Source organism: Elaeis guineensis, chromosome 11, assembly GCF_000442705.2.
Source record: "Elaeis guineensis isolate ETL-2024a chromosome 11, EG11, whole genome shotgun sequence".
Lineage (NCBI taxonomy): Eukaryota > Viridiplantae > Streptophyta > Magnoliopsida > Arecales > Arecaceae > Elaeis > Elaeis guineensis.
Window position 1 is genome coordinate 113,150,557 of NC_026003.2, and position 72,089 is coordinate 113,222,645.

At 38.6% G+C, this 72,089-nt stretch overlaps 3 protein-coding genes across 5 annotated transcripts; 2 read left to right on the plus strand and 1 right to left on the minus strand.

Annotated features, from left to right (window-relative positions):
* The first annotated feature begins 1,297 nt into the window (after positions 1-1,297).
* On the plus strand, positions 1,298-43,669 carry LOC105054358 (uncharacterized). Of its 3 annotated transcripts, none has more exons than XR_012135362.1 (9): positions 1,298-1,859; positions 16,717-16,848; positions 18,117-18,240; positions 21,013-21,398; positions 22,041-22,117; positions 22,218-22,353; positions 33,924-34,127; positions 34,437-34,549; positions 42,781-43,669. XR_012135362.1 is itself a non-coding variant. In XM_073245655.1 (8 exons), the coding sequence occupies exons 1-8, from the start codon at positions 1,398-1,400 to the stop codon at positions 34,494-34,496; spliced, it is 1,581 nt and encodes a 526-aa protein (XP_073101756.1). In that variant the 5' UTR covers positions 1,298-1,397; the 3' UTR covers positions 34,497-34,552. The 3 variants fall into 3 exon arrangements, 1 of the variants encoding a protein (XP_073101756.1); XR_012135361.1 differs by lacking the exon at positions 42,781-43,669 and adding an exon at positions 34,678-35,388; XM_073245655.1 differs by lacking the exon at positions 42,781-43,669 and having other exon boundaries at positions 34,437-34,552.
* A 10,822-nt stretch (positions 43,670-54,491) lies between these two features.
* Positions 54,492-57,038, plus strand: LOC105054109 (dof zinc finger protein 1). Its single transcript, XM_010935539.4, has 2 exons — positions 54,492-54,694; positions 55,386-57,038. The coding sequence occupies exons 1-2, from the start codon at positions 54,671-54,673 to the stop codon at positions 56,340-56,342; spliced, it is 981 nt and encodes a 326-aa protein (XP_010933841.1). The 5' UTR covers positions 54,492-54,670; the 3' UTR covers positions 56,343-57,038.
* Positions 57,039-64,417: 7,379 nt separating this feature from the next.
* Positions 64,418-71,841, minus strand: LOC105054108 (uncharacterized). The gene is made up of 3 exons (XM_010935538.4): positions 71,412-71,841; positions 69,031-69,179; positions 64,418-64,931 (listed from the first exon to the last, which is right to left on the minus strand). The coding sequence occupies exons 1-3, from the start codon at positions 71,595-71,597 to the stop codon at positions 64,793-64,795; spliced, it is 474 nt and encodes a 157-aa protein (XP_010933840.1). The 5' UTR covers positions 71,598-71,841; the 3' UTR covers positions 64,418-64,792.
* Between the last annotated feature and the right edge of the window lie 248 nt (positions 71,842-72,089).

A 72,089-nucleotide genomic window follows, 5' to 3' on the forward strand; every position in this document is an offset into this window, starting at 1 on the left:
TTTATAAGTAAAAATGTATGGTTTTATATCTACTAAGGATATAGTAGGTATTTTATATAGTTTTTTCAAAAAAATAAGTACTCATCCCAACATAAACTACTTGATAATAAGTCACCTTTCCATGGTCAATCAAATATATCAAAATTCTACTCTTAGAAAGTACCAATTAGCATGGGGTGAGTGTTTTTTTACCCAAACACCCGTGCGGTGCCTCAGCATGCCACACACCAAGGCCAACCCTCTATCGTCTTTTCACTCCACTGCAGAGATCAAGAACGTATAGAGTAGTCTAGACAAATCTTTCAAGGATAAAACTTCAAGATATTCTCTTCCCGCATAATGTGGCCAGCTCGTCTAACCAACATTGTCCATACAATTGTGCCACAGCGGATCCATCTCCTACAAGTTTGAGAGTCCTCAAAAGATTATTTTTTGAAAAAGAAAGTTCTTCTCACAAACCAAATAAGTCCTATATTATGTACGGATTATTGAACAATTTTTCTTATAGACATCTCATATAGATAGGTCTGGCCATATATTCGATCGATGCAAGTTTGCGCTGCGCCCAGGTATCAAATAGCCTCAGCCCAACCCAGACTAATGGTTAAAATATAGGGCCCAGGCCAGGCCCATGTCTGATGTCTAATTTTATTCATTTATTTTTCTTGATGCTGCTGCTTCTGGACTCTCTGCTGCTTCATCTCTTCTCCTCCTCTGCATGGATTTGAACATCTTTACTGATCCACTCACAATAATCTAAATACATCAAGAAAAATTCAGGAAATTAAAATTCCAAGAAAACAAGATCTAGAGAAAATAAATGTCCATGCTTCCTGCCGAGATCAACTATAATCCACAAAAAACAGAAGAGAAATTTGAGAGGAATTAATAGAGCAGAGAGCTCCACTATAATTCTTCTTAATGGCCAATAGACAAATGGACTTCCTCACATAAATATTAGAAACAAATGTCATCCTGCTCAACCATGTCACACTGGACAACAGCCATCGGAGTTGGTCACCGGATTTTATCATTGCCTCAACCACCAAGGTTTCAATGCTCCAATAGAGAGATAGCTTTTTTTTCTAAATTATTCAGAATTTATGATATATATATATTTTTAAAAAATTCTTCAGGATATATTGATGGCTACTCCAAAGTTGGGCTCAACGATCATTTTCCTGAGAAAACGTCAATTAAAGACTGAACTTATATCGGCGGCCTATATGCCGATATTGGGTGCCAATTGCGTATAGCCCTTGTTTACCGTAACATTACGTCATAATAAACTGTTGCCGCTCGATACTTGATTTTCACCGACTCGGTTTCCAGGAGGAAGCCGGTCAAGCGCTGCAAAAGGGGTACAGCAAGCGATCCGATATTCCGATCCCACTGCCATGGAATCGAGCAAGACCAGGCCCCGGTCCTTCGAGATCCACATGGTGACGGCCGCCGACTCCCCGGCGTTCTCCCTCCTCCGCTGGGCTCTCCACCGCACCCCCGTCGTCGGCCTCGACGCGGAGTGGAAGCCCTCACGGAAGAACCACCACCAATACGGCGAGCGCGACGGCGGTGGCGGTGGAGCCACCTCCGCGCCCGGCCATATGCCGTCCTTTCCTAGCGTTTCCCTGCTTCAGATCGCCTGCCGGGTCCGCCGCGAGCCGTCGGATCCGGCGGTCGGCGAGTCGCCCGTGTTCTTGGTGGACCTGCTCTCCGTCCCGCTCCCCGCCCTTTACGAGTTGCTCAAGGAAATGTTCGTGGATCCGTCGGTGCTGAAGCTCGGGTTCAAGTTCAAGCAGGACCTCGTCTACCTCTCCTCCACCTTCTCCTCCCAAGGCTGCCATCCCGGCTTCGACAGAGTCCTCACTCTTTCTCTTTCTCTCTGTTTTAGCTATTTTTTTGAAGTTTTATATGAATTTTGAATGTGAATATTGGTAAAAATTTGCAACTTAAGGTTGCCCAATATGGGAATCACGAGGCAGTTCAGAAATTCCTGGCCAATCTAGAACAAAAATATTAACATTTTGGTGTAGCCAAAATAGGTACGTTTCACATTCTTTGGGGCATAAGTTTGTTGACTAAGTGGAATATTGGGACTCCTATCAATAGCATAAGTTTGGTGAGATCTTGCATTTCCATGTTGTCCACTATTCCTTTTGGTCAGACTTTAAATATATATATATATATATATATATATATATATATATATATATATATATATATATATATATATATATTGTTATTCGGCTACATCCACTTTGTTAAAATAATCTTATTAGATGTCAGTTTATTTGTGGTTCCTGTTGAATTTTTTTGGGGTATGGTTGATATAATTGATTAATTTCTTCGATAGTGTTGAAATGCAGTCCATTTCTGTTTTCTTGGATTTCTTGCCAGTTCTGTTCTGGGAGATACACTAAACATTTAGTACCAAGTAATATTACATTGCTCAATTCATCTCTTGACGGATTCTGATCTGCTTTCTATGGTTGAGAACATGCTAGTTCTGCTCTTCTTGATGTATCTCACTTGCTCTTTTTCTTGGTCTCACCTCGTTTTACAACTTAATGGCAACCCTTTATAGTTGTTATGGAATGCAAAGTTATCAAATGGCATTCACCCCTTCAAGAAAGAAAAATGCTGCCATCAAGGTTTTTGCCTGATGTTACATGGAATTTGTGTCATTTGTTTGAGAAAAATGCTTTAATTAGTTGCAGTAGGTCTGCAAGTAAATGCACATTATCTTTTTTCCTCACCATTTGTACAAGCAAAGTTCTGTGATGTTGCCACCGTAAGCTGATTTTTTAGGTGCATGCTAGGATTTCACTTACCAATGCCCATGGAATCAGGAGTTACTTTTATTAAAACAGGTGGCATGAGTGTTTTCAATTGTGGCATGATTCTTGGCCTTTTGTTTAGCCTGAGGGCAAAAATATAGCTGGTGGAAAGGTGCCATTTTTTCATTGTGGGGATATCAGCAATAAAGTAGGAATATGTCTTGCTAAGAAATCTGTACTTGTTGAGGCCAAATGAAGTGATAAGGAGGTTGAGTGAAAAGAATGGAACAACAGTTGATCAAGATGATGTGATGAGGGACAGATCCAGGATTTTCTGCTCGGGAAGGGGGGCAACAATGACTTCCATTAAAGATCGGGATAATAGCCATCAGTCAAATGGTATCTTTCATGTGTAATTATATAACGCTATGTGTGACATACTTTTTTAAGGACGAAGGTGCCTGTATCACTTGTTAATCACCAGTTAAGCATATGTAATTTTGCAATGAGTAATGAATGATTAAAATTTTTTATATTATTAATATATCTTAGATTATTTTATTTCTTATATTATCTAAAGTAAATAACTACTGCATATTATGTTATGATTGACAAAAAGCTAAGTAATATAAATTTTTTAAACAAATGTAAGAATAATGGTACTTAATTATGCTGTAATTATATTGAAAAAAATAAAAGGATACATAATTCATTTATTGGTTCCAAAAGCATATAAATTTTGTTAATGTGTTCTTCTAGAACTTAAATGCAGTTAAATCACTATTTATATATTGAAAAGCAAAAAAATTGTAATAATTGCATGATCCGCAAATGTAGCGGCAAATGCAAACATCCTGAGTTGGTGACGTTAAATAAAAACTGCAACATGTATAGAATAGTATAAACAAGGTGAAGGAATAGAATTACACAACTTCCAACTTTATCACACTATAAAATAAAAAAACATTTTAATGTAGCATTATGATGTTAATAGTGGTAAGAGAACAAAAAAAGGAGTTATAATGATTGAATTCTTGCAATGGGACAATAAGGGGACCTTAAAAACTCAAATTTTGCATTAGCCAATTCATACATCCGCTTTTTTTTGGGGGCTCCTTTTCCTCTTCTTGAGCTGGGGTGAATAGACTACAATTTTGTCTCCTTCTTCATTTTGGCCGTATGTGGAAGAGCCAGAGGATGCAGCAATGTATCCCAAGTTTTTCTTTCCTTCGTTAGAGAGAGAGAGAGAGAGAGAGAGAGAGAGGGTCGGTGTGATTGAGATATTTTAGGAGTGGTTAAGTATAATGAGAAGAGTGAGGACTTTAAATTATAAAGGGAACCTTTTCACGGAACCTTTCACTTACTCTTCTTTTCTTGTTAAAGGTTTAAATCAAATTGCGGAATTGGAAGCTAGAGGGGTGGGCTTGTTAGAACTTTTTTTTTTTTGGGTTGGGGGCAAGATCTATTAGTCCAGGAAGTTAGGGAGGGTGGAAACAATATATTATAAATGACTTTCGTGGGCCTTTTCTTGGTGTTTTTTTTTTTTGGGGGGGGGGGGTGGGGGGTGTGGGAAGGCAAGATGATCCACCTTTGGATGTAGCACTTTTTATTGAAACATTTTGAGATAGGGTGTTAACCATAGAAACTTGTTTGAGATCACCAACATATTTGACTGCTCCAAGATTTTGTGTTATGAACATCATTATAGCGAGGTGGCTGATGATATGAGCAAAACTGACCTAGTTTCTAATTAACTTATCCTAGCCTAAACAAATGCAAAAACTTGACCATGGACAAATTCCCAAGTGGGATTTGCCACTTGTTCTCATGTTTGTCTGTCCACTGTTACTTGGAAAGGAGGTCTGATGTGAGGTGGCATCACCAAAGTGGTGCATACATCAGAGCCATCAAAAATCGACAATATGATTTAAATTCGATTTGGATCGAAGAAGCCTCATTAGATTGATTTTACTTTAGTTATTTATTTTCAGTCAATAAATTTTTAATGCATTTAGCTTTGGATCTATAGGGCCATACTTGGATTTGTCCACGTCACTTTTGAGCCACCACTCTCCACATGCCAAGAGAAGAAATATGCATGCCAGCGTATGCCGTGCTCATGCTAAGTTGTGTCAAGCATCAAGCATTCACATGGAGTTCCATTTCTTCCCTAGAATTCCTTAAGAGTTCTTGGCTACTTATTTTGTTGAAGGCTGATTTCTTTTTCATGGTAGATTATTTTATCACATATAATACTTTACTTTTTGTGCAGGGCTGATTTCTTTCTTGTAAAAGATAAGAGATTCCTAAAGAAACAGGATCCTTAGAGTCCTATATAAATCTTTGTATCTTCCATGAAGAGGACGATGAATGATTTTACAAACTCCACAAATATTTGTGTCAATCGCTCCGAGAGAAAGAGGGTGTGAGATCCAAAATCGCCCCACAAGGGGAGGGTGTGAGGCCCACTTTCTATCCTACTCCTACTTAAGATCCAGTGTTCCTGCGACTCTGATTTGACTCCACCATCTACCCATGCAAGCCTATCCCGCTAAGAGAAGATCTGTCTCTTCCAGAATTTCCGTCTATCGTGCTGAGAGGAGTGATTTCTTATTCTACAGATCATATGCTGTCAAGGACCTTCATTCTTTTTCAGTTGATTTTTGATTTTTTTTTTTTTAATCCGATGTTGGTAAAGACCTAGTTCTTTATCGATGGATCTGTTTGGTTAAAAGATTAAGAGCCCTAATCAGAGTAGTTTCTTAACTACCACGATCCGAATTCTTATCATTTTCTTGGATTTTTCTCACGTGTTTAATATTTTATTTTCTCTCATTCCATTCATATTTCTTTTTTTGCATTTACTCGTGAACATGTTTAATTTCTGCTATCTGTTTATGAAATTTTCTATTGCTAGTAGTTTACTGATCTCTCGAATAACATTCGTCTGCATCATTTAGATTAATCTCGCTTTAGTCTCGTATCAATCAATCACGCCTCCTGAGCAGAGAATAGGCAATTCTATACTGTCTGTCCTGTGAATAATGAGCCCCTGGCTGGACGTGATTTGTTGTTGATGAGCAGAAGAGAGCTTAATCATTAGGATTGATTTTCTTTTTCTCTCTTCTTTAGGGTTGTCCCGCATCAATTTGGTATCAGAGCCGGTTGATTAGGACTTTAGTTTAAATTCAGCAATTTAAATTTCCGCAAGTTAAATTTTCGTACTCTAAATTTCGTATTTTACTTTCAAGCATTTTAATTTTTATTACACCTTATTTCTGCATCCTAGAGTTGCATGACCACTAAATCAGGTATCTGGTACCAACATCCTACTTCCCCACCCAACACCAATATGGATCCCAATATAGCAGCCATCATTAATGCTCTGACTGAAAAGTTTGATGACATGAAAAATTTTATGAAAGCCATGGATGAGAGAATAGTGGTATTAGAAGAAGCTAGGCAGAAACAACCTGAATTTGTCTCTCCGACTACCTATAGGACAAAGAGGTAGGAATCTAGAACTTGATCGACCTATAGGGGCACGCCCGCACCATAACCAGTTCGATCAAGATGAGCATATTCTTAGGAATGTGAAGGTCGAAGCCTCAAGTTTTGATGGTTGTCTAGATCCGAGAGAGTACTTAAGATTGGGAATCAGGTATGGACCATTATTTTGAATGGTACGAAATGTCTAAAGCAAGGAGAGTTAGGTTTGCTAGGATGCAATTGGTTAGGCAAGCCCGACTTTATTAGGAAAGTGTTGAGCGCCTTCTCAATCAGAGAAGACAAGATCCGATAGAAACCTGAGATGAGATGAAAGAAAAAATCAGAGAGAAGTACCTCCCCACCTCTTACCAACAAAGACTTTTAGATCAATGGCAGAGGCTTACTCAAGGGAATAGATCAGACACCGAGTATATCACGAGATTTGATGAATACCTCATGAGATGTGGAGTAGCCGAAGATAAGGTTGTTACCTTATCTAGATTTAGAGTTGGATTACGAGAGAATATTCAGCGTGAGCTCTTTCTGCGAGAGGTAACTACGTTGGAACAAGCTTATCAACTTGTCTTAGACTTTGAGAGATTTTTTAGATATTCGACTCTCCGTCGTCTTGAACCCAATCGAGTAACCCCTTCTGGATCGATACCTAATATTAATCAAACTCCTAGTAACGGACCTCCACTTACAAATCCTATTGGGAGAAAAGAAGATAAAGGAAAAGGAGCTATAGGAGAGTTATCAAAAGGAAGTAGTTCTCGATTCCATTGCTTCAAGTGCCATGGTTACGGTCACTTTGCTGCACAATGCCCCAACCGATCATTATTCGTAGAAGAATTAGAAAGAGAAATTCTAGAAAATATTGAGGAGGAAGTTTATGAAGCTGATCCAGATTTAACCGAGCAATTTGAGAGTACTGAGGACATCTTAGGTTATGCCGCACCCGAGTCAGACCTTAGGCTTGGAGTCGTTAGGTATGTCCTAGCACAAACTAAGGAAAGTGAAGACTGGCGTAGGACCTCTATTTTTCATATCTTCATAAAATTTGGCGATAAAATTTATAAGATGATCATTGATAGCGGTAGCTGTATCAACGCCATCTTCATCGACACGATTAAGCGATTAGGATTAACTCCTGTGGATTATCCCAGTTCATATCGTGTGTCTTGGATTGATTCCTCCTCTATTCCCATCAAATTTAGATGCCGTGTGCCCATCCAGCTTCATTCCTACCAAGATCATGTGTGGTGCGATGTCTTACCCATGAAAGTCGGAAGTATCATATTAGGTCGGCCTTGGCTATTCGACAATGATGTTACGATTTATGGCCGAACCAACTCCTGTAGCTTTACTCATCAGGGTAATAAGATCACGATTAATCCTTCCCCACCTAAGGCTACTAATAGAAAGATAGGCGATGGACCAAAAGAAAACCTCAAGAAAAGCCTCCATCTGATAGGTGCTAAAGAATTAGAGACGACCATGAGTGAAGGATCACCAGTTTGGATGCTTGCTGCTAGAGAAGTTCGTGAGGATTCTAAGGTGAATTATCCTAAGGAAGTAGCTAGCCTTCTTAGTGAGTTTCATGATGTCTTTCTTGAGGATCTTCCAGATTACTTACCGCCTATGAGAAACATTCAACATGTCATTGATTTAGTTCCTGGATCTACTCTACTCAACTTGCCCCACTATAGGTTGAACGCTAATGAGCATGCCGAGCTACAAAGACAAGTTGGAGAGCTGATAAAAAAAGGATTTGTGAGGGAGAGTTTGAGTCCTTGCGCGGTTCCTGCACTACTGACTCCAAAGAAGGATGGTACATGGAGGATGTGCATAGATAGCCGTGCCATTAACAAGATCACTATTAAGTACCGCTTCCCCATCCCTAGGTTAGATGACATGTTAGATATGATGGTCGGATCCACTATCTTTTCTAAGATTGATCTTAAGAGTGGTTACCATCAAGTAAGGATTAGACCGGAAGATGAGTGGAAAGCTGCTTTCAAGACAAAAAATGGTTTATATGAGTGGATGGTGATGCCATTTGGATTATCTAATGCCCCTAGTATCTTCATGAGGTTGATGACCCAAGTACTACGACTATTTATAGAAGTATTTGTAGTCGTATATTTTGATGATATTTTGATCTATAGTCGAACTAGGAAAGATCATCTAGATCATCTCCAAAAAGTGTGTCGAGTTCTTAAAACAGAAAGCTTGTATGCTAATCCTAAGAAGTGCACTTTTATGACAGACCATATCATCTTTTTAGATTTTGTTGTTACCCCCAATGGTGTATCTGCTGATCCTGAAAAGATTAGAGCAATAGTTGAGTGGCCGGTGCCTAAGAGTGTGCATGACATGTGGAGTTTTCATGGATTAGCAACCTTTTATCGTAGGTTCATAAAAGGGTTTAGCACCATAGTCGCTCCCATCACTGATTGCATAAGAAAGGAAAAAATTTAAATGGACTAGGACAGCCAATAGAGCTTTTCTAGACATTAAGGACAAGATGACCCATGCCCCAATCTTACGTCTCCTTGATTTTTCTAAGGTTTTTGAAGTAGCGTGCGATGCGTCAGGAGTTGGGATTGGTGGTGTCCTTAGTCAAGAAGGTCATCCGGTAGCATACTTTAGCGAGAAATTTAACGATTCTAAACTCAAATATTCTACCTACGATAAAGAGTTTTATGCGGTAATCCAAGCTTTAAGATATTGGAGGCATTACCTACTACCGTAAGAATTTATTTTGTACTCTGACCATGAGGCCCTTAGATTCTTGAATTCCCAAAAAAAATTGAATCATAGACACGGTAGGTGGGTTGAGTTTTTGCAAGCCTATACTTTTGTTTTGAAACACCGTACAGGTATAGAGAATCGTGCTGCTGATGTCTTGAGTCGTCATCATACTTTGCTGTCCACTGTTAGTATAGAAGTTGTTGGTTTTGATAAGGTTAAAGAAAATTATGAGGAGTGTCCAGATTTTGGTGACATACCGCTTTACGTAAGGGGCCATCTAGAGAATGTAGTGAATATACCCTTCAGGATGGTTACCTATTTAGAGAAACTAGGCTGTGTATACCCTGTACATCTTTAAGAGATTTTTTAGTTTGGGAATTACATGCTGGAGGATTAGCTGGACACTTTGGTAGGAATAAAACTATAGAGTTGGTAGAAGCCCAGTTCTTTTAGCCAAGCTTGAAAAGAGATGTCGCCCGAATTGTTGTCCAATGTAGAACATGTGCCGTGGCCAAACAGAGAAAACAAAACACTGGCCTATATACACCCTTACCTATACCAGACTGTCCTTGGCAAGATGTTAGTATGGATTTTGTTTTAGAATTACTTAGGACAGCTAGGAAGCATGATTTTATTTTAGTGGTTGTAGATAGATTTTCAAAAATAGCCCATTTTTTGCCCTGTTGCCAAATGTCTGATGCGTCGAAAGTTGCGAGGATATACTTTGATGAGATTGTTAGACTACATGGATTGCCTAAAACCATTGTTTCTGATAGGAATGTTAGATTTATGAGCTACTCTTGGAAAATCCTATGGCACATTTTAGGCACAAAACTAAAGTTTTCTTCTGCCTATCATCCGCAAACCGACGGTCAGACCGAAGTGGTTAATAGGAGTCTTGAAAATCTTTTGCGTTGCTTGATTGGAGAACATATGGGTAACTGGGATCTTTTGCTGCCCTGAGTCGAATTTGCATATAATAGCTCTGTTAATAGGTCCATTGGCATGAGTCCTTTTGAAGTAGTTCATGGATATCAACCTAGAAAACCAATAGACCTCATCCCACTACCCATGCATGCTAGGATTTCCGAATCTGCAGAGTCATTTGCACAGCATGTCAAGAGTCTGCATAAAGAGATCAGTAAAAAAATTAGTATGAGCAATAAAGTTTATAAACAGAATGCAGATTCTCATCGACGTGTTCAAGAGTTTGCAGAGGGAGACTATGTGATGGTTCGATTGAAGCCTGAACGGTTTCCATCCGGAACTGTGAAGAAGTTACATGCCCGAGGAGCAGGTCCGTTTAAGATCATAAAGAAAATCGGATCAAATGCGTATGTTGTGGACCTATCTTCTGATTTTGGGATTAGCTCTACTTTTAACATTACATATCTTGTCGCCTATAAAGAATCAACTCGGATACCTAGTGAGCCATTTGAGCCTGAACCAACTTTTGAAAGCGAATCTGTCCCTGAGTGTCCACCAGCCAAAATGTCAGCAAAACACGATCAGATTAAGAGAATTTTGGATGAGCAGATTCTCTCCATCCGGAGTCAAGGCTATCAGCGGTATCTGGTCAGATGGCGAGGTCGACCGGAGTCTGAAGATTCCTGAATCACTCGAAAAGAGCTGCAATGCATTGATCCCGATCTACTTTAGCGTCACCAGAGCGGAATCGACCCACACTTGATAGGGTCGAGTTTGCCCCACCTCGAGAGAATTGGTGCAGACACCAGAGCCATCAAAAATTGGCAACATGATTTAAATTCAATTTGGATCGAAGAAGCCTCATTAGATTGATTCTACTTCAGTAATTTATTTTCAGTCAATAAATTTTTAATGCATTTAGCTTTGGGTCCATAGGGCCATACTTGGATTTGTCCACGTCATCTTTGGAGCCACCACTCTCCACTTGCCAAGAGGAGAAATATGCATGCCAGCGTGTGCCGTGCTCATGCCAAGTTGTGTCAAGCATCAAGCATCCACATGGAGTTCCATTTCTTCCCTAGAATTTCTTAAGAGTTCTTGGCTACTTATTTTGTTGAAGGCTGATTTCTTTTCCATGGTAGATTATTTTATCACATATAATGCTTTATTTTTTTGTGGAGGGCTGATTTCTTCTTTGTAAAAGATAAGAGATTCCTAAAGAAACAGGACCCTTAGAGTCCTATATAAATCTTTTTATCTTCCATGAAGAGGACGATGAATGATTTTACAAACTTCACAAATACTTATGTCAATCGCTCCGAGAGGAAGAGGGTGTGAGACCCAAAATCGTCCCACAAGGGGAGGGTGTGAGGCTCACTTTCTATCCTACTCCTTCTATTTAAGATCCAGTGTTCCTGCGACTCTGATTCGACTCCATCATCTATCCACGCAAGCCTATCCCACCAAGAGAAGATTTGTCTCCTCCAGAATTTTCATCTATCGTGTTGAGAGGAGTGATTTCTTATTCTACAGATCATATGTTGTCAAGGACCTTCGTTCCTTATCAATTGATCTTTGATTTTTTTTTAATCCGATATTGATAAAGATCTAGTTCTTTATCGATGGATCTGTTTGATTAAAAGATTAAGAATCCTAATCAGAGTAGTTTCTTAACTACCACGATCCGGATTCTTATCATCTTCTTGGATTTTTCTCACGGATTTAATGTTTTATTTTCTCTCGTTCCATTCATATTTTTTTTTTTGCATTTACTCGTGAGTATGTTTAATTTTTGCTATCTGTTTATGAAATTTTCTATTGCTAGTTGTTTACTGATCTCTCGAATGGCATTCGTCTGTATCATTTAGATTGATGTCGCTTTAGTCTCGTATCAATCAATCATGCCTCCTGAGCAGAGTATAGACAACTATACTGTCTGTCCTGGAAATAATGAGTCCCTGGCTGGACGTGATTTGTTGTTGATGAACAGAAGAGAGCTTGATCATTAGGATTGATTTTCTTTTTCTCTCTTCTTTAGGGTTGTCCCGCATCACAAAGCCTTCAAGATTCTTTTGAAAAGTCTGGATTTATCATTTGTGGAGAAAATTCTTCAACTTTATGCGCTAGTAAAATCATTTTTGAAGTCTTAGACAATAAATTCAAAGTGCTAAGAAGAAGTTTATCTGATTAATGCATGCAGGAGATGCAGAGTGTTGGATTCAACATCAGGCCTCAAATAATTGGAGGTTGGAAAACTGGCCATTACATTAAAATCTAGAGGCCTTCATTTTCTGATGCTGAGTCCTTCATTTGTCAATTTTAGCTTTATTTTAGTTGAGGAGAATGCTTGGAGTCTGGCCATATAGGGCCTGAATCCAAGCAAGTGAAGCCTTTGCATGGTTGCGTATTTATGCATTATATTGCTCACAAAGCTTGCAGGCATTAGCATTGAGTGAGAGACGGAGATAATGTGGCCAGCAAAAAAAAAAAAAAGAAAATGCTTTCGTGGTCTAAATTGATTTGAACTTTGAGGTCTAACTCCCAACAATTACTCGGCTTCTCATGTGCATCTTTTCACGTGCATCTCACATACCAAAGACTCGTTTTTGTTAAAGGTTATCTATATAATATATTGTTGAAAAGATTTTAGGGCCTTTAGATGAATCAGAGTACAGGTGATATGGCCTCATTTAAGTTAAATGCCACATCAACCTCTAACTTAGTGTTGGTGCCCAGATGGGACCAGCCACCATAGAAAGGAAAAGAGAAGGGAAAGATGTGCCCACCAATATTGCAATCCTTAGCACCAAGAAGGGAGAATTCTTGTGGAACATAATTTGAGGATTGCTTACATGATGCTATAGGACTCGAATATGGAAGCATGGTATAAGTTTTTATTTATCTGTTGAATGTGGCAATTTTCAGAATGAAGAGGTGTTCAATGTATATATGTTTTAAAGATATGCAGCAAGGTTTGCCAAATTGGTATTGAAGGTCGTCCTAACCGGTGACCGGTTCAACACAATACAGATCTGCACCATGCCATTTTGGGATGTTTTGGAAATAGAGAGCGCAAAAGAGAGAGAGAGGGAGAAGGAAAGAGAAGAAGAGAGAGAGAGAGAGAGAGAGAGAGAGTCAAATAGGGAATCTATATAAAATATTGTTGAAAAGATATTAGGGCCTCGATGAATTAGGTTACAGGCGATATGGCCTCATTTAAGTTAAATGTTACATCAGCTCTAACTTAGTGTTGGTGCCCACATGGGACCAACCATTAGAGAAGAGAGAGGAAAGGAGAAGGGAAAGACATGCCCACTAATGTTGCAATCCTTAGCACTGAGAAGGTGGAAGCTTGTGGAACATAATTTTAGGATTACTTACATGGTGCTGTAGGACTTGAATATGGAAGTATGGTATAATCTTTTATATATTTGTTATATGTGGCAATTTTTAGAATAGAGAGCATTTGATGTATATATTTTTTAAAGATGTCTAGCAAGGTTCATTGAATAGGTACCAGAGGTTGTTTCGGCTGGTGACCACTTGGGCATGGTATGGTTCTGTAGCATACCATTCTGGGATGTATAGAAATAGGGAGAGCCAAAGAGGAAGGGGAGAGGGAGAAGGAGAGAGAGTCAGAGGGTGGGAGAAAGAGATGAAGGGAGGGAGAGGAAGTGTGGGGGAAAGAGAGGCTGAGAGAGAGGGCTTGAAAGCCCTCCTCGTCGTCATCATTGGGAAGAAGGTGCTTTGAGTTTTCACCAAATGCGCGTGCATGTGTTTGGGTTTGGGGAGGGGGGGGGAGAGAAGAGTGGGGTTTAATCAAATCGGTGAGAGGGTTTAATCAAATGATTGAGCCGGTTTGACCTATTTATCAAGCGAGCAAGTTCCCTCTTGATTCAGTTCGACACGGCCAATCATAATGTCTAGGATCCATAAGTAATTGCCATTTTATTGTATTAGTAGGTCTTAATTTTAACTGGCAATGTCGTAGAGAGCTCTCTTTTGAGAAAGAGAAGCAGAGAAGGGGAAAAAGGGAGGAAATTGGAGGAAACATCATCCATTATTCTATCTTCTATATTAGAACATCAAGTGACAAAAGCAATATATTGTATTTGATTTTATTTCTTAGTTTGATACAATAATGTTAAGGGCATGCCTAAGGTGCACCTGAGGCATAAGGCACTCACCTAACACGCACCACACCAGGGCATTGAGATGTAAAAAAAGAAGCATCTTCTTGATTGTTTTTCTTGGCATGCACATATCATCGTGGTTGTTTGGTTCTCTGTTATTTATTGTGATGATTGTGTTTGTGTTTTTTTCTTTTTCAAGTGAGTTTGTTGTGTGTGAGTGTGTGCATGCTGCTGCTGCTGTAATGTGTGCATATGTGTTTGTGGGTCTTCCTGGAATCATCTAGGTTCTTGTCAAATAAATATTTAATATTATGAATTCATTATATATACATGTATATATATATATATGTATATGTATGAAGATATGTAGAAATGCTTATATGGATATGCAAGTACATATATGTATATGTGTTTGTAAGGGGTGTAATTGAGGAGAGATAAGTCAAATAGCTAGAGGCTTGAGCTTGACTCGACTCAAAATATCTGGACTTGAAACTTGACTCCACATCGATCGAGCCTTAATATCCAAGCTCAAACTTGACTCGACTTGCATTATAATTGAGCCATATTCGAGCTTGAATTCAAACCTTCGTATAATTAACACAAATATATATAGTTAAAAGTTAGGAGTTAGGTCAGATTAAAGAAATATAAATATTATATTTTAAAATATTAAATTAATAATATATTACAAATAGAATATAATATTATTAAAAATATATATACTCGATTAGGCTTGCAAGCCTTCAAGTCGAGCATTTTACTACTCAAGCTTGACTTGAAAAACTATTCAAGCTAAATTGAAAAAATTATTCAAGCTACTTGAGCTCGAAAATAGGTGAGTTAAGCTCGAGCAACTCACGAGTTGCTCGGCTCATTTGTACCCCTATACACATAAGCATGCATATATATGTATGTACACAGATATGTATGCATATATATGTACATTATTGGTACAAACACGCATCACCTTACTTTAAGGTGCGCACCTTGCTTTGTACCTTGTGCTTAGGCTTTAAGAGACCTTGTTGCCTTGGTGCACCTTGAGACTTTAACAACTTTATTTTGATATGTTTATTACCATTCGTTGTCTACCTAACCTGAACCCCCAATTTTCTCATCCGGGCCACTGGCATTAACAGTTTTATAAGTGACTTGTCATGTAACATGTCTATACTTCTAAAAGGACTATGATCATGTCATTTTTAGACTCTAGATGTGTTCTTTTGTGGAGCTAATTGTTGAGTTGTGGATCTTGAATCTTGATATGAGAAATTACTAAGTTGGGAGTGGTAATGTTGCTTTTTTGCTTCCTTCTCTTCTTTTCTAAGAACCGAATGGTTTGATGGCTTAGGATTTGCTTATCAAATATTGGATTTGAGCGTAAATTCAAGCTCTTTTCTCCAAGATGATTCTCTCTAGTATCGATAATTTTATATTAAAAGGTCTGTGCTGGAAGGTAGTGGAACAAATTTTCTGTTAATTCATGGGTGCTTCCATACAAGGTAGTATGCCTTTTTCAAATGGAGACTACTTGTGTGGTATTTTAGGAAAAGAGCAACAATTTAGGGGAGTATATTGAGTGTATTGTTGGAAGATGGTTTAACCCTTGCCATGGAGCTCTGAGGGAGACCCAGGTTTGAGATTGAAATTTTGGAACTTTGATTGAAAGATTACTTGGAGCTTCATCTGTAGACAATTGAATAGACAAATTATTTTGGATACAACTTTTTTTTTTTTTTTTTAATTTTCTTCATTTGAAGGATATTTTCCTTCCAGGAAACAATTTGAAGGATAGTTGTTGTTTGGTCAAATATTTCCATGACAGCATAAAATACTGATAGAAAATTAGCAAGACTGGAGGGTCTTCAACTTGGCTTGCCATTGCAATCTTTGCCATGCAGAGCAACACAGCCTTAACATTGTGTTACATCACATGCTTGAGCATGGTTATTACATATTTCTGTTGAATTTTTTTGGGGAGATTAACGCTTGGTTTTTTGTTTTGTCTGTAATTTTATGAACAGTTTACATTTTACAATTAGTCACCGTATACAGACGTGTTTTGCACACAGTTAGGCTTGTTTCTTTTCATGGTTATCCTTTTCTGTTTGCACTTACAAACAGAGGGATTAAACATAAAAAATGACTGCCAAAATCAGGGACCAAGTATAAAGTTTTCACTCTGCAGAGGTTAAATGTAATTCTGTTTCCCTTTTTTTGGCTTATGAGTTTTGTTGGATCCTGCCTATAGAATTTTACTCCTTTGTTCCCTCCTTGATGTGAAAAAGGAATTCCTTGTAATATTACTACTTATGGTCCTATACTAAAATGTTTTTATTGATGAAAGGTAGAAGTTTGCATAGTCCAAGCTTGTCTCTTTCTCTCTTTGTTTTTATAATTGTCGGATGAAAGATTTATCTTTTCCAATGATAAGACATTGATGCCCTCAGTATACTTTTCCGACAATGCTGTACATCTTTACTGTAAGGTTTATATGACCATGTGCTTCTGGACATTTTTAGGAAAAACACTGTTGGTGAAGTTGTAACCAACCTATAAATCCATAAGCTTTTCTTCTTATATTTGCTTATAAAATGACTTTTAGAAATTATGACTATATTTCTGCATGACAGGTGGAGCCATTTCTTGATATTACCAGCATACACCATCATCTCAAGAATCAAAATGTTGGGAAAAAGGTTCCAAAGGAGACTAAAAGCTTGGCAGCTATTTGTCAAGAAGTGCTTAACATCTCACTATCAAAGGTCCAGCATCCTGCCATTGACTTGTCTTTCCTTTTGCTGCATTCCTTATAAAGTTAGATTGAATTTCTCCTCCTAGTATTCATAGCCTTGATATTTTACGGTTACTGAAATTTTCTCAAGTATTCCCATGGCTAATCTTATGATCTGAGAAAAAACACTTCAGTTCTTCATGCATGCAAAATCAAAAGCATCTTTATTATTGGAATAATATGGAAGCTGACGCATAAATCAAGTTCTGATATGAGCCATGTGTATTCTTTTTCTTAAAGATAAAAAAGACTGCATACTATTTAACAATATTAGTGTTTCCTTACTTTGAAAATTGGGAAAAAAATATTTTTTGGGAAGCTTGTAGGTAGTTTCATCACCTACCAAAATGAGCCACTGCAAAGATTGGTATTTTCAAGGGAGAAGAAGCAAGGTCTTAAATAACCTTCCATATTAGTACTTGGTGTGCCACTTGATATGGTTTGTACCAATGCAGCGTAATTGCTGTTACCTTTCTTGTGCTGGCACCGACTATATGCCATGTAGGGGTGGCGAGCAACAGGTTGGGTTGGGTTTGAGTGGCATTGACCTCTCAAAATCTGTAGAGCCTCACCTGAACCAGACCTGACCCACCGGTGGTCATGAGTGCTGGACCTGAACAGACCTGACCTGCTAGTAGGTCAGGAATGTTGGACCCAAACCTCACCTGCAACCACCTGTGACCAACCTGTCAACCTGTGTAAGGCCCCAGCACTCTTATAATATATATATATATATATATATATATATATTACTTCCTACATGGCTATTTAATTGTTTATGGATATTTTTTCTTCCTCCCAAAAAAATGGCAATTTTCATTTTGTTTGGCTTTGGTTTGCAAACATTGGTTGTAATGATATCATCTTTCACACCATCAATAATGAAAGGACAAAATTTGACAGCCCATTTCAAAGAGAAGCTCCAAAGAAACACGTACAAATATTTATTAATGTTGAGTCTCACTAAAATATAAACCGCATTCTTTTATTCTCTCCAATCTCAGTGTTAGGTTTCTTTATTTTTTTCACTGACACTTCATCTGTCACATTTCATATTATGTAGCTATGTTTTTTTGAATGATTATAACTTAAAATGTTTAATAACATTAGGATTGCCTTTTATTTTTTGGAAGGATCTAATTTGTCTTTGGTGTTTTTTGTTATAAATTTCTGTCCTCCTTCTTATGCTGTTTGAAAATTTTCTTTATGATTTGTCTCATATTTCATATCTTCATTCAGGAACTTCAATGTAGTGACTGGTCATGTCGCCCTTTAAGTGAAGATCAGATATTATATGCTGCTTCAGATGCATATTACTTGCTCGAAATATTTGCCATCTTCCAACAAAAATTCATCACTGAAGGTTTATCTTCTGGAAGCTTAAAAACCTCGTTAGATGCTTATGTCTTTAATAATATTGCCGCGGCACACTTTATTTTTTGCATAGTTTGTATACTTCTGGATCTAGTTATTCTTGTAGTTATTGTGATAATGGACTGTATATTTCTGCATTCACATCACCACCAAATTAACCTAGCAACAGATTAGCAAAATGTAAAATGAGGATTTCTTACTTGAATTCCACATAACAACCCTAACATAAATCAAGAATAAGCTCGAACTTTAATTGCATTTATCACACAATTGTAGATTAATAATAACTTTAACAGTGCGACCAAGTGCTATTCAATAGTATCCAAAAGCTGCTTCTCTGAAGTTATGGTGGTATAAAGGTAATAAAAGAAAACAGATATAGATGAACTTATAAAAAAAAACAAATATTTCAAAAAAGTCAACATATTTCATGTAAGAAAAAAAATGAGAGAATAATAGATAAGAAAAATATAGCTGTGCAAGTGTTAGTCTATGATATGATCACAGTTCAAAAATGTTATTAGAAAAGGAGTGTCCCAGTACACAAGGCTCTTGCCACTCTGAGGATGATCAGATAGGCATAGCCTTACCTTTGTTTGTGGAGAGTCTTTGTTTCGAACCCATGACATTTAGGTCATAATGGAGCAACCTTACCATCATGCTAAGGCCTGCCCTCTAGTTTAAAAATATCATCGGGATGGAAAAAATTATTGTGACCAAACAAGAGAAGTGGCTACAGGGAGGAAGGACAGAGCACTACGGTGAGTTGTATGGCGGAGTGGATATAGGAGAAGATATCAGGGGGGCTGAGATGGGATGGAACAACTGTTGTGCATGGCGCAGTGGGTGGTGATAGACTAACTAAAGGCAAAACCCCCGATGGAGGAGATGAGGAGTGTTAGGAGGAAAAGCACGTCCTGAACATGAGCCAGGACTCTATGGCTCCTGTTTTTAGGGGGAGGTTGGATTATCTTATAAACTAGGCGATCCATCAAAACAAAGGATGGTCAAGATATGCTACTATGATATATAATAATAATAATGATTTGATATAAATGTTTATAACATATTTATTGAGGATCAGTCTGAGCCATAAGAGGTTGCCCAAACCCACCGTCTAAAGGAAGAAAAGATTAACACCAGGCCAGACCCATTGTGCTTGAGGCCAAGGCGTATTTCCAGCCATATGGATGGATTTTGGGATATAAATGGCCAGACCTCCATTATTAGTAATCAACAAATGAGGATTCAGACAGCCTCGTGCAATCCATGTGGTTCCACTCTTTTCCCAGTTAGTGTTGCTTGATCTCATATCACAACCATCTAAAAGTATCAATATATGTCCTTGATTTGCAACATGTGAGTATGTCGGACTCTTACTAATTGCAAATGCAATAATGTAAGTTTAAAATCAAAAATATGAATAATGAGGAAAGCGAATTTCTAATAACTATTAAGAGATCTGGGATTAATTGGCATCAATTTCTATTCATAATGTTAACATGACTTTACCTTTATGATTACTGATCAGTATGGTTATGAGCTCCTTGAATTCCAATGTTTGTTGTTGCCAAGCTAAACTTAACATGTATATTTCTGCTTCCATGCAACATTGCAGCCCATCTCTTTCCCTTATTATTTTATCCTTCTCTTCCACTTTTTTTTTTGTTTTCTCCATTTTTGTACCCTATTTTTATCTTGGGATAGAAAATCTCATTAGATTGTCCTGGACATAGTATATCATAACATACACTTAATATATGTTGGATGCATTTGCGCTTGCTTTATGATAATCAGTGTCTCTCATGCGCACATTGTATAATAATCATTTCGTTTGATCAAACGTTGTTTTCATAAAGGCTCATGACTGCTTGAAAAATTTGCTACCTAACAATGAAATTTTAAGTGCTTGGGTGTCATTTGATGAAAATTGTTATACTTTTCCTTCTTAATGACATAATTTCCATGATAGTCAAATTAGCACATTCCATACATATTTAGGGCTCATTCTTTGGTGGATAAATGTCATAGAAAAGTTTGTCAACTTTTCTATTGACCAACTTATCCATGTTCTTGCGCTTTTCAAGATGGGTAAGTTACTTTTTCATAGATAGCATTTATCCATAAAATGGAGGAAAAATCTTACTCACCTAGGGTGGCTAAATTATTTTTTCATTAGCTAGTAAAGTAGATATTTAATTTTATTCCTAAGATGTTCCATCCTCGTTTCCAATGCCTTTATCATTCAATATTCAATAACTCAGTCGTTCACTTTCTCCAAATTTAAAAAGCATAAAGGGTATTCTGAGAAATATGGATAAATTTTAGTAATTTATCCAGGAAAATAGTAATGCAAAAGAACATGGGTAACCAATTTTGAAGCCATTTTTTCATACGTAAAAGAACATGAGTAAATTATTTTCCTATCTAAATATTGTCCGGAAAATATTTACTTAGAAAAATATAGATTTTCAGGTAAAGTTTTTACCCACTAAAGAACGGACCTTTAAGGGTTTCAAATAGGCAATAGAAAAGATTCAGGGCTCAGTCATGGTTGATTAAGGTTATCCAGAGGGGAAGGGATTTGACAAATAAGTCTATATGACCTTCTATCTTGTGGAAATTTTTTGGTGCATGACCATGTAGGCAATCCTACCTGGAAGTGACATTTCTTTTTGGTTCTTAATTTCTTTTTAGCTGTTAAAATGGTGGTTTCCTGTTTCTGGTTTTGTATTATTCTTGATGAACATGACTCTTGCAGACAAACCATTATCTAGTCCGACTGAGCTGAATGTCTCCAGTGCAACTGTTGGACTGAAGGAAATACTCACAGAGTCAAATATCTGTGATAATGTTTTGAGGATTAAATTTTGTAAAGCATCTGATATGGTCAAATCAAGTGCTTTGAGTGGACATATTCCTCTGAACGTCTTCATCTCAACCATTGTCAGGAAGTTTGGTGAGAAGATTCTGTTGAAGGAGTCAGACAAAGTCCCTAGGTCTTCTGGACGAAAAGCAAAACGACAATCATCATTAAATGCAAACCACAAAGGGCAGTTTGATTCTGTTGGTGATTGGCAGGGCCCCCCACCATGGGATCTATCATTAGGTGGTGATGGATGCCCAAAGTTTCTATGTGACGTAATGGTATGAAAGGTTTCTTCACATGTTCCTCTTCATACTGAATTCATGCAAGATTTTTATTTTCTCCATGTTAATGTTCTTATTCATGAAGTTATAACAACGTCTACTTCTAAGTGGCTGCAATGCTTCCTATGTGACTAGAAGCAGTAGACATGCATGTCTTGAGTCCATGAGTTGATTAGCTTGTATTACCATTGGATAATGTATATAGTAAGCATATCCTGAATCAAATCTTGAGTCCTGGATATGAAGTTTGGGTCGATAGCTTCATGCTTCATTGGCAGCATATCCATTATCGATAATCTAAAGTTGCCATTTGAGGGCAAATGCAAGCATAGTTGTGCTGTGAAGATTCTTGCAATTGATTCTTGCCAATATTATTTTCTTGTTTTGGAAATTTCATGTTTGATGTAAATATTGAACAACCAGAAACTCTTTATTTTTCTACCATGAATTACGACAATATTGATTTAAACCCTAGTTGCAAGGTCCATTTGCCTGATGGTCATTTCAGTTCTTGTTCAAGGACATGTCTCTTTTTATTGTTTGATATTATGGAATCTATTCAAATGAATTTTTGACATTGTTCAAATTTTAATAATTTAAAATTTAGAGCATATAACTTAAGATCAAATGCTTCCACAGGTAGAAGGGTTGGCAAAATATCTGCGCTGTGTTGGAATTGATGCTGCTATTCCATCTTCAAAAAAACCCGAACCAAGGTACACTCTGCACAAATTTGGTTTTTATGTGAATCTCAGAATTTTTCTAGAGATATGGTTCTCGTATGTTTTTCTTGCATATTTGCTATGCTGTCTTTAGGCGGTTATTAGATCAAGCATATAAAGAAAAAAGGGTGCTTTTAACACGAGATGTGAAGCTCTTGAAACACCAGTACTTGATAAGGAATCAAGTATACAGGGTGAAGAATCTTCTCAAGAATGACCAACTACGAGAGGTACATTCATGGATAATTTTCTAGATATTGATGACTTTTCTTGCTTTAAGGTTTGTGTCTTTTTTCTTTGAGTTCTCATTATGCTAACTAGACTTTGATGATGTTGGATACTCTAAATTAGAATTATCCTTCCTTTTGATTGTTCGGAGAGCCACAATCCCACTAAAAGGCTAAATCTGAATGTTGATGCCAAACTCTTGATGTTTTAAGAAATCTAAAATTGTAATTTATGCAATTATGTTCAAATCTCTTGCAGTGTTCTATTTTCTTTCTAAGTAACCTCCATCATTAACGTGCATTTGGTGCTGTACACAGGGTTCTTAACTTTTATATTATCATAATTTATTGGAAAAATTATAGGGGCACCCCTCTAAGTTTGGGTCATTTACACTTAGACCCCAAAAGTTTAAAAAGTATCAATTAGCCACCAAAATTTTAAATTCATTGCCATGTGGCATAGCTGCCTATTATCGTTATAAAAAAATTATCACATGAGGATCATATGATATCTAATTTTTTGTAAAATCTTAAAATTGTCATTCCCACTAACTTAGCAAGGGACTTGTTTTGGTAGGAATTGGAGAGAGAGTAGCACTTTGAGATCTATGCTAACAAATGAATGATAAAGGATGGAATGCAGATTTGTGCAAATGGATGGATAACTAAGGATGGAATGCTTTTTAAAATCCATGCAAATGGATGAATGATAGAGGATGGAGTACTTTGAGCTCTATGCAGAAAGATGAATAATAAAGGATGAAATGCTTTTAAGTACGTAGGTAGATGAATGACAATAGATGGAGTGCTCTAAAATCTGTGCATGCAAATGTATGATAGAGAATGGAGTGCTTTGAGATCTGTATAGGTGAATGGATGATAGAGGATATAGTGCTCCAAGATTTGCATAGGTAGACAGATGTTGGACCACTTTGAGATTTGTGCTAGTAGATAGACGGCAAAGGATGGGGCACTCTGAAATTTGTGTAGAGTGATGAATGATGGAGAATGGAGTGCTTTGAGATCTATATAGGCGGATGGATGTCAGATGATGAAGTGTTTTGAGATTAGTACAAGCGGATGGATGATAGAGGATGAAGTGCTTTAAGATCTATGCAAGCAGATAAATGATAAGTGATCGGGTGCTTTAATATTTGTGCTAGCGAATGGATGATAGAGGATGAAGTGCTTTGTTGTTTATGTGGGCAAATGGGTGATAGAGAACCAGGTGCTTTAAGATCTGTGGTGTATAGATTACAGACGATGTGCTTTTGAGATCGATGGAGTTCTTTGAGATTTGTACAAATAAATGAATGACAAAGGACAACCTCTCTGAATCAAGGGTATTCTTGTCTTTTTCTCATTCCGTTAACGGTGTTAGGATCCACATAAATGGTTAGGTTACATTGCAAAAAGTTTTGTTCGCAAAAAGTTTTGTTAGCTGATCGATACTTTTTTCTAAAATCAGAGCTCCAAGTATAAATGACCCAAACTTGAAAGGGCATCTCTATAATTTTTCCTAATATATTTTGGTTTATTTGCTACCTTAAGTTATGAACCAGCAGGACAAATTTCTTTGAAATGTACTTTCTGTCCATATTATTGTCATTAGATTTAAGTTCTACTGTTGCCTTTATGACGAAGCAGAACTAATGTTCTACATTGGCTACAGGCTTATCCAGAAAGAATATATCAACAGCAATAGTTCATCACTAATAATAATATCGACAAAACTAACATCTTGTTATCAGTCGGGATGCACATAACCCATCCAATTATCAATTCGAGGATATTGAAATCGGTGATCTTATGGAGATGCTTAAGAAGTGTAGCAAGACTTCTAAACGGAAGAAGAGTAACAACTCATGCCAAGTATAACATTTTCTTCTCCCCTGAGTAACAAGTGATGGGAACAGGAATTTGTGCCAAACTTTCTAGACAACCCTGAGGTGTTTCTTTACATTTGAATTGAAAATATCTATAGCCTTCGATGATCAAGCTGAAAATGATTTATCACCATTTAGATGTTGTAGAGTGTGTAAATGACAAATTTGGATGCTATACTTTTATAGAAATATGGTTTGTTTGTGGAAACATATCAAGCCAAGGATCGCTGAACTAGAACCGGACTCCATATCGGCCGGTCGGAGGTATAGTTCGATATGCCCCAAATCAAACCATAGCGGGGATTGGATTGACACCATAGGGTGGAGGGAGAAGGAAAAGAGAGGGGGGGAGGGAAAGGAGAGGGAGAGAGAGAGCCTTTGGTGGCTGTTGGAGGCTTATAGCGCTCACTGGAGGGTTGGTGAGGGGGGAGGAGTGAGAAGGGAAGAGAGGAAAAGAGAGAGGGGAGGAGGAAAGGAGAGGGAAGAGGGACAACGTCCAGAGGCCCGAAGGTGTCGGATCGAAATAGGGGCATCAACCCTTGTTTTGGCCCTTTTTTTGAGCAATATTGGGCGAAGTTGGCAACTGGATTGCCCACTTCAACCGAAGACATTAAAAAAAAAAGAAAAGAAAAATCGATGATTGCTGACTTCACGTGATTAATCGAAAAAAAAAAAGAGAAGAAAACAAAAGCCAAAGCTTCTATTTTGATCGAGAGGAGGGTGGAGCCTCTCTAGCCTTTATCGGCCTCGACGATTGTGAGGTGGCCTTGCCAGCCCTTCGGAGGCCTCCAGTAGCCACCGTCGGCCTCTGGCTTCCTCCTCTCACTCTCTCTTTTCTTCCCTCCTTCCGCCCTCCTTCGGTTTCCACTATGTACAGCAATCCCGATTGCCCTTCGGAGGCCCTCTGTCTTCCTCTTCTTCCCTCTCCCCCGCTCTTTCCTTTTCCCTCTTCTCCTTGCTAGGTATCCCATTTTTACTGTCAGAATCAAGGTTTTGAAAATCGATACTGGCGGTCGCTTCGATCAGTCGGTGGCATGGTCCGGTACGGTTTCATACCGGATTGAACCGGCGCGAACCGACAGGAGGAGGATCAGAGGACAAAAAGAGAAAGAGAAAGAGGAAGGGGGTTTGTCGGAGAGGCCGTCAGAGGGTCTCCGACTGGCTGTCGTGGCCGTCGGGTGGTGTAAACGCCACCTGCGGCTCCGCGGTGTGAAACAAGGGCGATCGTCCCTGTTTCATGGGCTTTTTAAGAAAGTCCGATAATAGTGAAGCCGGCAATGGGTTTGCTGGCTTCATTGTTTCAAGATTTTTTTTAAAAAAAATTGAAATAGTGAAGCCAGCAAATCGAGTGCCAACTTCACTATTTTTAAACTTTTTTAAAAAATTTTAAAACAGTGAAGCCAGCAAACCAAGTGTTGGCTTCACTCTTCGTCTTCCCTTTTAAAAACGGCCGACGCCCATCGCTTCTGTCGCCCGACGGCCACGACGGCCACCCAGAGATCTCCAACGGCCTCTCTGTTGTCCCGTCCTCCCATCTCCGATGGTCTCTTCCCTCTTTCTCTTTCTCGCTCGTTGCGGCAGCTCCATTGGACGAACTGAGCCGTAGTGGCTTCCTCCACCCTCCGACGGCCGCAGAGGGCCGCCGTCGGCTTCCGCAGAGGGCCATCGGCCTCTCCCTCTCCATCTCTCTCTCTCCCTCTATTTTTCTCTCTTTCTTCTCCAGCACCGGCGTGTGCCATTTTCTCCGCTGGAACCGTCTCGGTTCTCCATTGGTCTGGTTTGGCATGCACCGAACCGTCTGGTTCGGGACGGTTCTGAGAACCATGGTCAGAATTATGCTGGCGGGCCACCAGCATGGTTCGACACATCTTGAACCATCTGGTTTGGAACAATTTGGCGAATCTTTTGTCAAGCTATCTATACCCACATGATTAATTTAGGTTATTGGTGCTTATGGTGGCTGTTTAGATACTGATATAAACTATCTAGCAATTTTCTTATATATGGCTATTGCTGAGAATAAGTTAAATAGTGAGAAGGAAGAAGCCATGGATGCGAATATTATCGGAAGGAGACAATACCGATCGCACCAATCACTACTGATGGTCTTTTTATTTTCTGAGGTTTCCATTTTTGGTACTTATAATTGGTACCAGTACCATACTAACGTTATACCATTCCCATTAAAAAATGATACGGGTTCAATACTGATATTTAAAACCAAGGAGTGCCGAACCATTCCTATCCGGCCAGTTTGGGGCATATCAAATTGCACCAATCGGTTACCGGCATGGTTGACCTCTTTGAAATAGTATAAATAGAGCTCTCATTTGAAAACCCGTTGAGATGTCGCTCAGCTGAAACCCTCATCCTCCATGTCAGGTTGGATCAAGTTGTATATATAAATATAAAAATACACACACACACACACACACGCACACACACACATCTATGTTGGATCGGGCCGAGTCAACTTGAATTGGTTTTTTGAAAACTCAATTTGAGACTGAACCGTATTTGAAAAAAAAAAAAAACTGATATAAACCAGACTGAAGAGGCTGGTTCAGGTTGTGTTTGAAGAGTGGCCGGTTTTTTGCACCACCCCGATATGCAGTATGCATGATAGATAGTGTTACTTAGAGTGAGACATAATTTATCTGTGCCATCAATTAGTTTGCCTATTTAAGAGAGTGACTTTTGCAGCTTCGCTGATAAGACGAAACTATTTTTAGCTTTTGTTACCTGAAATGTTGTTGATATAAGGACAACTACGCCCTTCAAAAGTGATTATCATGAGGTTTTGTCTTACTCTGCCTCCCTTAACCCAGAGCGGCATTGGATTTATCAACATATTTTTACATATTCGAACTTTCTGAGGGCTTCTCTTGGTTTTTTCCAGTTTAGTGCTTCATGAAGCTCATTTCATTCAATTCCCAAGATGGAGATGTATTTTGGACCAATGTCTGTTCAACTTTGACCTGACACTTCATCAAGTATTGACGATCCATTGTGCTCATTTGTGAGATGTTTGGAGCTTCTCTAATAATCTTTCAACATTTAAGGAAAACATTAATTACCTTGGCGATTTGGTGGTAAGCATGGATTTGACCAGATTGTTTCTTAATGAAACTTTCCCCTGGTAGAAGATAATATGCGGTTAGAGTTCAAACAGATGTTGTGTAGAGTTTCATGTTTTTTGGATTGGTCACTGCCTGTTATTCAGTGTAGCTTTTCACATGCTGAAACCAGCTTTCATCTTCTCCAAACTGTTGCTCTTTTTGCTTTTGTATAGAGATATTAAAGCTAAGGCATTGCAAGCAAATCAAAGATTAGAAGCATGCAAAGAAATAATTGCATCAGACTTTAATGATGCTATTACTGTTTTATCTTATATAGATGTCCTGTGCAAAGTTGTTTTCCTCTGGATAATGGAATACATAATTAGATATCAGAAAAAGATTCAACTCAAATTGAGTAGTTTCTTGTTAATACGAAAATTGAAGATGGTGGCATCATTACGGCATGACTATATAGATTGATAGTGATGCAATGACCATGAGCAGAAATATATCATGGCCTTGAATCTTGGTGATACTTCAATTATAACAAAGAATATAAGTGTTAATTAATATTGGTGTTGCAGTATGTATTCTAGGAAAAGGGCCAAATCAAGGAATGCCGTACTGGATCGAACCATCCGATACGGGACGTACCGAATTGGACCGGCGGCCAGCCGATCTGGTTCGGCCATTTTCTTTGAAAAATAGCTCCGAACATCACCAAACCGGGCGGTTCGGTACGATTCGGCGCCATACCGTCCAAATTCAGACGGTATGGACCGGTACAGTTCGATTCGGTGTTGAACCGAACCGTACCGACATCCTTCACGTGAGGGGAGTGGGAGGGGGTGGGGTGGGGCCTGGGCTGTCACTAAAGGCTGTCTTTTAGTGACAGCCCAGGTGGGTTGTCTGAGAGACTCGAGAGCTCTCTCAGAGAACTCCCGAGAGAGCATTCCTTGCTTGAGACTCTCACGAGACGTCGAAAAAATTAGAAAAAGAGAAAAAAATTTCGTCAAATTGCAGCACTAGTTCGAGAAGACGTTGATTTTTGATCGGAAGTAAGATAATATATTATTTTTTTAGTAAATATTTTATTTTTTATGTTTTTATTGTTAAAAAAAAGATAAGAACGAAAAAATATGAAAATAAGGGAAAATCATACAAAAGTATGATTTTAGTATGATAAATTTTGGCATGATTTCATCATATGTGATAGATCTTTGGAATATCTATATGATGACACTAAAATCATTGATTTTTATTAATTATATATTTTTAAAATATTTATATATATTTATTCATAAAAAAATTATTAAAAAAATAAATTAAAAAAAATCAGAGTTTCAGAATCATGTTTAGAATGATTCAAGCTACTTAAATCTAACTTCGAATTTTTTTTAATTTTTTTTTTAAATTTAAAAATATTTTTATAATTATTTAAGTAAAAAAATATTATCAAATAAAAAATATGTAAAAATAGTGTTATATTACAGTTAATTCAAAAATATTATTTGAAGCATATAATATTTTTTTTTAATTTATGAGTTTTAAAATTATTATTGAATTTTTTTTAATTTATATATAATATTTTTTTAATAATTATTAAACTGTCGTGTTTTGTTGTATTTACAAAAATGAGTAAGAAGAAAGATTCAGAGCGTGATATTGGTTGGAATCATGACGAGATGCTCTTGGCTCGACATCATTGAAGATGCAAATAGTGTAACATAGAGTTCAAAGTAGGAAGGATGTATAGGTTAAAGCAGCACCTGATTGATGGTTATCCTGATGTGTCTATATGTTGGAAATGTCCATAGGAGGTCCGACAGTTGATGAAAAAGTACTTCACTGATTCGAAAGCAGCGAAGGAAATGACAAAACAGAAAAGGATGGAAGTGGACCATCGAGCTGCAGAGCCATCTTATCACTTTAGAGAGTCAAAAGAGGCTTCCGCTCCAAATGACGAGGCACAGATTGAGGCTGTCATTCAGACGAGCTTGACTGATCAGTACCGACAAGAGGAGATGGTCAGGTATAGAGAATGATTTGGACCATCATGCTATGAATCGGAGTCTGGATCAGCGATCGATGAGGAAAAATTCGAGTTCAAGAGAACTACCTCAGTCAGAGAGCCTGATGGTAGAGGGAGCAGACACAGCATGTCATCTTTGTTGGAAGCTTTTGACAGTAGGAGGAGGTCTTCCAAAGATATTTCAGCAGGAGCCATCATCCATGATTTGGATCCATATGCTTTTTCCAGAAAGAATTCAAAGCAGCAGAGGATTGACACTATGGTGAAAAAAGATAAAGAAGAAGGATGTGGCGAGCTATTGGATTATAATTTCATTTCAACCATATTCTAACAAATGCAGCAGACAATCCTTACTATCGATCTGTCATTTCAGTCATAGAGGCTGCCGGCCCGGGTGTAGATCCATCAGGACCTAAGGATATCTATGGTCATCTTCTTGACAGTAACAGGGAGGATCTGCAGAGATGGATTGCTTCTTACAAGAATAAATGGCCTACATACGGACTGCCAGTGATGTGTGATGGTTGGATCGGTCCTACTAGACGGAGCATTATTAATTTTTTTGACATACTGTGATGAAAAAATATTTTTTTACAAATCAATTGATGCTTTAGATAAGATGCATGATGCCACATATATACTTGGTCTGATGGAGGAGATGATTTAGTGGGTGAGTAGTATGCCGTGCAGGTCATCACAGATAATGGACCACAATATAAGGTTGTCGGAGAGTTGCTGATAGAGCAGCGATCGTAAATATACTGGACCTCATGTGTTGCATATTGCATTGATCTTATATTAATGGATATTGAGAAGATTCGTAGGGTGCAGCAGGTAGTGGAAATTGCTCAGACTATTACTAGATTCATCTACAATCACACATGAGTTTTTTTATTGATATGGATGTATACTGAAGGGGAGATCTTAAGATCGGGTATCACACGATTTGCTACCAACTACATAGCACTTGATAGTCTTCTTCGGAAGAAAGCAGCCTTACGTCAGATGTTTGTTAGTGTCGAATAGTAGGAGAGCAGATATGCGAGAACCGGCACTGATGGAAGTTATGTGGAGAACTTGATGACGAGTCAGTCATTCTGGCAGCGGGCTGAGAAGGTAATGAAGGCTATTAATCTATTATATGAGGTGCTTCACATCGTGGATAGTGAAAGATATCTCCAGATGGGCTTTTTATATTATATGATGGAGAAGACAAAGAAACAGACCAGTGAGAATGATTCGAAGCATGTTCCAGAATTCATTAACATCATTGAGCGCCGTTGGGACTATCAAATGGGTAGAGATTTGCATCTAGTCGGTAAGCACGGATTCAAGAATATTTTAAAATATTTTTTGCTTAACTTGTAAAAGTATACTTAATTAATTATAAAATTTATCTGCAGCTTATTATTTGAATCCGAGATTTCAGTATATCATTTCTGGGATAGATATGGATAACGAGCTTCTTGCTGCTCTTCGTAATGTGATATATAAGATGGTGTTCGATCCAGAAATCACATCGTTGTGTCTGCAAGAGGTATGCTAGTTTAAAACAGATGTGATTATTCAACTGAATTCGATCTGTACTTAACGATATATTTATAAATTTAATAAATATATTTTTTTACAGATAAAACAGTTTAGAGAGGAATCAGACAGCTTTGGAGTCCCATCAGCTGTTGTAAGCAAAAACGGATGAATCCAAATAAATTACATATCAATAATGAGCAGCATATATTGATATGTAATTTTGCTTAATAATATCATAAAATTTGATATGAATTTTGCTTTTGCAGCTGAATGGTAGATTCATTTTGAAATATCCGTAGAATATTTGAGAGGTGTGGCTGTCCGTATTCTTTTTCAGATGGTCTCTGCTAGTGGCTGTGAGCACAATTGGTCAACTTTCGTTCTTATTCACAACAAATAGAGAAATCGTCTGACAAAAAAATGCCTCAATGATCTTGTATATATTTGCTATAATCTGAGGTTGAAGCTAAAATGTATTCAGGAGGAAGTATAACTGAAATATACTGATTCGATACTAGATAATTATGCTGACGAGAATAACGATCCGATCATCGGATGGTTTGCAGGTCAGCAGCAGGAGTCAGAACTTGATGAGTCGGGGTCCCCTCCACGATCAGCCAGTTGGGTAGCTCGGGGAGATCAGGGTGGATTCAGGGCAATGGGCAGAAAAAATATTCCACATAAGGTTCCAGCTGATCAGCCACAGTCTGAGAGGACACAGGGGACTCATTCATCATATGACTTGATGTCCGATACATTCTCGTAGAAGTTTGAGCGACAGATGTTTAGACGAGGTCGGCAGTCAGCAACAAGACATCCATCTTTTCAATCACAGAAAACTCAGTTACAGAGGGGCACAAAAGAAAAAAAAAATAGTTGCACGTGCACCACTCTCAAGAGTACAGGAGCTATCTGGCTTAGATTCGGAGATCAAATAGAGTGATGATGATACTGGTAGTAGTAGTCATGGATCTGATGATCAGGGAGGAACTAGAGGACAGGAGATCACTGTTTATGAGACAATCGCAGGGTGATATTCAATTCACCGGTGAGTCTCAGTTTACACATGCCACACAAGATAGGGATCATGGTGAACGAGTCGGTAGAGACTGTGGGGAGTCAATTTCATATAGACGATGGGCTCTTAGAAGTCGTCTAGCACACAATACAGCTGCAGACGATCTTGCACGTGGAGTAAGATCTATGGATGTATCTGGATCATTCTCGCATTATGGATCTTATTATCCGCAGCCACTTTATGATCCATATGGATATGGTGCATCCGAGGCATCGTCTTCTAGTGATTACTACCCTATGCAGCCTAGAGCATCTTACGGATAAGATTTTGCTACCAACATATTCGGATGGGCTCCTCCACAGCCATACCATCATTCCGATGATACTTCTCAAAGCTAGAGTTTGAGTGAGAGATCTAAGATATTTTATAATCTAGAGAGGATGCCTTATGGGATGAATATTCAGGAGTATAGTGCATCTTTGTTAGAGGGTTGAACTGATATTCCTTCAGATTATGCTAATGATTCAGATATCTACGAGCGTCATAGACACTCGACGAGATATTAAATGCAGAGCAGATCTTAAGGTTAGCATATCATTTTTTGTGCTTTGTATTTTAAAAGTTTAGATATATTTTAATTCACATTTATATATATATTTTTTAATTTTAGGATGATATAGTTGTAATATAATGTAAATGAATATATATTTAAAATTTTGGATGAAGAGTCCTTATATCACTACCGAACTCAAAAATTAAACCTATAATAATATGCAATATAATGTAATTTTGGAGTTGTATTTATGAATTAATAACTTGGAGACCTCCAAAAAAAAATAAAACAAAAAAAAAAATTGAACCGGTATGCCGGAGCATACCGTGTGTTGGTACGGTATGGTACCGATACCGCATCATACCGGCCGGACACCGGTACAGGCCCCGGTACCGGTACAGCGGACCTTGGGCCAAATAGTTTAATTTGAAACTGACACAGCAAACAGGTAGTTGAATATTGTTATTGAATCATATGATCTATCACCCTCTTAAGGAGCAAGCCAAGTCTAAGCCAATAAGGGTTTTAAACTAAAGGAAGACCTGATTCTGCTTTGATTGGTGGAAGTTCGAAATGTCAAGTTGATTTTAGCGAATGCTAAGTTTGATGTGATTTAGAATGAGCAGACCAATTCAACATGTAAAGTCTGGTTGCTGCTTTGTTGGGTTTGAACTTTTCTCCTTCAAACCTCTGTTACTCAGGTTTCGCTCAAAAGTTTCCGTCCAACAACAAACCATTTCATTGATTTTCAAACTTATGGTCCAAATATAATATTTTAAAGGAAGAAGATGCGTATGAGATCATCATGATTATTACCGCTGAAGAGGGTCATACCCATGGGCCTTTCATTGGGTTATCTGTTGAAATCTTTGGCTTTGATTTATTAAACTCTTTCAGCAAAACCAGATGTTATCCCTTACATCCAGCATGCAGCTTTGAGCATCAGGTCTAGCAGTCTAGGTGTTGGCAAGGGTCTCTTGGCCTAATAAAAGTTGCTTGTCAGTCATAAATTATTATTTTGAATATTAAAGGGATGGTTGCTGCTTGTCTAGTCCATTTGTTTGGGCAGATATCACTGCTTTGATGACATTGCAGCGCCAAATTGGGTTGGAACCTCTCTCGGTTTCTCTGTCCCACAATGAACAGGTTTTATTACCATAGTCCCAATTGTTGAAATAAGGCTTGTTGATAGTAGTCATAATTGAAAATCAAGTTGTAGGTCATTAGTTACTGAACATATCAATAAGAACTTTTAAAATTTTACCAGCTAATATTATGCAAAGATTTCCTGGAAGCTATTATTGTTTTTTTGCTATATGGAATTTATCTGGTTCCAAGCTTATGCTCACTTACTTTTATCCTTGAGCCAAAAATAAGATAAAAAAACTTTAGAGCTTTATAAAAGCTAATTTGTTTTTGTATTTGCACATAATCAAGAATAAGAAAATTGGAAGTTCTGCTAGTGCTTCAGTTTGATGTGCTTTATTTATTACAGGTGATCGAGACCTTCCAATTGAAGATTACTGAGGAACAACTTATGTCAAGATGTACAAAATGCAATGGGAGCTTCATTCAGAAACCACTGACCACTGAAGAAGCTATTGCAGCTTCAAGAGGGTTCCAAGTCATTCCCGACTGCCTTTTTGACCGGAACTTGGAGTTTTGGCAGTGTATGGATTGCCACCAACTTTATTGGGAGGTAATCTTACCTTACTTGCCCGCTTCTTTATCCCTTCTTTAGTTTTCATTTATTTTTATAATGTTAGTTTTTTTTTTTTTTTCCACGTTCAGGGTTAGCTTCTTGAATGTTTGATAATTGAATATAACAAAGAAAGTAGCTTTTTGTCGCCACAGATCTTATGATCAATTTGCCACCCATTAATTTAAAATTATTATTGTGTTCCTGTGTTATTTTCCGTGGTCCCATGCTGCTGCCACATGGTAAGCCGCTTTTTTCTTTCGGTTTATTTTTTGCTCTTCGATGACAGAAGACTGCTACCTTTCACAGGGAACGCAGTACCAAAATGCAGTTCAGAAATTCATTCCAGTTTGCAATTTGAATGACTGAGTCAGTTTGTTCTCCAAATTTCTCGTTTCAAGGCAACTGACCCACTTTCAAAGGTACGTTATCAGCTCTTACGTGAGAACTCAGTTTTGCGGCATCCGGTCCATAATGCTGACTTTTTGTATAGCATAATAATTCACGACTCTTCCTTGAACCTAATCCAATGTTGGTTGGTGGATGACAGAGATGGGACCCAAGCGCATTAGCAGAGAGTATATCATCTTTTTTTCTTTGTTTCCTTTGTTAATGACCTTCCAATTGCAAAGATGGCAGAGAGAGCTGGGTTTGACCACTGTCCATTCCTTCAGATTTTCAGAAAGCCTCTCTGGGGTTTCTTAGTGATATACAGATATAAATGATTTTATAAGTGAACGGGAAGGACCGAAGTAGTACCATGGGTTGAGCTTTTAGTGTGTGTGTAATATTTTTTTACTTTATAGTGGCCGATTAGATTGAGGGGAAGAAAGTTTTGGGTCCACCATGTTAGTTGTTGTATATTAAATTCGAATTGATTAAAAAGGTGATATCTTGATGAAGGATGAAGTTAGGAGTGATTGGGAGAGGGATACCGAGAGACCTCTCCACTCGCGGTTGATGAGGCTTGGTGGTCCAATCAGTGGGACAGAGTAGGGTGAAGAAGGTTCCTGGAAATGGACAGCACCGGCCCGATCCGTTGAAACAGGCCTTTCTTTCATGTTTGTCGACTTTTTAAATGCAGAGTTTGAAAAAGAAAAATCACAATTTGATATTCTTAAGATTTTGGAAACATTTCTTTCATGGTGTGCTTCTGGGTGACGTGGAGACCACGGCTCAAAATGAAAGATGTTTCGTGTCTTTACTAGCTAGTCACAGGAGTACAGGACCAAGAGGTGTATAATATATTCTTACTCGAGTGCGACGCCTCGTGTTGTTCTGCTTTCTGTAAAAAAAGAGGAAAAGAAATTGCATGGAAAGATTTTTATAAGACTTTCTTTTAATGTATAACATGTTTAGAAACTTGAGTTGGAAGCTAAGAAAACTATACATACAGAGAGAGAGAGAGAGAGAATTGAAGTTCTTTTTTGGCTTATTTCTTCCCTATTTCAGCTATAAAAAATATAAAAATAAAAGCAAGAGAAAATCAAGAGATCAGAAAAGTTTTCTTAAATCTCCTTCGAGGGTACTTGTAGGTGTAGGAGGGTGCAATGGAGAGATGTAGATGAGGATCGCAGACAATTCCAGTGATCCGGCTTGTTACGAGTAATATGGGGACACGTTCTTTTAAGTTGTTATAGATTTGTATCACAAATTGTTAGAATTGTATAGAAGAAAACGCAAATTAAATTAGGAGCAAAAGATAATTTCCATATATACTGAAAATTTTTCTAGGTATACGAGAATACGAGTCAATTTTTGTGGTATCCTGTCATAAGAGCCTTGACAGAACCCTTTAACTGCCTTGACGGTAAAAATGTTAAAAAACTTAAGGAGCAGCTAACAAAGGGTCGAGAAGAATGTATGGACCATGGAAGGTTTGACTTTGGCGCAGCAGCACATCTCGGGGCAGCGTCAGAAGTGGACGCAGAATCTCCGAGTGGCAGGGCCACCATGTGGCGGCCGAAAAACGATGCCAATAAATCTCTATGAAGTATATTATTTATGATAGTGTTTGAATATTTAAATTTTATTTTTAAAATAAAAATATAAATTCTCAAAAAATAGTTATTTATTTTTATTATTTTAAATTTTTATTTAGAAATTTGATATTTCATTTTTATTTCAATGTAATTAATACAGTATTATTTTGACTGATGTTCAATATGATCTAGACGGTGTTCAATATGATTTAGAATTATCAATTGATGGTCCTTTATGGAATTGGTATTATAAAATTAGGAAGATTGATCAGAATTGCTAAAACAGGATGGTTCATCATCTGTTTGGGGAATAAGGTAGAATAAGCTCTTATTCCATCCAGAATTATCCAATCAAACACTATCTATGAGACTGCGGGAAGGATTTAGAGAGGTGTGCTTGGATGTCGAGGGTTTTGGTAGACACATGATTTAGGCTTGCAAGAACTGCATTTTTTTTTATTATTATTATTACATGGGGACCATGGAATCTGGCTACAGAAGTCCCCACAGAATAATTTGTGGGCATGCAGCTACTTTTGTGAGTGATGGTCACAGGCCACATCAAGCAGGAATAGATGGTTGGTGCTCTCTTCTATTTGGATGAAATCAAGGTGCGACCTTGCATACGGGGAAGGATTTTGGCCCTTCATATCCACCTTCAGTGCCTTAATTACCTAAATAAATAAATAAATAAATAAGAATTATGTTGAGCTGTCGGTTGATCAATTTGACTGAATTATCACATCCAACCATTTCGAAGAAAGTTCGAACGATGAAGCACAGGAAAGTCTTTTAGAAAAATATAGAGCTGATTGAAGAGACTATAAGCAATTATTTTTTAGTACATTGACTTTCAATACTTGAGAAGGTTCTTTTGTGGATTGGTGAGCTGTTGTATGCCTTGCTAAATATGATTCGAAGGAAGCTTTTTGTGAACATCTCTAATTTTCTTGTGTCAGACTCTGTTCTCTTTATCTTACCAAAAAGTTTCACCCATTAAACTTCTAGACCTTTGATCCAGGTTTTCATCCTTTCAGATTTTATGATTTTAGATAGTGACTGAGAGGAAAAGAAAATGATTTATCTTGATTAGGTCTAAAGAATATTCAAAATTATAGAGGTGTTTGGAAATCTCTATCAACATACCATGATTGAGATATTGAAATATTAGTTGATGGTTTCTAGAACAAAATATAGGTTCATATGGTAAAGAATATATGTATCATTCTTTTATACATCATTTTCATATTGTGTGATTAAAAACCCATACCTTGATTGTAGAATCAGGATTGAGACTTTTATTACCCAATATATTGATATTGTCGTGGCTGATATCTCAAGGGACACCAATTTATTGGGAGAATTGATTTCTTGTATCATATTTTGCCTAGCACAAGTTAACAACTCGACTGAGATAAACTTTATCTCTGCTTCCAACATTACCAAGCAAACTCTCTAAGACACTTGGCTTCAAGCACTATTGTAAATATACTTTTAAATTCATTAAGGCATCTACTGTTGTTAATTTTCTTTTCTTTTACGAATAAAAAAAGGTATAGCACTGATGTATCAATCCCAATGAACACACTTTTCTAATTTTGCTTCAACCAAAAGAATCAAAATGCACATAATACTAATTAATGTGAATCTCTATCTTATCCATCTCGAACCCTTGGCCATCTATTCATGGCTTCTGTTGGGATATACTGACTGACCCCTGTACACCGACTTACTCTCAGATCGATCCGATCGACGTCTGACTCTACCGATCGAACCGACGGACGACTCCGACAATGACTTCGACAATGACTGTCGATAATGACTGCCGACAATATCCGACCGAAGGTATGCATGCCGAACAGACCCATACTGTTCCTGACCGATCGAGCGGTCGAATCCATATCACCGACTCACTGTCGAGGGTGGCAGCCGACGTCCGACTTCCACAAGGCACCAGATCAGCCGACGGTGTCTCTGAGTCACCACCCGACGATCCGACAGTCGAATATCGACATACAGTCGACCAGCCCGTCCAAATGCCGTACAACCGTTATGGACTGTTCTCCTGCCAAGGACATGCCGTACGACCGTCGTGGGGCGTTGTCCTGCTAAGGACATGGGTTAATGACCTGACAACCCACGTTGATTTGATAGCTCCCGACGATTTGATAACTCTTCAGTTGTCTGCACCATTAATGGCGGGATCATACCGCATTCTACTATAAAACGGGGTAAGGCAACAGGCATTAAAAATCTATCTCAAGCTTTCTCAAGCGGGGGTAAGCGCCTCTAAGCTATTGAGCTCTCTAGCTCTCTCCCTCTCGCTGAGTTTCACTGTTGCCTAGTCTCCTCTCTGACTTGACCATCGGAGGGTCCCTGCCGGAGGCATCTCCGGTCAGCGAGGACTTTCTTTGCAGGTGCGCGATCTCGGCGATCGGACGATGGGGGGATTAGCCGCAACAGATTTGGCGCATCAGGTAGGGGTATTCGACGGAGGTAAGCCAGCGAGCTCCACAGAGCTTGAAAAAACCTCTCGAGATGACGAAAATCAGGGCTCAGCGATCGAGAGCTATCGGGTCAGCGAAGCACTCTTCCCGTCGGGAAGAGGCCCCTCCTTCACCTTCCATGGCAGAGTCCAGCTCTCCGCATCCGGTGGTAACTACGGAAGCGCAAATCGCGGCGATCATGCGGCAAATGACTGTTCTAATGGACGCGGTCAAAATCCTCCAACAGCAACCGACTCAGTTGCCGCAACCGCCGACGGAACAACCGACGGTGAGCCCTATGCCGTCCAGAAGCAGCCGTCGATGTTCGCATCAACTTCCATCTCCTCCTCAAGAGCCGCCGTCTCAGCACTCCCATCGAGAAAGGGAGAGGCGGCCACGGTGCGACACCCACTGATCTTGGCATCCCTCTCCTTCCCAGCTGAAGCGAGCGAGGAAGGAGAAGCGACCGCGGACACCATCCGCCTCACTTTAAAATTCGTCGGGAGGTTCGACTCCTGGGGTTTCTCAACATCGATGGTTGGACGACTACGAACGTAAGTTTGAAGAAATCGATCGTCGACTTGCCCAGCTCCAAGCGGATGGTCAGAAGTCTTCAAACGACGTCGACTTCCAGACCACCCAACCTCTTTTCCGATTTATCCTCGACGAACCGATTCCTAGTCGGTTCAAGATGCCTCACGTGGAGCCTTACGATGGCTCCATCGATCCAGTTGACCACCTGGAGAGCTACAAGGCTCTCATGACAATTCAAGGGGCAACCGATGCCCTCCTCTGCATCGACTTCTCTGCCACGTTTCGTAAAGTTGTCAGGGCCTAGTACTCCGACCTCTGCTCAGGATGTATCCACTCCTTCGGGTAGCTCGAGCATTCTTTCGTGGCTCGCTTCAGCACCAGCCGGAAGCCATCACGAACTTCGGACAGTCTTTTCTCCCTCAAGCAGGGAGAAAATGAGACACTCCGATACTTTGTGGCTCAATTCAACGCGGTCACACTTGAGGTTCGGGACCTCAACGAAGACATGGCTATCTCGGCCATGAAGAGGGGGCTAAGGGGGTCCCGATTCACATATTCCTTGGACAAGACCCTCCTCCGGACGTATGCCGAATTACTGGAGCACGCGTATAAATACATGCGTGCAGACGAAGGAGCTTCCGACCGACGCCTGACCGAGAGCACGGGCCAGAAGGAGAAGCGGAAGAAAAATCGAGCTCCTACTGAACCCAGCAGGCCCCACCGATAGATGGGTCTTGTTCCGACGACGGAGTCTGAGACCGACACATCGCAGGTATGACTCCTACACCCCTCTCTCCGCTCCTCGTGCGTAGATCCTGATGGAGATCGAAGGAGTGAAATATCTACGATGGCCTCGGCCTCTGAAGGCAAAAGGCCTCGACCAACATGGCTCGATCGTCGATCGTAGAATCTATGGCTCGATCACCGATCGTCGAGTCTATGACTCGATCGTCGATCGTTGAACTTACGGCTCGATCGTCGATCGTCGAATCGACGGCTCGATCGTCGATCATCGAATCTACGGCTCGATCGTCGATCGCCGAACCGACGGCCTCGACTTCTGAAGGCAAAAGGCCTCGACCAACACGGTTCGATCGTCGATCGTCGAATCTACGGCTCGATCATCGATCGTAGAGTCTACGGCTCGATCATCGATCGTCGAATCTACAGCTCGATCGTCGATCGCCGAACCGATGGCCTCGGCCTCTGAAAGCAAAAGGCCTCGACCAACGCGGCTCGACCGTCGAATCTACGGCTCGATCGTCGATCACCGAATCGACGGCCTCGACCTCTGAAGGCAAAAGGCCTCGACAAACATGGCTCGATTGTCGATCGTCGAATCGATGGCTCGACCGTCGAATCTACGGCTCGATCGCCGATCGCCGAACTGACGGCTCGATCATTGATCGTCGAACCGACGGCTCGATCGTCGATCGTCGAGTCTACAGCTCGATCATCGATCGTCGAATCTATGGCTCGATCATCGATCGCCAAACCGACGGCTCGATCGTCGATCGTTGAATCTATGGCTCGATCGTCGAACCGACGGCCTCGGCCTGTGAAGGCAAAAGGCCTCGACCAATGCGGCTCGGCCGCCGAATCTATGGCTCGATCGTCAATCGTCGAACCGACGGCTCGACCATCGAATCTACGGTTCGATCGCCGATCGTCGAACCGATGGCTCGATCGTCGAATCTACGTCTCAATCGTCGAATCTACGTCTCCTTCGTCGAATCTACAGCTCGATCGTCGATCGCTGAACCGACAGCTCAACCGTCGAATCTACGGCTCAATCGCCGATCGTCGAACTGATGGCTCGATCGTTGAATCTATGTCTCAATCGTCGAATCTACACCGAATCTACGGCTCCATCGTCGAATCTACGATGGCCTCGGTCTCTGAAGGCAAAGGGCCTCGACCAATGCGGCTGGCTAACTTGCCGACTTAGCTTCGACTAAGAAGGGCAAAACGTCAGGACGATCGTAGTCGCGCTCGCGACATACCGACTTGGTTACGATCGGTCGAAAGATATTCGGCTTGCCACCGTTTATCATGCACCGCGATGTACCCGCCCGACCAAGGTCCGGACAATGGGTATTCGACTTGCGACATACCGACTTGGTCACGATCGGTCGAAGGATATTCGGCTTGCCACCGTTTATCATACGTCCCGACGTGCACGCCCGATCAAGGGTCGGACAACGGATATTCGACTTGTCATCGTTATCCTATCCGATTACGTCGGACACTACTCGACTATCGGACTCTACGAAATGATCGTGTCAACATGCTACGTTCGGAGGTTGGCCGACATCCGACCCGATGTGCACGCTCGACCTACAATCGGGACGACTCTCGACCATTGGATCCTATGCAACCTGTACAACAGTCAGGACGCCGACCTACAATCAGGGCATGACGTGATGGAAAATCACTCCTTTCGTCCGAAGCCATCGCCCACGTGTTCACGCGGGTCAACACGACATCGAACTCAGGAGTGGGGGGTAACTGTTGGAATATACCGACGGACCCCTGTACGCCGACTTACCCTCGGACCGATCCGACCGACGCCCGACTCTACCGATCGGACCGATGGATGACTCCGAGAATGACTCCGACAATGACTGTCGACAATGACTGCCGACAATATCCGACCGAACGTCTGCATGCCGAACAGACCCATACTATTTCCGACCGATCGAGCGACCGAACCCATATCACCGACTCACTGTCGGGGGTGGCAGCCGACGTCCGACTTCTATAAGGTACCAGATCAGCTGACGGTGTCTCCGAGTCACCACCCGACAGCCGAATATCGACATATAGTCGGCCAGCCCGTCCAAATGCCATACAACCGCTATGGACTGTTCTCCTGCCAAGGACATACCGTACGACCGTCGTGGGGCGTTGTCCTGCTAAGGACATGGGTTAATGATCTGACAACCCACGTCGATTTGACAGCCCCCGATGATTTGACAACTCTCCAGTTGTCTGCACCATTAATGACGGGACCATACCGCATTCTACTATAAAACGGGGTAAGGCAACAGGCATTAAAAATCTATCTCAAGCTTTCTCAAGCGGAGGTAAGCGCCTTTAAGCTCTTGAGCTCTCTAGCTCTCTCCCTCTCGCTGAGTTCCACTGTTGCCTAGTCTCCTCTCTGACTTGACCGTCGGAGGGTCTCCGCTGGAGGTATCTCCGGTCAGCAAGGACTTTCTTTGCAGGTGCACGACTCCGACGATCGGATGACGAGGGAGATTGGCCGCAACAGCCTCCAATATAAAAATATTTTTACAGTAAACATATCTCTCTCGGTGCTTCTTCGCTCCATTCACCGATCAACGAACGACAATGAAAACTTCAAGTCCACCATAAAAAAAAATAGTAATTCCATTAATCTTCATTTATATGATATTTTTTAATTAGTCACGTACCATGTTAGGTCCTAGTGCTTTTAACTTAAAATTTCAACTTTAATAAGAGACAAAATAGGGAATAGACTGCCCCCCTTATTTAATAGCATGTGACGTATATATAGATCCCAATACAAAAATACACCATCCCTCGTCTGCTTGCTCTTAATTTGCGTTACAAACCAGCAGAAGCCAACATTCTAAATCCCTTCTCATGGTTCATTTTTTATGTGGGCAGGTGACCCCGTGACGGTAGCAGTTGGAGCGCCCGACGGGAGAAGACCGGAGAGGAAGGAAGGAAACTAGAGGATGGATTCGGTGACGTGTGCACCCACCATGAAGGGAGCGTGCTGTCCACGTCGAATTGCCACGGATGTGACGTCACCCCACCACGCGGGCCCACAGAATTCCCAGAGAGAGGGTCCGAGATATTCTTTGCTTCCAGGCGGAGGTAAACACACGGCCCACCCATGGGCCCCAAACCACACCACACACCTCCCCACCCCACACCGCAACCCCACCCCCGCTCTCTCTTGTCTCCATCGATATCCATTTTTTCTTTTTTTTTTTTCTTGCGAGCCTCAAAATTCCAACCGCAGCGCAAATGGAGGACACGTTTCGACCGCACAGGAAATCGACAGGCTGGTCGGACGGTGCCAGTTCGCCGCCGACCCGCCAACCGGTCCCACGCCGGAGCCGAGATTGTTTCCCGTGTCGGCAGAGAGGTGGCTCGGCAGCGGCTTGAAGCGGCTCGCTTGGAAAATGGGTAGGGTGTCACGTTTTTGGGTGCAATTTCTCTGTGCCCGCACAGTGCGGCTGGCGGTAATGGGTGGAGCCCGTGACTACGTGCAGCATGTGATCGAGGGTTCGGATTGTATCTTGCATGCTAAAGAATGGTTCAGCTTCCTTCGCAATATCTGGATCATATGACAGCCGTTTTGAGATCTATGCAGACGAGGAAGAAAGATACGATCCAATAGTTAATGTCATGAAAAAAAAAACATATAATCCAAACCCGTAACCGTATCATCCAAGAGATGGAGAGAAGGCCGAAGAAATCATGGTGTACATTATGTAAATTGAAATTTATTATGATTTATTTAAATTATTTATACATGTGGGACGTATGATTTGTCCAAAAAATAGCTTCTCTTATGTGATAATACTATCGCTAACTAACAAAATATATTTCTAAAACTAAAATTTTGTTAGTAATTTCTAATTATTTAGACAATACGCTTGATGCTAAATTTTTCGTAAAAGATAATGATTCAAAATCAATAATAGATTAAAAAAAAAAAAAAAAAAAAAAAAGAGATTTCTACTGTGCTTAAAAGTGATAGAAATCAATTTTTTTTTATGCTTTTAATCTCTATCATATATGTCAAGTAGATAAAAAAAAAATTAGTATCAAAATTTATTGATTTTCAATCTATATATATTTTACATGTGTAGATTATGATTGACAAAAGAAACTCCTAACTTATACTATATATCATATATTTTAGTAAATTAATATAATGCATATCATCCATTTTCGCATCTAAGTGATATATAGTTTAGGTATCTTCAAAAGCATTTTTTTTAAAATTTTAAATATTCTACATATTTAGATCATAACAAATGGGGTGAATCTTTGATTTGAATGCTTATATGTTGATTTTAAAATTGTTGAATTTTTACTAAATATTTGATATTAAATTGTTATCCATCTTGTTATTTAATTTACATAAATTTAGATTTTTTTTACTATCTAATCTTTTGCTTCAAATGTTATGTAAAAAGAAAGAGAATCAAGAAAACTTAATTTCATTGAAAATAAGAACTTAATAGTTCCATTACTATATATTTTGTATTAAAAAAATATTATTTTTAGTGGAGAGTCCACTAACCATGGAAAGAACATAGATGTTTTTAAGTTACACCTGACGTAGATACAGGGCATGAGAATCTCTTGCTTAGACTGCTGCACTCATTTTAGAATCCCTCTTGAAGCCTGCTCCTGCCTCTCTTATTTAATAAAAGAATTTTTAAGAAGATCAGATCCCTATATTCATATCTGGTTTTCTCTCATATACCCGCTTTGGGTAGCTAATGGTGGTAACGTAGTAATCTTTCTTGATATAAGTAACACTGATGTTATTTATACTAAGACTTATTTTTTACTTGCAGTGCACGCAGTTGATTCAACTAGAGAAGCCATTCCGTATCCAAAAAAAAAAACTAGAGAAGTCATTCGACATGCAGGAATGATCTTATCAAACATAAGATTTTTTTTTTCTTTTTTTTAATTTGCAAGTTGGGCTAGTGACTAAGGAATCGAATCCCCACTTGAATATGCTTTAAATTCATGCACTTCAAAGATTTTGATATTTAAATAGCAAATTACTAGAGTTTGAAATGATACTCTAACCAAATGTATCTTGATGGTTACACTATATTAAAAAAGTGATTTTCCTTCTGTTTTTTTATATCAACCTGAGATCAAGTTGGATACGTATGAACCTCATGTGTAATTGACCTCACATCCTTCTGAGAAATTAATCGACCTCACATTATGTTTGCACGTTGTGCACGAGGACAAGAAAAATCACCTTCCAATGCACGGCCAACTAAGTTTTTTCTTTTTTTTTGGTAAATCACGGCCATGTAAGTTGAGCACGCCCACTCTATACATGTAGTTGTAACAAGTCTAGCATTGAGTTAAGGCCCCACCTACTACGTCCGTACATACTTCAAGAAGCATAGTAGATATCATTCATATCTATTTTACATACTTTATATTCTATTACATAATTTGTATAAATTGATAACACTAGATTTGCAATAAATGAATACTTCAAGTGACCGACGCTCCCCTTATGGGCTGGAAAGGAAAAAGTTCCACCATATGAAGTTAGATCTGTCATTCTGTCCTTTTATGCATGTCCAGCCTGAGGTTCTCAAAAGACACCTCCAATTGTGGGTCTTAGTTTGATGTAGCATGTAGGCCCCTTCTTTAATTTCATTATTGGCGCATTTACTGTCAACTTTTCCTATATTGACAGATCGTACTAAAGACTTCGCAATTTCAGTGGTCCACATGAAACATACAATCATTTCGGTGAAGCATATATCATCAAGCCTGTTGTATGCCAATGAATAAAAAAAATAAAAATTATATCCTCTACTGTATGCATTTTGCGGTCATGCATGCAACCAATCACCGTTGCTCTTTTCTATACAAATATACTGTGATAAATATTTGATGAATCAAACCTACAAAAATAGGCAATTACGATTGGCTGTATATAAAATCACATGGTATATATAGTGTAGGATATAATCTCTCCAAAAGCATGCCAACTAGAGAAGGTATCTGCTTGTCAGTCTGAAGCTTAGGAGCTATCCAAGATGTAAGATAATTTATACGTGATCCAATGTAATATTTATAACTTATCATATATGAGTTTATTTTCTAAAATATTTGTTTTTCGAAAAAAAAATTGAGAGAGTTTTTGACATCTTAAAAGAAATAATGCACAAGAGGTGCAATGCTTGGCCAAACCAAGATGTGACCTAAGCCGGCTCATGTTTACACCTTGGACTTAGATTCAATCCATTCAGTGATTATAAAGGAATCAGTCCCTTTTTGATCGGGTTTAGGTTAGGGTTAATTAAGTTTATCAGCCAAGTCCAAACTTCTGAATAATTCTTTTCTCGGTTCATATCAGATCTTGTCTTGTTAGACCATACATGACAAGGTCAAAACCTGGGTCATAGTTTTTAAAACTATGACCAACCTCCCCCAGTTCAGTCCAGAGGTATACAAAATGCGTCCAATGGGGACTATATTTTGATTAGGTCAACTCTGAGAAGGGACTACATGCCCCGGTGGCCATTCCTTCCGAACTATAAAAAATATAAATCCTCCAACCTTAATCTCACCAGACAGGTTCAAGTTTGTCATATACCACTCAATCTTTAATCTGCGAAGCTCTAGATATCCATATAAGACATTGAGTTCGACTTGTCTACAACCACAAAAGGAAATTTCGTGGTGTTTTTTTTTTTTTGCTTTTTTGGAAGCGTAGATTATTGACCTATATCTTCCTTGGTTTGTTCAATTATTGTTCAAATCCTATAGATTATAAGACACTTTTGTGTCTCACAATGTTTCATTTTCTTCTAGTGGCCCAGATTTGGTTATTAATTAGGAAGATGGTTTCATGTGTACCGAGGGAAGACAAAACCAAATTGCGTATGGATGTTGAGAGTCCTGGAGCTCTTTTCTTTGTTTGATGGTGAGGAATGGATTTTTTCTCGTGGACTCCACCAAGATGTCAGATAAATCCAGGTTAGGTAGTCCAGCCTAGTTTTGTCTCAAACCTTCACTGGGAACCCAGTATCTGTTTGTCAAGCTAGAGTGTCATCATCATCAGACATTACATGCTACCTGGGGCCCATGGTGCAAATATTTTTTTTTTTCTAATGAAAAATTGGTGGGGCCTTCAATATCTGCAAAAAAAAAAAAAAAAAAAAAAAAAAAACATCATGGTTATGCAATGGCTGTAGACTTTCCATTCCAAAACTTTTAAGAGTTCAAAAATGAATTAAATAGGAAAATATTTATATCATGTTGAGACATATGTGAAGCCTACACGCGGGTGGGGGAGAGAGAGAGGAGCGAGATCTTAGCAATAAAATCCAAGTTCAATTACCGCAAATGAGAGATTTAAGCTGTTTATTTTCAATCAACTCAATTCAATATAATTCACGACAACTAACATTCATTATGGCATAACGGGAGTTTTTTTTAAAAAAAAAAAAATTAGGATGAAAATAGATAATTTTAACTAGGGGTGAAAGCATATCGGATCTGCTTTCGTATCCGAATCTATACTGATATGAATAAAAATTTGAACATATGACTAATATCTATATTTATATCTATATCTATTATGAAAAAATAAATATAGATGTAGATAGACAATCATTCGATCTATATCTAAATATTTAATTTTACTTATAATCATTTTGAAGTTATATATAGCACTCATAAATTCTTAAAGAAAATATGTAACCGTATTTATATGTTATTAATTTGATTTAGCATCTATTTAGTAATCTCTTTGATTATATGGTCATAAATTTTAATTATCTGATTTATATTTATATCCATAATTTCAATATTTATTATATCCATATCCATTTTTAAAAAAATGTGAATCAAAATTTTAATATCTGACTAATATTCATATCTATATTTGTATTCGTTGAACAAAACAAATATGGATATGGATATATTGATATCCGATCTAATTTCATCCTTATTTTTAATGGTATGACAAAATTATATATATATATATATATAAAGTTTAATATAGAAATATAAATAATATATTTGCTGTTTCCACATATCTTAACTCAAGCTAATCAAGATTAATGGTGTAAATAAAAAAGATTAAATTATAAAAATCCTCTTGAGATTAGGTTAAATTATACTTACACCCAATAGTTTGAAAAACATATGCTCACCTCTCTGAGGTTTAATTTTTATTTAACACTTTAACTTATGACTTAATGAAATATTAGTCAAACTATTAGACCCAAATATTATATTAGAAAAAAATTTTAAATGATGAAAATGATATTCAAAGCAAGTGGTTGCCAATGTTGGTCTTCGAATACTTCCACTCCTGACTCAAGGCCACCTCAACCCCCTCCTTGACCTCGCCCACCACCTCTCCAACCACTTCATTGCCGTCGACGTCATCTTCTCCCTCACTTCATCTCCATCTAGCCCAAACCCATCTCCCACACTCCCTTCAACACCGACTCCACTTCTGAAACCTCTACCAAGCCCATCACTAAGTCCACCACCATCATCTCCACCAAATCCACCTCCACCAAGCCCACAACCATGACCTAACCCACCTCCACCGTCAAAGCTTGGCTTCAGCTCCACTACCTAGGTCTCCACCACCAAGTCCACCTCCTCCTCCAAACCTGTTACCAACAAGGCCGCCAAGCCCGTCGGGGTGGTAAAACCACTTCTATGAAATTTGGGACTGCGAGGTCGAGAGTGAGATACTTGGTCTAGTTGAAGAAGAAGTAGGAGAGGAGGGTGGAGGGGGTTGGGAATCAGATCTAACAGAGGACATTCAAGGCTGAAGAGGGAGAGGGCATGGATGAGGGAAGTAGCCAGGCCGGTAGGGGAGATCATGTATATGCTCGACATCGGTGGGGAGGGGAAGGGCAAGGGGTAGGCGGAGGGGACAACAAAGATGAATGAGCCAAGAAGGGAGAGGTTGGTCAGGGTGATGAGGATGGTGAGGGAGAAGGCAGCGAAGTGGTTGGAGAGATAAAATCTAATCGAGATAGTGATCGAGTAGACAAACAACACGAGGTCAATGATTGCACATTTCATTAGATCGATAGTCGAATGAATGACCGCCGTCACTGTCATTATCATGGTCACTTGGCAGTCAAACGGTCAAGATCCAGATTTGATTAGCAATGAGGAAGTGGAGGATGAAGACGTTGGTGGAGGTAGCGAGGCAGATGGAGAGGTTGTAGAGGAGGGGGGAGAGAGAACGGAAGTTGGCGACGAGGGCTTGGTTGAAGGGGAGGGAGGAAGAGGAGGAGAGAAGAGAGTTCTTGGAAGGGAAGAAGGGGAGAAGAAAAAATAGTCAGCATCAAGAGGAGAAGAAATGTAGAGGAGTCTTTTCATTTTATGCAAATAATTTAAGTGATGTTATTCCTTTTTTTTGGATGTAAGTGTATATTTTTGAAGTTATTGGTTGCAAATGTAATGAAAGGAAACTGGAAGAGGATTATTATAATTTACTCTAAGAAAACTTATTATTCATTTAAGGATAAACTAATAAAAACTCTCCATTTGAATTTCAAATTAAAAGCAGCTCCCTCGTTGAGTTTCAATTAAAAGTAGCTCTCCATTTCAAACATAAATTAAAAGCAGCTCCGTAAATGGCATAAAATGATCGAATTGCCCCTGTAGTTATAAAACAATACTAAAATAATACTGTGATATTACAAAACAGTACTGCCTTATTATAATGTAATATTACCTTCTTATAAAGGAATACTGCTTTATTCTAATGTAAAGATATTATAAAACATTACTATCTTATTATAAAACAGTACTGCCTTATTATAAAATAGTACTGCTTTATTGTATTATAAAGATATCATAAAACAATACTGTTTCATTATAAAATAGTACTGCCATATTATAAAACAGTACTACCTTATTGTAAAGGAATATTGCCTTATCGCATATGGATATAAGAATAATTTCAGCCACAAATTAGGGAATTGTTTTTAATTTATGTTTGACATGGAGAGCTACTTTTAATTGAAACTCAACTGAGGAGCTGCTTTTAATTTGAAATTAGAACTAGGAGTAATCCCTAGTTTTTCTTTCATTTAATACTGCTGGGGCTTATTGTGAAGTGTCTTGTATTATATTGATATATCGGTAAAAATGGCTTTATCTCGAGCACCCAACCTGAATTCTTTGAGCTACATGCATACCCACGCGCATTTGCACACACATATTTCGCCCATCCCAGAGTTTTGGGGAATACACTTTTATCATGGGGTTTTTGATATCCAGTTTTTTAATTAGTTTTCTCCTTCACTATTAATGAGGCTTTCTCTAATTTATGGACGTAGATCATGGACTGAATCATATAAATTTTTATATTTTTATATCTCTATTTACTTCGGTATCTCTAGATCTAATCTCCCTTCACCCCAAAACTAAACCTCCAATCCTGTCCAACACCAGCATGTCTCAAAATCTTCAAGAGTGGGATATATACTTGTGTGAGAACTTGACATGAAAGGTTGTCCTAATGAAATCCAACCAAAAACCTTGTGAGAAAATCCCAGTGCAACAAAATTCCGTCCTCCCTACAAACCCGGATTAAAGATGAAGCCGAAAACCATGGGTTGGATCATGTTTAACTTTCAGATTGCACCATTTTTGTCCCCATGCCGGCATGGTAGCCGGCGCCGTTGATCGGTCGGTTCCATTTGATGGACTGGACGCTTGCACCAATTTTGCGAGAGAGATGGCTCCACTCACATCTGCCACAACAAAAGGAAGTATCGATCCCATCCCACCTCACCTCACCTCACCTCCCACTCTTAATTCTTTTTCCAATGATGGTGTCCTTGTCATTGGAAAGCCGTCTAAAACAAGCGTTTCTCATGACCGTGACAGGCTCATTAATCTCCCCACGTTCCAAAATTCAAAGATAGGTCAAGAGCCTACATTTGAACAAAGTCCCCATCTCCCCTCTTTTTCTCCCCAATAGTGCGAGGACCCCCAATTTTTTCCTGTTCTGAGACCCTGGGTTCAAAGGCACCGGCTAATTACAAACAAGTATGGTGTCTTCCCTGCTAACCACACGATGTTTTCTCACCAAATCCACTGAAGAGGTTGATTCCACGACGATCGGCAGAGTGTCGCGATCCAATCGAATCAGCTGTCGGGCCAATGTGAGTAGCCGTCCATCAAATTAGCCCCACCATTTGGCATCATGGTGGTCTCGATTCATCGTCCCGTTTTCAAGTCTCACATGGCTGCTTAGAAAATTTATGGCTAATTGGTAATAGATCAACAATTGTCTTCCAGCAGTGATGGCTCAGTTAATACAGTAGTGTGGTCCATTTGGCTGCCTTGAGAGAGTCATAGGATGGATGTTGATGTAGTTCATTATGATGACTAAGGTATTGTGGATCATTGTCAAGTCCTTGCTGAATAAAACTAATTCTAAATGGAAAATCTGAGTCGCATTCTATTTTCCACTGATGAAAGGTGGTGGAAAATGAAATGAGCTTGATTTATTTATTTTTTCCTCCTCCTGTTTGGGTGGGGCGAATATGAGGCGCCAACCGAGCTCGTCCACCCAAAAAAACAGAGCTCGTAGCATCAGCATGAGACGAATTGTGAAGATCCTTGGGAATTTAGTGGTCACAATTTATTTTGATCTTGAGAGCTATTTGGACATTCTGTTTTTTTTTTTTTTTTTTTAAAAAATTCCAACAAGAAGTAGGAAGCCTATCTCACATTTTAATGAGATTTGAGAACATGATGTAAGAGGGTGAAAGAAAACACCAGAGAAGAAATAGCCACTTGATCTGACGTTGTATTCAAATCTTGGACTCTGGACCAACTAATTTTATGTGACCAAGTCTTTTTTTTTAAATGTTACCAGCCTCTAGTAGTGTACCCTTTTCTTTTCCTCTTATTTATGTTGGTATTCATACCATGCAAAACGATACTTTTTAATGAAACTAAATCATGACGATGGCCAAAGTGATGACGGGGAGCCACCCAAGAGGACACTATCGCCACGGTATTGATGGCCACGGATATTAGAAGTTTGACCTTTTGACGACACAAACATTTATTTTAATTGATTTTGAATTGAGATCCATATCTTCCTTAGAAACTTGGATTAATTTGAGACAAGGTAGCAAGTTAGTCATTTCACATTATCAAATCAAATTAGGGTGCATATAGTTTATAAGTGATATCAGAATCGAAATCAAAATAAATTAGAATAAAAATTAGAATAAATATATTTTTCAACATATTTGATTCGGAATTTGATTTAGATAATGAAAAAAATAGAGATTAGATTTTGAGGATTGAAATTTTTTTTTATTTCTCTAAAATTGAAAGAGATGAAATTTTCTCCAACCTAACAATTAGAATGAAAATCACCCGTATACATTTTCATTTCAAAATCTAACTTTCTCCGATTAAATATTTTTAATATTAGATAGCATGCATCTATTAGGGGTGGTTAGTATTATGCGGATATTTTAAGTGCTTGCACACATCTGTTTTCTGGATCTTTATCCAATTTATCTAAAATCAAATGAAATTATTAAATCCTACCCCTCACCCTCTTAATCCTTCCATCTGTATCTAAGCAACAGAGAAGAAATTTCACCCAAAAAAAAAAATAAAAGGACAAAAGTTTACGCTGATTTTTCTCAACATGATTGTATCTGCAATCATTACTATTTATTTTGTTTGCCATGTTATTCCCTCGGGCCGAACGCATGCCATGGCTTGATAATATCATTCAACCTCTTTGAAGGGATAAATTATGGCCTATACTGCGGACACAATCATACCACATGGTCATGCATGTAAATAATCACAGATGCTTATCTTTATAAAGTATACTAAGATAAATATTTGATGATGAATGGAGCTCGTAGAATTGAACGGCTATAATTGGTTATGTATATGGTCATGTGATGCATGCAGTATAGGATATAATTTCTTCTTAGGAGGACATCTATCTCTAAAACCCTAGAGGTGGCATATTACTATGAAATTGAAAAACATCAACCTATGGAATATATTTTAATGTATTACTCATTGTTGAATGATAGGATTGACATGCATGGATGTTACTGGACTTTCTAGTGGTTAAATCAAGAATTGGACAGGAACCGACGGTCAAATGTGTTTCTAAGGGGTATTTTGTCCATCTCATAAATTGACACATCTTGTCCTTGGAATCAGCCAAAAGCCTAAACAACCAATCCATTCTGGTCGGTTTTGCAAGTTGATGGATTCAAAATTCCAGCTTGGCCCATGAGCCATTCACGGAAAATTGAAAGCTTTACCATCTCTTCAATCCTGTAAATGAGAATAAATCCCAATTTTTGGGTCAATCTTTGGACCATGACTCAAGCTTCATTACATCCTGCGGCCATCTGAAATTCTGGATGCACATTGCATGCCTTTTGTATCAATTAGGTTTAAGTGTGGTTTATAACAGTTATCGAACATAGTTAATTACCGCATCTTTGCTCTAAAATTCATTTGTGATGTCGACATCTTGTCTCTATGGTTGGTGAGTTCCATCTCTTGAGTTAATTATCTACCTATTTCACTATGATCAAAGTATTCTCATAGAGTATGTTTGATTAGACGGAGTTGGACTTTGGAATAAGAATAAGAATGACTCACATTCCAATTGTTTGATTGTGAGAGAGTTTCATTCTCATTTTAATTTTAAAGAGGGGTAGAAATATTTCAATTCTTTCTATTTCTATTTCAAATTTAATTTCAATTATGAAATAAATATATTAAAAAATATTATCATTCTGATTGTCATTTCAATCTATTTCAATTCAAAAATTAAAACCGTAAATCAGACATACCTTTTATAAATACATCCTCTCTTTTTTACTCAATAAATAATTAAAAATTTATAATTCCTAATTTTGATAGATAATATCCTCACAATGGCTATATATTAAATGCTATTCCTCTTCAATAAATCACATGATCCACACTTGTTGTGATCTATCCATTGTCAACCATGGGAACAGACACAGCTAAGCCAGAGCCCATAAAAGCCAAGCCGAATCCACAGGCCACCTTTCAAAGACCAATCGGTCTCACAGTCCTCGAACAGGAAAGGAATTTTGGCTGCTGACTTGCATAAATGAAGAACTATTCTCTTGGGATCAAAGTTTTCTTATATGATTCCTCCCTTTCTTTTTTTTTTTTTTGGTTCTTCTCCCTTCCGCTCTTCTTCTGGAGAGTAAAAGGGGAGAGGCGGGAAGGAAGCGTCCCCATCGGCTGCATCCCGATTTTCCGTTCGCGCACTAAGCCCCTGTGGGCCCCGCCCGCGTGTCGTCCCTCAAGCTCCTGTCGGACGGGCCCCACATTGGACGCACGTGCCAGGTCACCCCACACACGTGTGGGAGCCCACCACCTCCCCTCCCACTTACACACCGTGTCCTGCCTCTGTGGCGGACTCGCACCGTAAATGATCAACATAGCAAGCGGGCAGCAATGGACAAACGCGCACCCCACCCACACAAGTAGAAATATAAACATAAAAATTAGTATAATATTATTTTAGAATCTATCACCACATCTTTCTCTCTCCTCTCTAGATCTCTCAGATATGAAAGGCAACAACAGCACATCATAATTCCACTCAGGCCAGCCAGAGACATTCCTTCTGTGAGGAAAGCTCCTGCTTGTTCTTCTCCTTCTTCCAAGGGTAGGAGATTAGAATTGCTCTTTCTTTGGATCACAGGAGGGCATCAGGGAAGTCCCACAAGGAAATTAATCTTGCATGGATACTGCCCAGTGGCCTCAGGTAAGAAATCTGAACACAAGATCTAGTAGCTTGGTCTGGAGTCCTGATCTAGAGTTCTTTGTTTTGGTTTTGTGTTGGGTGATGGGGATCCGGGGGATGGGTTTTCTTGTTTTGGATTGTATTGGGTTGTGTGGGTTCATGAAATGGATGTAAATTTGTTCGGTTGGTGTGAGAGGATGGAGGTCAGGTGGTTGTTGCCCCTTTAGAGATCTCCTGATAGGCTACTGCATCATCTTCTCTTTCTGATCACCCTTTACTTTCCTTTGGCTTTAAGCCTTTTAATCCTGTCACAACCCCCTCCTTTAATCCTTGAAAGCAGCACACCACTTTCTTTTCCCCACCTTTCCTTTCCCCCTTTATCTCTCTCCTTCTTTTTTTTTTTTTCTTTAAGCTTATGTAATAAAGCAGTGGCATGAAAAGGGTTGCTTTGTTCTTGTGATGCACAAAGTGCATGTATGTGATTTCTCTTGCATCTTTTGTTAGCTATCTATCTCCCATCTCTCTTCCATAATTTATCATCTATTGATCCTCTTTCTCCTAGGCTTTTCCTTGTGTTTGTTTGCTCTCCAAGATCTTTTCTACATAGCTGCTAGCTAGCTGTTATCTACCTCTATATCTCTAAGTATGTATGCTTGTTTGCTGATATCTACTTTCTCCTGTGTCCCCATGGGGTTGGGGTGGTGCCCAATAGGAGATAGGGTTGGTGAAGCCCATGGAGGAGCTGGTGTCGTCCACTACCAGCACCACCACCACCAGGCCTCATCTGATGGAGAGGAGAACCAGGCCCCAGAAGGAGCAGGCCCTCAACTGTCCCAGGTGCAACTCCACCAACACCAAGTTTTGCTACTACAACAACTACAGCCTAACACAGCCCAGGTACTTCTGCAAGACCTGCAGGAGGTACTGGACTGAGGGTGGGTCCCTCAGGAATGTCCCTGTGGGCGGTGGCTCCAGAAAGAACAAGAGGTCCACCACCTCCTCCACCGCCGGCCCCACCTCCACCGCCACCACCACCACCTCCACTATCACAGCAGCAGCATCCACGGTCTCCACCTCCAGGAAGCTGCCACCGGAGCTGAGCCCAACCCCCATGTCTCTCTCCACCTCCTCTCAGAACCCAAAGTTCCATGAGGGCCAGGACCTCAACCTGGCCTTCCCTCATCACAGCCTGCCTGAGTTCAATGACTTCCCCAACTTGGAAAGCAGCAGCAACAACAACAACAACAATAGCAGTAATAGTGGGAGCAATCCATGCACTGCCGTTGGAGCTCTTTCTGCCATGGAACTGCTGAGGAGTGGGATGGGTGCAAGGGGGCTGGGGCCCTTCATGCCCATGCCGATGCCCGACTACCCGGCTGGTTTCGGAGTTGGACTCCAGGAATTCAGACCACCCACCCTTGGATTCCCCTTGGATGGGATTGGAGGAGCGGGAGGTGGGAATAGCGGTGGTGGTGGTGGTGGTGGTGGTGGTGGGTATGGGGGTTTGCATGGGGTGCAGGAGAATGCTAGTGGGAGGCTGCTGTTCCCTTTCGAGGACTTGAAGCCGGTCCCTTCGAGCACCGCCGCTGAATTTGGGCAAAATAGAGGCCAAGTTGGGGATCCTCCTGGTTTTTGGAATGGTATGATGGGTGGTGGAGCCTCTTGGTAGAATTAAAGATAGAATAGACAAGTAAGCAGGAGGTTAATTTCCAAGAGTCTAAGAACAATGAAGAAGAGTTGGTGTTTATTTTAACCATTTTGTTTTTCTGATGATGGTGGTGGTGGATGACTTTGTTTGGAGTTTGTTATGGACTAACAGCAGACACAGGATACATGGAGTTCCTTCTGTTTACCTTCATTTCTTTTGATCTCTTTTTCCCCCCTTCTCCTTGCTCCTCTTTTAGTTTCTCCTATTCGATCTCTGATCTCTGTGGACATGTGAAGCTTCTTTTTAGGTTGGCTTCAAAAGGGTGTCTTAACAAAGTGGACTTTTGCCACTGTGGTGAAAGAGAAGAAAAGAGGCCTGCGGTGCCCAATATTTTTTTTTCTTTTTTCTTCTTTTCCTTTTTGCAGGGATAACATGAGAGACGATATAACCCTATTACTTGTAGGGATTGTTGCACCATTGCCTCAATGGAAACGGGTAAAAGAAAGAAGAATGGGCACCCCTGTGTTATATGTTTTGATGGATTTGGAAATAATGTGGTATTGTAGCTAGAACTCGAGTCTGAAAGATTGTATGGACTATTTTAAAAAGAAAAAAAAAAAAAGGGAAACAGAACTGTCTATTTGTTTATTTAAATTATGAAACAAGGGGATTGAATGTAATATTTATGTATTATTATTATCATGGTTTTCTCTTTTATTTTTGGCTTTTTATCTGTCATTGTTCTCTCCACTTCTGTAGCAGGTCTATATGGCATGTCTCATCATCCCAACCAAGATTCTTCCAGCCATGAAAGCACAAAGAGGAGATGGGAGGAGAGGGAATAAGTAGGTATGACCACACTCACGCTCCCTCAAAGACTTTTCTTTCACTCCACATGGTATTATATCTTATGTTAGACCATTTTGGAGGTGGTAATGCAGGCACTTGTACTATGGAACTATTATTATTATAATATAAGGTACAGCCCCCCTCTTCACCCCTCGTTGCCTTTTTTTTCCTCCCTTGGTCTTATAGGAGAAAGCGAAACCAAAGTGGACGGATGGCCTCTGATGGATGGACATTGGAGACCAATTCCCCACCTGCCTCAACCTAAAGTTCTCACCTAATGATTCCTGCACCTACTCACACCATCTCCATGTATACATGATTAACCTTTTCTTGCCCTTCCCCCATGCCTTGCATTTAAATATCTGGCTGGCCACCTCTCCTCTCCACACATTCAACTTTGGAGTAGGTGGGGGACCCACAAACATTCCCCTAGGGATGAGAGCTGAGGAATGATTCCCCCCACTTTCCTGCTGCTAACCTCATATAAATAACTCCATTATTTATTTTAATACTGTGTTATGATGGTATTCTGCGTTTGGTTGTCTGTGGTATACCCTGGAACATAGTATTATGACCCTTATATCATCCTAAGACTCTGGCAGGGTGCAGCCCTCACTCTCTAATTTATGATCTTGACAGCATTCAAAGGCCTCCTCATATGACTTTCTGTGCCAAAACCTCCTCTTTGTCTATTTATTGCTCTTTCTTTCACATGAACTTATTATTTTATTCTTACCCGGGATTTGAGGTGAAAACATTATTGCATGTACCATAGTTCCTGTGATCCATATTAGCTATAACAGGATAGGTAATAACTAGGCTGTATCAACCTTATCACATGCTTCATAGTAATTGGATGATATATAATTTCTACATTTACAGAGATATTAGATTAGCATTGTCCATAGAATTAATAAGAATCTATCTGTTTTGATGAAATATGTTACCTTTAAGATATGAATATTTTTTTAAAATTTTTTATTTTATACTCTGTAATTTTCAAGATTAAAGATGATGAAAAATCTCCAACTATCTATGATCGTAATTTTTATTTTTTGATTTTAAAAATTTTTTACATAAATTCCATACTTGCATTGATTTTTATTTCTTTCATTTTTTTTTATTTGACGTTTTGCTACAACAGCATACAGTTTATATCAGAAAAACACTTGCCCTAAACCTTCATGGCATCCTTACTGCTGATGATGGTATATGAACAGTGGATCTTCCAAGTTGAGCATGTGGTCAATGGGGCATTATTTCCAAGACTCTGCTGCTGTTGACCTGTTCCATTTTCTTTTACAGAAATTTTATCACCGTTCATCTAGTTTGCCTTCTGCTTTGCTGCTGTTTTCGTGTCATTCTTTTCCTCTTTTTCAAGTAGTGAAGAGGTCTCTTGTTCACTTTTTTGGTGGATTTGCCCTCCATTACTGCCACCAATACTTCCAATTCCTTTCCTGAACTGCTTTCAGATAAGTATATCAAGTTCCTATAAATGTTTACCCGAACAATCCATTTAGCTGCACATAGAAAACGACATTTTAGCTTGGCCTCCTGATGTTAGTGTGGAAGGTTAAATAGTATCTGTGACAGTGAAGTGTCAATTGCACCCTCAAGCCACAATAAATAATTGTGCTCGATCTTTGTGATCCTAAGGCTGGGAATCCTTGTTCTGGGAATGACTTGTTGGGCGAATGTACATCAATCGACTTAGCTTCTTTTCCCGCCAAATGCCAAATTTTCTTTTAGGTCTTTTGGGATTCATGGCTAGTCTTTCTTTTCTTGAAGCTTTTATGGGGAAGAATTCTCGGAGAACTGGCATACATTGATGGCTGCCGGTCAGAATTATGCTCTAACTTGAGGTGGTATATATGTTTTTGCGACATCTCACATCAAATTTTTTTTTTTTTTTTTGAATATATTTGATTGGAGAGAGCTAGACGGTGTGTTGTCCGTGCCACACTCCCTTGATGCATGAGTCCACCGATGCTTCGGCATAATGCACAATGTCACTCGAGCATCGGTGGATATGTAAGGGCCCATATCTAGAGTATCCGAGTAGACGCCACTGCCAACGGCGCATCGCCGTTACTAATGTGGCCACATCAACGAACTCAACAAGTAGAGGAGCTGCATGATCCATAGTGCAAGACCTCCGATAAAGCACTTGCACGAATAGCACCACTAATGATGTGCCACCATGGTGGATAATAAAAATAGGAATAACTCCCATCTCGATCAGATATTTGGTTAGAAGAGTTCTATTTCTATTTTTATAATAAAAATAAATAAAAATATTTTAATCATCCAAAACCCAACTCTAACTCTTCCTCATATTCAAAATCCAACTCATCAAGTTTGATTTAATATTAAATTTTTAAAAATAATTTTTTATTTAATCATTTTATAATTATTTTATTTTTTTATTTTAATTTTTATCATAAATTAAATATATCAAATAATATAATCATTTCGATTCTCATCCTAAATTATTCTTATTTTGATTCTGATTTTGATTCTTTTGCCTAGAACCAACCCATTCCTTTTATTCCTTTAAAATTATCAATAGCCGCGATGGCTTTATTTTAAAGAACGAAAAGCTTTGGTAGGACACCTCACTTAATGGACGAGTACTTGTCCTTGCACATCCTTCCCTGCATAATCCAAGACATAATAAGACATGTACAACCAAGTATTTTTCCTAAATCGGGTAACAAGCTTATGACATTATTGAGAGGGGACAAGGTCATCTTTCATAACTTTCAACGAGATTTCAAGTATACCTAAAAGCATGGTTTGTGAAGGGAAAAAATAATAAACGAAAAGTGAGAGAGAGAGAGAGAGACGTTAGATGACATTGCGTGTCTTCTCAAATTTGTTAAATTGCATACATGTGCGATGCGGTTCTGTAATATTGTTGTGCATCAAAAATTGTATCAAAGTTAAGTTTGCCATTCAAAAGATATCAAATGTATGATCAGCTTATCAATGTAACTGGCACGTTTATTTTTATTTTTATTTTATTTTATTTTTTTGTGATAAATGCGGTTGTAATAAATCAACTTGGTGATATAACTTGAGGGGAATTCATATTTCCTTTGTCTACCAGAGAATTGGCCATATGATGTTCAGATTCCAACACCAACTGTGGTTTCAATTACGTACACTAAATTGTCAATTATATATTATAGGATACATTAGTAGAGTCCCGCTATTGACTTCGTAGAAATTGAGCTCTCTTTAAACTGGTCTTATAGACAAAGTGAGTGCATTTATTTGGAAGGGAAGTGGTGGTCGATCATGAGTATGGGACAAATAGAAGTAAAAATACAGACAAAGGATGCACACGTGTAAGGTTGCCAGCTGACATGGACAACTTCCTAATATGCTGCGTATCCTCTGGATGGCCATGCGGCTCTCTGCAAATATCTATGCCTCCGGAAATTATTGCCCGGACTGCACCCAGATAGACCATCCAAATCCCACGGTGGATAACGCACCATTAACCTTTGTATTTCACGAATTTCAGATTGCACTTATCCGCCATGCATGTGCTCCAAGATTTACGTTGATCTACTTGGGCATGGTCCCGATAATAAATTCTCCTATGCCTCTGCACACATGTAAGGTTACCTACTGATACGAGCAATATCGTAGCCTATGGATGGCCATGCAACTCTACAAGTAGCCAACATGGGTAGCAATGATATTAGTACAAAGCTTCTGCATGTGTGCTAGTATAGCAGCAATCAGGCTTGCTTAGGGAGATGGTAATTATAGCTGACTCACTAAATATCCATTTCAACCCGATCCAACCTGAATAGAATGGATTTTATCCGGTTTGTTTAAATCCTATTATGAATTTGAGTTCTAAATAAGATATCTGAGATAGATTTGGATTGGATGTGGATAATAATATATATTTTCTCGAATGTAATCTAATATGATTTAAATTTAAATTTTTCTTTCAAAATTACAAATATTTTAGACTAGCTATTTGCAGGATGAGCTCCTTACCTAATCGAACTTGTCTTATCTACTCAATTTGATCCGATCTAATTCACACCCTCTATTCTATTCGACGAAAGATGGGTACAGAACAGATATGGCTATAAATTTTTTAATTATAGAATGGATACAAATATTGATCGAGCTTATCTATGTCTGATTTATTGCCATCCCTACTTACTCAAATACAAAAGTATTTTTCGTACCAAGAGTATTAATCCTAGTGAAGGGTTTGTACACGGCTTAGAGTTAGTATCAGCGATTAAATATTCTCGTGATAGTTACCAAAAAAAAAATCTTTATTCATTTCCGAGACTAGGTAGGTTAGCTCGAGAAAAACAAGCGTTCGGACGAGCATACTCAGTTTGGCTTCCAAATGTTATAAAGTATATACAATGAGCCTTTTTCAGTTTTGGCTTCCCATAGTAGTTGATCAGGATGCTGCATTACTTTTTTTAAATTAAGCTTGCAAAAAGTGTCAAGTTAAATCACTTTACCTCCCTTCCCATGCCCCGAGGATGGATTTGCCTTTATTCACAGAAGGCACTGGTGCAGGTTCTCTTTGTTTGGTTCTTTTCCTCCATCCAACAAAGGACCAAATGTGCTGTTCTTATTGGAAAAGGCATGCGTGGCGAGCCATTTGCCCTTGTTGGCCACAAGAATAATGAGAATAGCAAGGTAAAAGTTGACTCATAATTCAGGAAGCATCTACAAAGAGAAAGAAACAAATGGTCCTTGACAATCTTGACTTGTCTTCATTGGATGGTGTTCTGTCCTTCCTTGCAGAGGGTAGAATTTTATTTTTTCCCCTGCTCCTTTTGCAAGAGACCTAGCAAAATTCCATCAAAGAAAGACAGCATATCTTTCACAAGGCTAACAGCAGAATTAGAGCATGTAGGAGAACGACATGAAATGTGGGTTTTTTTTTTTTTTTTTTTTGCTTGAGAGAAGTATCGATTGTAATTGAATCCTAGACTTGATAAGCCCATTATAACAATGTGATTATCTAGACTGTCGCCTCCCGCCATGTATGACCGATGGTGCTGAAACTTGCTCATCAGAACTCTATATTTTGTAAGGGAGTGACACGTTGTTGTCCGTGATTTGCGGTTTTAACTCATGCTTGATTTAGTTGAATCATGAAAATAGGATCCGGGTTGTCTCTTTCGTGGGAAAGAATGATTGATCTCTTTTCATGACATCAACTATTGAATCATACCTTGCACAGCTCTTAAAGCACTCCGAACGTTCTCTTTCATCTGTCTGCATAGATCTTATCGCAGCTATTGCATGATCCAATGATGTATATCATGAAAAAATGTAAATTAATTTTTTGTGCGAAAGATGCAACACAAACCATGAAAAGGAAACCACATGATACTATATACTTGTTCATGGTGGTATGAGTTTGCATGTGTTATATAATGCATTATAACCTAACACACGTTTCTAGATGTAGTACATGCTCATCCTTGGGCATGTAATATTCTAATGTTTGGCCTAATATCTTAATGGGCATGACGTTCGTTCCACCATTCTCCTAAAATTTCCTCCTCCTAAAAACTCATATACTGTGTGTGGAAACTTTGAAGATCCACTATAAGAGATTGAACGTGGTCAAAATAGGAACCATTAGAATGGATGGTGTCATGATCACTAGCTAGACTACTCTTGAACGTTGACATGATCACCTACGGGAACTAGAAAGATTGCTGAAATTTGGAGAGCTGTGTGATTACTCTGTAGGAGGATCTGAATATATCTTTTGAATGTCGAACAGTCTATAAAAGTGATGGTTTAGTATGCTTGTGCATTTGCTTCTTTTTTAATAAAAAAAAAAACTTTATTTCCACTACAACTCTCTAGATCAATGTATATATGGGCAGGTGTCTTCATCTTAGTTAGCTACCTTAAATCCTTGATCTCCTTGTTTTTTGTGCAATTATAATGTAATTTTCCCATATTTTGCCATTGTTTCGATGTTTCTTTTTTATCTTCAGAATCCTAGTCAATGCCAAAAACCCCTCTGGACCCTTTGTAGAAAATAACTTTGTTTTTGTTTCTTTTTGTTTTTGAGAGAAGGAAACCTCTCTTCTTGTCATTGAAACTAAGGCAAGTTCTCTTCACTGCTCCCCACCACTGGGAATGTGTAGAAGAAATGAGAGGGATACCTCAAGAAACCTCTTTTGAGCTTTGTAAGAAAACCTCCATTTTTGTAGCCATTGACACTAGGGTATAGTTATTTCCACTACCTCCCATCTCCATCACATCACCAGGAATGTAGAGAAAAATAAGATGCCTATAATTCAATGAAAGGCCCCAAGTCAGCCACTCATCACTCTTTCCATAAGAGAGATGAGCCGGTGGGTACGGCACTTTAGAAATCTTGGCATATATGCACTTATTTAAGTCTATCTAATGTGCTATCTTGGATATCATGACCTTGGAAAATCTTACCTAAACCACCATCGGAAACAACAAATCCAGCATACCGTAGCTTTCACCCGTAAGTTACAAAGTCCTCTATTGAATTGTTCCGTCTGAAACTATTTTAATATTAGTATCTTAGATCATCAGGCAAAATTCGGCGTCTCAATGCCAAACCCCCTATCATTGCGACCCTATTACAATATTAGTATATGGTATGATGGTAGTATTATATGGTATCCAACGGTACAGCAAACCTCACCAAGCACCTGAAATTGGACTTGGGAATCCATCACCATCCATAATTAACTTAATTATCTGAGAATCCAAACTATGGAAACCCTGCCCATCATTGGCTAACATAAACCATTTTTTCTTCCTGTCCCATCTGCTTGGGCCTTGTTCGCAGGGAAGTAGTTCTGACATACTTTTGCACAAAATAGGGCTAACACAACATTTAATTCTTTTAGATGTATCCTTCCTCTTGTGATTCTCCAGCACCATCTGTGGAGAACTTTCACCATCCAGCAATTCTGGGAACCCAATATTTATTCAGTATTCATTTAGGAAACCATATTCTTATTTTGATCTCTGAAGGTTTCCTTCCTTCGAGAGACAGGTTTAAATTCATTACTTGTAGACACCTTTTCGGTAGGATTGATTGGTATCCAATCATTGCTGCTTTGAGCACGTAGTCGTTTCTTCTATCACATAATGAAGATACACACTGCTTAAGATCATTCACTATTAGCTGCACCAAAAGAAGAAAGAAGGAAAAAGATCATTCACGACTATTGTTCCATACATGAACATAAGCCCAGAAATGGATGAGGAACGATTAAAAAGGTGGCACCACAAATAGCCACAAAACAAAGTCCTTCCCAGAGAGGGAAGTGTACATTACACCCAGAACACTGGCTCTTACCAGAAAAAAGATTGCAACATGAAAGACAGTCTACAGACAGCTTTAATTTATCAAAAGTCTAAAGAAAGCATTAATTTATCAGACACAGCTTGACAAACATTTCTAGCTTCTGAAGTGCTTTCTATACAGAGATTACAAACCACCTACTAAAAGACTAGAGTGCTACTTGCTAGACCATGCCGGGCCCCAAATTTAGTAGAGTATAGGGATCCAGCAATCAACAAAAAAGATATCAACTGGGATATCTGTTGAGCACTGCCATTCAATTACCTGCATTGATTCCAAAGATGCGGACCTTGTGCATGTTAGGCAACTTGGCGACAACCAACACAATCACTGCAAGCGTGTTGAGGAAAAGCATTGGATGCTGGTAGTCAGTTGTATGGGAGGCTATCAAGTACCTGCCAGGAAAAATAAAGGAGCCCCTCAACATGTGTCAGTAAATCAAGGCTTGAAGTTCATGCTTGATGGTCTCCAGGCATATACTACAGGAAGCAATAATTAGAAGAAAATGGATCCAAAGCTTATTTTTAATAGAATGCAGTCATGATCAATTTGAATTTAGGTCATGATTGCAACTATATTTTTGCTAAAAATTCAAGCATTTCAGTATAAAGCAAAATGGTTAAGGAATAGAAAGCATGTTTATGATTTTTAATGAATGTAGCACAAGTGAAGCCAGCATGTAGTATTTTCCCAACGGAACAAAAACCTCATAGTAGAGGAAAGTGCACTTGAATGTGTGTTCTGTTAATAATGAGGGATGGTTCTCCCGTGAATACTAAAACCATTTTATTTTTACCAGAGAACCTCTGATGCCAACAGATGACAGAATAAAGCACAGAACAATGCAGCAAACATCAAAAACTATAAATCAACTAATTATTACAAATATATGATTATTATAAGCAGCCCGCTACCAATTATTCAGTGAACTCTTTCACCAATATAATGTTTCATGTATAGCAGCATAATATGTCAGAACAATACTCATATCACTAAATCGAGGTTATCAATATTTTACTCATATTTGGGTCCATCGTTGGCACAACCAGAAATGAAAAAGTATGCTAGCCAGATTTTTTTGCAAACAGGCAAGTTTAATTTGAGGCCAAAAGATCAGATAAATCCAAAATAGACCAGCATATAAAAAGCCCACGAAAGTACAATCTTTGTGGCCTGCACCCAACTAAGTTGTGAACCATATCTAAATGGGAACCTATAATAACCAACAAAACAGTTTGACAAGCACGGGGAGACAAGGATTGACAAAACATGGTCTCTCTTGATGCATGTTTCTTTTTCCTTATCTCAAAGCATAAACTGTTTATAACTTTCTAAACAATGTTGATCGTATTCTAGTTCTGCATCATTACATATCTCGCCCTTTCTGGGGTTTTAAAATGTGAATTGTTCATTATTTTCTTATTTACAAAGTTTCAAGAATCATTTAGCAAAACGCATTCATATTGAAAATTCATAAAATTGATGTGGTATTAAAGTTACAGAAACCTATCAAGAACTTGTCAAATATGAAGGCTACCAGTAAGAACGAACAAGTGAACTTTGTCTGTGAGAATTAATAATGCAAAAGCTTATTACTACACATTACAAGTACTTTGCATTACAATAAGTAAAACACATGAAATTCTGGAACCAATCCATTTGTATCACTTATCCAATAGCCAAGGAATTGCATTCTTGAGCTTATCATGGAACTTACATTTACTAGGCCAGCAGTAAAAAATAAGTCATATTTCACCTTTTGATTAAGTAATCGTGGAGACAACTCATTACAGTTAAAACTATCTAATCAGCTCCTTGTTCTGCTACTAGAATTCTTGTTTAATGTCAAAAAGTCATTGTCATAGAGCAAATGTAAAGCAAACTATGATGATCTAATATCAGAACCACAGCTGCTAAGAATGGTCCATGTGAACACCAGAGTCACAGTAGCTCATTTTCTTCACACATTCTGAAACCAAAAGGGAGAAAAATACTCTAGTAAATACAGATATAATTATGAATTTCACAATGTATTGAAAATGTGGTTACCTAATATTCTATGTTCAAATGACTATAAAGTTCTGCATGAGCAACAATAACTATTGCCAGGCTTCATTCTGGACGGTAGTTGTTACCCCTACATGTCTTATTCTTTTCCTAATAGAGTCTTTCAAGATCAAGATTTAATACCCTCACCAATAAAAAATCAAAGTGCATGCACCATACCATATCTTACCAGGTCAACAGGTTATCGGCACAGTACAGTGGTTTGTACCTCTGTATCATCCCATTCCCATCCATCTGGTATTACCATCCAACAGTATATATAGTATTACAAACATATAGGCTTCCCTAAGTACTAGTGATGTGTAGAACACCTAAAATGAATTCTTATTGTGTAAGAGCAGTTACATGTTCTCCAGTAGGATTTATGCTCATTCTTCTTGTTGACACATAAGAAAGTTCTGTCATGTTAACTTGTACGACAATTTCCATAGAACCATACAGTGCATATCTTAAACAGTAATCAACATATATGTTTAGAATGACTTATGTTGTAAGTCTTTATAGATTGCTCAAAAACTGATTATATGTTTAAAATGTATTCACAGACTAGTATAAAGAAGTAAAAGTTTGATTAATATATTTAAATTGTTATAAAGTAGTAAGCCTTTGCATGCAAACTCTGAATACTTTACAGGCATCTTTTCATGCCACTACTTGACAAGGGTTAGCAAGGTACAGCTAGTGCACATAGCATGCTGGCCCTAAAAGCAAAGGCACAATAATCAACAGTCTAATCCTTGCCATCAAGTGATCTTCTCAGTTAAGCCTCCATATGTTTTAAGAAAGTATCCACTAATAGATTGAACCTTTGTTTTTTGTGTTTAAGCAAATTGAGAACAGCTCTCAGCACTCTATTTTACTAAATTTCATAACCAGAATAAAGTGTTAGACTATATTCATGAATGTTCTTTCGGTTCAGCATTTCATTTTCACTTGAAAGAACTGACTACAACCATAACAATAGATATCAAATAAGCAGATGATGCAGAGAATGGAGAATCAGGCTGCACAATTAAGTTACATTGCTGAAATAATTCTGAAATCTGGTTTTTACTCTTTAGAACAGCATAATCAACAAAGAGAGCAATAGAGGGGTAAAAAATGGAGAAAAGAAACCATTAGAGAAAGAAGAATAAAGATTAGAAAGGTACATAAGTAAAGATAGAAGCTCTGCTCAATAGAGAAGAAAAGCATTTCAAACAATTCAGTACTTATCATCACCAAAACAGAATTTACATCATCCCCTCCCCCATCTTTTTATAGCTAAATACATAATTAGACTTACTAAACAGGACTTCTAAAATCAAAAAAAAAAAAAAAAAAAGAAGAAAATAGGAGACATTCAAACTTTGTAAAAATAGCAAATCCATCTCTACAAAATCCAATGTGAAAAGCAAACAAAATCAATCCAAACCACAATCCTAGTATATTAAAAACCTTGACTAATCCAGACTACAGCTATAATAGCACTTTTATATACCTATACTTCTCAGAATAGGACACAGAATTTAGATGAAAATTGCTCCAAAATTGGGTATGAAAATTGCCAAAAAAAAAAAAAGAAAAAGAAAAAAAAAGAAAGAAAATCATCTCTTCTCCCAAGGCTTGGTGCCAAGATTGTGAATCTTGACTAAAACCAAACAATGTTATGCATGAAGAACCATAAGTTGACAATCAGGACAATATAGGTTCTCTTTATTTTCATTGATAGATGTAGTTCAGGCTGCAATCAGTATAACCACCCCTTCATAGAGCATTCCAAAGCTCATATCATGATTTTCAATTATAAACTAGACATTAAAGATCTAAGGCTGCATGTTAAAACAGAACATTGTTGTTATTATAGGCATATTTGATCATAGCTTCAATTTCTATGAATATGAGCAAAATAGATCCACATAAGTAATTACATTAGCTTAAGTACAAAAAAGCATGAATTTTTTTATGGTCTTATGTGAAATTAAAAACCAATTCTAGTTCATAATTCATGATAAATTCATGAGTTGTATAATTCACATTTTAGATCGACAATTAGAGCCCATTTCAGGTTATTCATATTATAATTGTCCACCCAATCATTTCCCAGGAGTCTCCAAGGGTCTATTTTATCTAAAAAATTCATCAAAGAAAATATACTTAGAATAATTCAAGTAATTACCACCAAGTTCAAAGCAGACATATTGTCCAACAAATTAAGCACAAAGCTCTTATAAGCACACAAAAGGCAAATTACAAGCACATGCATTCCATACACATGTATATAAAGAGTGTCCAGAAGTTAATTATATGAAATAAATTATTAAATTATAGTGGATCATATATGCCTTTCTGAATAACTGAGGTATCTTTATGCAAATAGTTCCTCGTGATTTTCAAATGTCAACAAACTGGAAGTCAAATGAAAGCAAAACTGACAAGAATACTTACAGAACCACAGGAACGACAGTCAAAAACTTCCGATTACGTGTAAGCTGCTTGCCATTGTCCATCTGCTCCCACCAAGTCAAAGTATTGTAAATACCCTGATCATCAGCAAAGGGAGTTCCCTTCTTCCAATGGAAAAAGTGATAGGTTATCTGCAACATAGGATTCAATCAGGCCACCTGTAGGAGTTAAAAGGGGCGAAGAAAAAGAATGTGATACGACCCAAGAACATGTAGAAACAAAGAAAAATTTAAATAATAAGCCAAAATAACAAGTAGAACAATTAGTTCAAAAATTTTTAAATTCAAATGCCTGAGTAAAAATAATGAAAGAATTGTACTAAACCAGAAAAGCCAGATGCCAAACACAATTTTTTCATTTTTTATGGGAACAATCTGCATGTCTAGGACTCAAGCAAACACATGTTTCCATGAAAACAACACAAACAAGTACATAACATATAACCCTTTGTAACAGCACACATACACAAGAAAAGTCTTCTTCACTTGTTTCCCAATAATTCAAATGCATCAGTACAGTCCCAGCAGTAGAATATGCTATGATTGAAATATACAACCGGCTTTTCTTAGTGTCAAATGACATAGGAATGCCCAGCACATTTCACCAGTGCTTATGTTATTTCAGGTTTCACATATCAGTGCTTATAGCACCTAGCTCTATGAAAAAAGTTTCTTCTTTGAAATGTACCAAGACATAAGTGGAAACAAAGGACTGGGGGCAAAAAAAGGAAAGCATTCATCCTGTGTTATGATGTACTGTATCAGTTGCAAAGTACTACACAGTAAAAGATGTCAGTAAAATACAAGGTTTTTATTGGAGCATCTGAAACATATGCAGAACATATATATATATATATATATATATATATATATATATATATATATATATATATATATATATATATATATATATATATATATATATGTATGTATGTATGTATGTATGTATGTATGTATGTAAAGTACTACACAGCAAAAGATGTCAGTAAAATACAAGGTTTTTATTGGAGCATCTGAAACATATGCAGAACATAGATATAGGTATGTATGTATGTAAAGTACTACACAGCAAAAGATGTCACTAAAATACAAGGTTTTTATTGGAGCATCTGAAACATATGCAGAACATAGATATAGGCCTGAGTTGTTACAACAAAATGCCTGAGAGAGAGAGAGAGAGAGAGAGAGAGAGAGATGCAAAAAGGAAAGAAACAATCAAGGATTTGTAATTAGATATCAAAATAACAAAATTGTTTATGTTTTATAAGTTGCCAATGTGGAGATAAGTGCAAAATTGAGTTTGCAATTCCTTCAAGAAAAAGGGGACCAAAGGCATGCATACAAGGAACTTTTGCCACACATGCTTCTCTTCAGATTTGATAATTTTGATGACTTGCAGTCTTTACAATCCTCTCAGAAATGCAGTCCTTAGCAGACTAAAAGCTCAGCTCCACCTGAAGCACCAATACCACGAACAATCTCTTGCGTTCCCTCAACTTCAGATTCTAAAATTGCATTGATTTCAGGTATTAATTGTCTCCTAACCCATTATAGAACGAAGTAAAGCATGAATTCATCACGCGACAACATAAGGACTGAAATTTTCAGCACCAATTGGACAGCTCGCGAAAACAAGCAAAGCCATAAACTCAATAAAGCTGCGCTTAACGAGTGGGAAAAAAATGAAAGGAAAGGAGGAAGGAAGGAAAATCATGACTCATTCATACTCAGTTACGTATCAAATTCCTCAAACATGAGCTCCAGTTGAGAAGCAACACCAGACAGACTTAGAATTGACATGAAGCAGACTTACGTTAAGAGTCATGCTTCCAACATTTGTAAAAAAGATTTCCCCGATCACTATGAGCATATAATGAGAAAAGTTTTATTAATGCCCTAATTCATACGGATTACGGAAAAAGACTGTTTCTGTTCTGAATCGTTCCAAAGATCCTTTTTTTTTTTTAACTGCATCATGCACAAGATGGCTAATTTGAGAAATCCAAGAATACCGAAACGAATTCCATTATTAAAAAAAAAAAAATCACTTCGAGGGCAGATCAATCTCAAAACAGCTAATGTTCCCCAATTCTTTCCTAAACGGGAACCTATAAATCTCTAGATCCCAACATCTGAACACACAAACAAACACATAATTAGAAACCCAAAGTGCTCTCCCGTCCAAAAAAACACATATCCGGACCTCAGATTCACGCAAAAAAGATCAGAAACCCTCAAATTCCATCAAGCCAAAAGAAAAGAAAAGGCAAAGATTCATAAATTCACAAGAAATCACCATCAAAATCAAATCTTTCATCATAATATCTAATTTTAGACATAGATAGGGAAAAATAGAGGGCACACCGCAAAGTGGAACAGATTGACGATAGTCCAGGCCATCCCGGGGGTACAGCCGAATACCGAGAGCACGAGGAGCCACGAGAAGAAGAGGATAAGGATGTAGGTCGTCCACACCCCGGGGTACATGAACCACTCCGTGTTCTTGTTCAGATCCGCCGGCGGCACCGCCTGGACGTAGAGCTTCGCCATCGCCTCCTCCTCCTCCTAAATCTCTATCTATATAAATCCCTTCTTACTACTCTTATATAAATATATATAGAAATAGACGAAATCGACACGGGGGAGGATTCCGACTTGGATAGGGATTGGGATTGCGATTGGAATTGGGATAGGTCGATCGAGAGGAGGAGAGGACAGAAGCTTTGGGCTTTTAATAGAAGAGGAGAAGGAATCGCGAACGGAGGACGGAAGGAGTGGAGGAAATTTCAAAGAGGGAGGGCGAAGAAAAGAGAACGAACGAACGAACGATCGATCGGTCAATATGAGAGCTTTTACTTCCCGATGGCTTGGGTCGCCGTCGATCGTTGGCCGTGTGTGGGCGCCGTTGGATTAATATTAGATTAGTCGGTTTCGATTGTATCGATGCGCCTTCCAAATCGGAATATAAATTTACCGTGCTTGACCTCCTTTTATGGTTACATAATTATTCTTTCTTTTCATCCTCTATCACGTTCGAAGTTA

Bases quoted from the DNA above. Each gene is read 5' to 3' on its own strand.
- LOC105054358 (XM_073245655.1), top strand. From the start codon at position 1,398: ATGGAATCGAGCAAGACCAGGCCCCGGTCCTTCGAGATCCACATGGTG. The intron at 21,399-22,040 runs GTATGAAAGGTT...ATGCTTCCACAG, and splicing joins AGTTTCTATGTGACGTAATG to GTAGAAGGGTTGGCAAAATA. The intron at 22,118-22,217 runs GTACACTCTGCA...TGCTGTCTTTAG, and splicing joins TCAAAAAAACCCGAACCAAG to GCGGTTATTAGATCAAGCAT.
- LOC105054109 (XM_010935539.4), top strand. From the start codon at position 54,671: ATGGATACTGCCCAGTGGCCTCAG. The intron at 54,695-55,385 runs GTAAGAAATCTG...GGTGCCCAATAG, and splicing joins ATACTGCCCAGTGGCCTCAG to GAGATAGGGTTGGTGAAGCC.
- LOC105054108 (XM_010935538.4), bottom strand. From the start codon at position 71,597: ATGGCGAAGCTCTACGTCCAGGCGGTGCCGCCGGCGGATCTGAACAAG. The intron at 69,180-71,411 runs GTGTGCCCTCTA...CCTATGTTGCAG, and splicing joins TCAATCTGTTCCACTTTGCG to ATAACCTATCACTTTTTCCA. The intron at 64,932-69,030 runs GTAAGTATTCTT...TTTTCCTGGCAG, and splicing joins ACTGTCGTTCCTGTGGTTCT to GTACTTGATAGCCTCCCATA.